Source organism: Chiloscyllium plagiosum, unplaced genomic scaffold (assembly GCF_037043375.1).
Source record: "Chiloscyllium plagiosum isolate Xiang-an unplaced genomic scaffold, Cpla_swu_hap1 HiC_scaffold_10, whole genome shotgun sequence".
NCBI lineage: Eukaryota > Metazoa > Chordata > Chondrichthyes > Orectolobiformes > Hemiscylliidae > Chiloscyllium > Chiloscyllium plagiosum.
Window position 1 is genome coordinate 80125989 of NW_028270148.1, and position 72089 is coordinate 80198077.

At 42.7% G+C, this 72089-nt stretch overlaps 1 protein-coding gene across 1 annotated transcript; it reads left to right on the plus strand.

Moving 5' to 3' along the window:
- The first annotated feature begins 16461 nt into the window (after positions 1-16461).
- On the plus strand, positions 16462-56976 carry LOC122553238 (glycoprotein hormones alpha chain-like). Its single transcript, XM_043696823.2, has 4 exons — positions 16462-16500; positions 26835-26946; positions 36883-37067; positions 56712-56976. Exons 1-4 carry the CDS (start codon positions 16498-16500, stop codon positions 56787-56789), a joined length of 378 nt encoding a protein of 125 aa, XP_043552758.2. The 5' UTR covers positions 16462-16497; the 3' UTR covers positions 56790-56976.
- Positions 56977-72089: the final 15113 nt, after the last annotated feature.

Consider the following 72089-nt stretch of genomic DNA (forward strand, 5'->3'; position numbering starts at 1 on the left):
AAATCCTGGAAAAGGTGAAAATAGATAAGTCCCCTGGGCCTGATGGCATTTATCCTAGGATTCTCTGGGAAGCAAGGGAGGAGATTGCAGAGCCATTGGCCTTGATTTTTATGTCCTCTTTGTCTACAGGAGTAGTCCCAGAAGACTGGAGGATAGCAAATGTGGTTCCCTTGTTCAAAAAGGGGAGTAGGGATAGCCCTAGTAACTATAGGCCGGTGAGTCTCACTTCTGTTGTGGGCAAAGTCTTAGAGAGAATTGTAAGGGATAGGATTTATGCACATCTGGATAGGAATAATGTGATCAAGGATAGTCAGCATGGTTTTGTGAAGGGCAAGTCGTGCCTCACAAACCTTATTGAATTCTTTGAAAAGGTGACGAAGGAGGTTGATGAGGGGAAAGCGGTAGATGTGGTATATATGGATTTTAGTAAGGCGTTTGATAAGGTTCCCCATGGTAGGCTACTGCAGAAAATACGGAGATATGGCATTGAGGGTGAGTTGGAGGTTTGGATTAGGAATTGGCTGGATGGAAGAAGACAGAGGGTAGTAGTTGATGGCAAAGTTTCTTCATGGAGTGCCGTCACTAGCGGTGTTCCGCAAGGATCTGTTTTGGGACCATTGCTGTTTGTCATTTTTATAAATGACCTGGAAGAGGGGTTAGAAGGTTGGGTGAGCAAGTTTGCGGATGATACGAAAGTCGGAGGAGTTGTTGACAGTGAGGAAGGATGTGGCAGGTTACAGCAGGATATAGAGAAACTGCAGAGCTGGGCAGAAAGGTGGCAGATGGAATTCAATGTAGCTAAGTGCGAGGTGATTCACTTTGGGAAGAATAACAAAAAGATGGGGTACTGGGCTAATGGTCGGATACTTGGTAGTGTGGATGAGCAGAGGGATCTTGGTGTCCATGTACACAGATCTCTGAAAGTTGCCACCCAGGTAAATAGTGCGGTGAGGAAGGCATATGGCGTACTGGCTTTTATTGGTAGAGGAATTGAGTTCCGGAGTCCTGAGGTCATGATGCAGTTGTATAAGACTCTGGTACGGCCGCATCTGGAATATTGTGTGCAGTTTTGGTCGCCATACTATAGGAAGGATGTGGAGGCATTGGAACGGGTGCAGAGGAGGTTTACCAGGATGTTGCCTGGTATGGAAGGAAAATCGTATGAGGAAAGACTGAGGCACTTGGGGCTGTTTTCACTAGAGAAAAGAAGGTTTAGGGGTGACTTGATTGAGGTGTACAAGATGATTAGGGGGTTAGATAGGGTCGACAGTATGAACCTTTTCCCGCGTATTGAGTCGGGTATTACAAGGGGGCATAGCTTTAAATTAAGGGGGGGTAGATATAGGACTGATGTTAGGGGTAGGTTCTTCACTCAGCGAGTCGTTAGTTCATGGAATGCCCTGCCAGTAACAGTGGTGGACTCTCCCTCTTTATGGGCATTTAAGAGGGCATTGGATAGGTATATGGAGGATAGTGGGTTAGTGTAGTTTAGGTGGGCTTGGATCGGCGCAACATCGAGGGCCCAAGGGCCTGTACTGCGCTGTATTCTTCTATGTTCTATGTTCTATGGATAGGTATATGGAGGATAGTGGGTTAGTATAGGTTAGGTGGGCTTGGATCGGTGCAACATCGAGGGCCAAAGGGCCTGTACTGCGCTGTATTCTTCTAACTCATTTTCCAGCATTTGGCCCATAAACACATCCTAATGCCTTGCACAGTCTAGTTCAACGACGAGGTGACAACTAAGCAAAGAGAGATTGACTAGTCACTTGACTTCTTAGAAGAGGAAGTATGCATGTTTGACAGAAGTTGACAGCAGTTGATGATGCTGCTCAAGAATCCAGGGCAGTAGTGATAGATGGCAGACAATTCTGAGTAAGCCTAATAGTAGCTAGATTCAAGACTAAATTATTTGAGAGATTGTATGGACTATCATGTGGACACTCAGAGCGAGGAGCTAATTGTGTCTGAGCAATGTTCCGATCTTGAAGGGATTGTTAGATTTCTAGTCATTAGGCTTAATGCTATTTTGTTAATTATTCAATAAAAGTTTTGTCAGCTTTGCTCTATTGACATCCTCCAGTTTCTGGGCAGTATAAAGTTATGTAGGATTACACAAGGGCTGTACATGCAATCTTCAAACAGTATGCAAAGGGAATTCATCTATTATGGTGATGTAGAAGGCCTATAAACTCCTAAGATGACACTCTGAACTCACTTAGCTTCATGTTGTGCTTCCTTGAGGTTCTGTTTCTCCCAGAAAGCAGCAGTATTCCTGGCACAACTTTGTGTGATACTCAGTGACCTTCAAGATTGTTGATAGGAGAAACAAACAAATAGGAGTAATAACATATGAAAAGACCATAATAAAGGTATTCCAAAGTGCTATATTTGAGTAGAGTACTTGGTTCTATGTAACATTGAATCACTTGGGTGTATAGGTGTCAAAGTTCTTTAATCTTTTCCTACTGCTACGTCTGCATGCTACCTACACAACTGCAGTATTTTTGAGCAAGTCTGCTAACTATTTGCTAGCTTGGCTCATGACTTTAGCAGGCTCAGACACAATTAGCTCCTCGCTCTGAGTGTCCACATGATAGTCCACACAATCTCTCAAATAATTTAGTCTTGAATCTAGCTACTATTAGGCTTACTTGTAGAAGAGAACATAAAGTGCCAAAGAAATAAGGATAGGCTAAGTGAGTGGGCAAAGATCTGGCAATTGGAGTACAATGTGGAAGAGAGAAACTATCCATTTTACCAGAAAGAAAATTTTATCAAATGTTGTAGAGCTTAGAAATGTAGAGAGATCTAGCTATTCTAATGCATGAATCACAGAATGTTAGTATGTTGGTGATGTTATATTTCATTGGGAGAAGAATTGAATGCAAGAGTAGTGAAGTTGTGCCACATCGACAGTATTATGTAGAGTGTTGCACACCATTCTTGGTGTTTTGGACTGGACCAAATCCTTTCAAAACATGTCAAGGAGATAGCCTAGACCCTAACTTTTTATTATTTTAAAGACAAGTACAAAGTTTTATGTTCCGGATACAATTTGATTCTTTTGCTTCAAGCCTGAGTTTGACCATTTATACACTGTAGTTGAAATTGTAAGATATCATGCAATAAATATCTTTAGAGTAGAGGAGAGGAACTTTTTATTTGTCATTTCCACCATATACAGTAAAAAAGGATACGATTTGTGTTACGATCGAGCCCTCCACTATCACCTGATGAAGGAGCGTCGCTCCGAAAGCTAGTGTGCTTCCAATTAAACCTGTTGGACTATAACCTGGTGTTGTGTGATTTTTAACTTTGTGAAAAAGGAGACAGCATTCATCCAGGACTGAGGGTGCTACATGGACAAACTACACACTCATACACGGCATAAAGTGCAAAACATGCAAGTTACGGTGTAATAGACAAATTATACATAATAGACATTTTTCGAGCAGCAATTCAAAGTTGTGCAAAGAAATTCAGATGGGAAAGTGTCTGATTGTACTGTGTTATGGAGCTTGATGGCGTGGGAGAAGAAACTGTTGCACAGTCTGGCCATGAGAGACTGAATGCTCCAGTATCTTCTGCCAGATGGCAGGAGTAAGGATTATGTGGGGTCTTCCACAATGCTCTTAGCCTTTCAGTTGCAGTGTGTGGTGAAGAGAGACCCCAGTGATCTTCTCAGCTGTCCTCACTATCCGTTGTAGGGTCTTACGATCTGAGACAGTGCAATTCCCAAACCAGGCAGAGATGCAGCAGCTCAGGGTACTCTCAATGAACCTTCTGTAGAATGTGGTGAGGATGGGAGTTGGGAGGTGGGCTTTCCTCAGCCTGCACAGAAACTAGAGATGTTGCTGGGTTTTCTTGGCTATGCAGCTGGTGATGAGGGTGTGGGCATAATTCTTTGCCAGGTGTAAGCCAAGAAATTTGGTGCTTCTCACGATCTTCATAGGGGAGCTGTCAATGTCCAGTGGAGAGTGGTTGCTCCATACCCTCCTAAAGTCAACAACCATCTCTTTTATCTTGTCCACGTTCAGAGACAGGTTGTTGGCTCTGCACCAGTCCGTTAGCCGCTGCACCTCCTCGCTGTATGCTGAATCGTCATTTGTGCTGATGAGACCCGCTACAGTTGTGTCATCAGCAAACTTGATGATGTGATTCGACCTGTGCATCGCTGCACAGTCGTGTGTCAGCAGGGTAAACAGCAGTGGAATGAATACACAGCCCTGGGGTCCCTTGTGCTCATTGTGATGGTATTGGAGATGCTGTACCCAATGCAGATTGATTTGGAGATGCCGGTGTTGGACTGGGGTGTACAAAATTAAAAATCACACAACACCAGGTTATAGTCCAACAGGTTTAATTGGAAGCACTAGCTTTCGCAGCGTCGCTCCTTCATCAGGTGATATTGGAGGTGGTAGAGCGATGCTCCGAAAGCTAGTGTGCTTCCAATTAAACCTGTTGGACTATAACCTGGTGTTGTGTGATTTTTAACCCAATCCAGATTGACTGAGGTCTCCCAGTCAGGAAATCCAGGATCCAGTTGCAAAATGAGGTATTTAGACCCAGCAGATTCAGCTTTCCAATCAGGTGCTGAGGAACAATGGTGGTAAATGCAGAACTGAAGTCTACAAACAGTATTCTGATGTAGATGTCCTTCTTCTCCAGGTGGGTGAGGGCCAGATGGAGGGTAGTGGAAATGGTATCATCGGTTGAGCGATTTGGTTAATATGCGAACTGCAGGGTGTCCAGTGAGGGAGACAACAGGGTCTTAATATGCCTCATCACGAGCCTATCGAAACACTTCATGATGATGGGTGTAAGTGCAACAAGGCGGTAGCCCTTGAGACAGGATGCTGAAAACTTCTTCAGCATGGTGATGATGGTAGCGGACTTGAAGCACGCTGGAACTATGGTGCAGCTCAGGGAGGTGTTGAAGATGTCCATGAGAACATGCACCAGTACGTCAGAGCATCCTTTGAGCACTCTGCCAGGAATGTTATCTGGTCCAGCTCGCTATATTCATTAATATTGCATTTTTGTAATGCATTTTACTATTGCACGATAGATTAAATTTAAACATTATTTCCAAACCCATTACTTCTCACACCTTCAATCCTTATCAGACCTATTTACATCAAAAGCTACCTCTGAATGAATATTGAAGACTACTAACTTATTCAAAAACAACACCCTCTCAACACAGTGTCTCCACAACTTGCCTGAAACTATGGAAAGGTTATAATATTAAACAAATCTCACAACCCAACCGTGGTAATCAGTTTAATATCCTTTATTCTTTTAGTAAGAACATGTGTAATTCCTAACTTATTTAGAGCATATAGGCCTCATACTTTTACTAACATTTGCTAACTTAAAAGACAAAAGGACTAACACCTGTTAGTTATCTAAGCAGGCCAGACAGTCACTCTTAATCCCATCAGAAGTAACAGCCACTATTTAACATATGTTTAAACCATCTCTTGTTTCCCCAGGACAGAAGTCACCCAAACCCCATTGTACAATAAATAAGACAATGTAACACCATAGTGATAAATTTTAATATATGTAAGAACTGTGTATAAAGAAGCTACTGTAACAACTGTATTTTGAGATTCCATCACTGCCTCGAACTGTGCTACTCAATTGTTCTAACATAGTAACATCCCATAAATACATCCTTGGCAAAAGCAAATTCAGATTAATAGATTTTCTCACATGCAATTCTAGCAGCAGGAAGGAAAGGAGGAAGGCTAGAGACCCTTTGATAATGAGGGAGGTTATGAATTTAGTCAAAAGGGAAAAAGAAGCATATATAAAGTTTAGGAAGTGAAAATTGGACAGGACCCATGAGGAATATAAAGAAAGCAGGAAAGAACTGAAGTGGAAATTAGGAGAGCAAGAAGAGACCATGAAATGACCTTGGCAAGTAGGATTAAAGAGAATCCCGAGGCATTCTATACATGCATTAAAAACAAGAGGATAACTAGAGAAAAGGTAGGACTTTTCAAAGATAAAAGAGGGAACTGGTGCTGGGAGGCAGAGGTGTGGGTAAGATCCTAAGTAAGTACTTTATGTTGGTATTCATCTAGAGAAGGATATGTAGGATAGTGAGATTAGTGTGGAGCATGTTATTATGCCAGGGCACTTTGATATCAAGAAAGAAGTAGTGTTGGGTCTCTTGAAGAGCACTAAAGTGTAAAAGTCCCAAGGACCCTATAGTATCTACCCCAAGTTATTGAGACAAGATTGGTGGGGTCTTGACCAAGATCTCTGTCTCCTTGCTAGCCACTGGAGAGGACCTGGAGGACTGGAAAATATCTAATGGTGTTCCTCTGTTCAAAAAGGGAAATAGGGATGATCCAGGAAACTATAGACCGGTCAGTCTCACATTGTGATTGGGAAGCTACTGAAAAGAGTTCTTGGGGATAGGATTTATGTGCATTTGGAAGAGCATGATCTAATTAGGGACAGGCAGCATGGCTTTGTGTGGGTCCCATCATGTCTTAATAATTTGATTACATTTTCTGAGGAGGTGACAAAGGTGATTGATGAGGGTGAAGCAGTGGACATTGTATCTTAGGAAGGCTTTCGACGAGGTCCGTCGACAAGGTAGGCTCATCCAGAAGATTAGGATGCATGGGATCCAAAGTGACCTGGCTGCATGGATTAAGAACTGGCTTGCCCATAGGATAGTAGTGAAAGGGTGTTTTTTCTGGCTGGAGGTCAGTGTCTAGTGGTGTTCCCCAGGGATCCATACTGGGTCCTCTGTTGTTTGCGAGAAATGACTTGTATGAAAATGTAGATGGGGAGGATTAGTTAGTTCGTAGATGATACAAAGATCGGTGGAGTTGTGAATAGTGTCAAAGAATGCAACAGGATATCCTTCAGTTGTTTAATCTGGGTAAGTGTGAGGTGCTGCACTTTAGGAGATCAAATGTTAAGAAAAAGTATGCAGTTAATGGCAGGACTCTAAAGGACATTGATATACAGAGGGATCTTGGAGCTCAAGTCTATAAACCCCTGAAAGTGGCCATGCATGTAGATAGGGTGTTAAGGAAGGCATACAGCATACTTGCCTTTATTGATTGGGAAATTGAGTACAAGAGTCAGGATGTAATGTTACAGCTTAATATAACGTTAGTTAGGTCCCACTTAGAATATTGTGTTCAATTCTGGTTTCCACATTACAGGAAGGATGTGAGACTTCGAAAAGGATGCAGAAGAGGTTTGACAAGATGCTGCCTGGATTAGAGGGTATGACCTACAAGGAGACACATGAAAACCTTGGATTGTTCTCTCTGCACTGCTGAAGGCTGAGGGGAAACTTGATAGAAGTCTATAAAATTATGAGATGCATAGATTGGGTTAACGCTTAGAATCTTTTCCCCAGAGTTGAAATGTCTAATACTATGGGTCATACATTTAAGTTGAGAAGGGGAATGTTCAAAGGCGATGTGGAGAGGCAAGTTTTTGTGATAGGGATACATTTGATAGACTTTTAGATAAGCACATGAATATTAAGGAATGGAGGGATATGGACCCAGAGCAGGCAGAAGGGATTAATTTAATTTGACGTTATGTTCGTCACAATATCATGGGCCAAAGAGCCCATTCCTGTGCTTTACTGTTCAATGTTCTCACCCCAGCTTTTAACTGAAACAGGAACAGGAAAAAGCTTCCACATCCAGCTTCAAGTCTCCAGCAAATGCTACTCAAAGCTAAGCTAAAAATCCTGGTTCTGTGGGAGCTTAACCCTACCCATTCAGACTGCTTCTATTGTTCTGACGTTTTGAAAAACCCAAGGCCTAAAGCTTATTGTTGCAGTTATTGGCTTGAAGCAGACTGCTGGGCAGCTGTCTCAACTTCTCCAAACAATTAGGACAAAATACACCTCTTAAAGCTATAGTATCATTACATCTTCCACTTAAAAAACACCTGAACCACCAATATACAAAGAAAGTCATTCACCATTCACTACTACAGTCCATTTCAGTCCGTTTTTTGCCTCTGCCACTGAATACTTCCATCTTCCTTCAAAGTCATGACAATGTGTTGGCAATTTCATTCTCTTGTCCTGCCACGTTTATAATTTTCAAATCGAATGGCCACAATAATAAGCTTCATCTAAACAGTCTGGAATTTTTAATACTTAAATTTTTCCACGAAACTTTAAGAGGCTATGATCAGTATATACAAATGTTTCAGGCACATTGCTGTCAATGTAGATGTTGAAATGTTTTAATGCCAACACAATGCTCAAGGTCTATTTCTGTTGATGACTATTCAATTTTCTGGAAAAATATCCTTCTCGCAAGATGACAGCACTGACACCCACATCTTTTGCATCAATAGCCACCCTGAATGGCTTTGTGTAATTAGGGCTGAAAATGTGTTGCTGGAAAAGCGCAGCAGGTCAGGCAGCATCCAAGGAACAGGAGAATTGACGTTTCGGGCACAAGCCCTTCTCCTGTTCCTTGGATGCTGCCTGACCTGCTGCGCTTTTCCAGCAACACATTTTCAGCTCTGATCTCCAGCATCTGCAGCCCTCACTTTCTCCTTTGTGTAATTAGGTGTGATTAACAGTGGGGCAGTGGTTGATGGCTTTCAGATTGTCAAATTCCTTCTAACATTCCTTCATTCACTGAAATTTTGTGCACTTCAAGTCAGTGGAACAACTACACTACTAAAATTTGGCATGAGCTACTGATATTAAAAGAAGCCACTCAATCCCAGGATTTGTAGTATTTCCCTCGTCAATTGTCTAGGAGACTCCTCAATAACCTTTGTTTTCACATTCTGTGGGGCCATTTGTCCATATCCAATAACATGGCCCAGGAACGTGACTTGGGCTTTTGTGATTTCTTAGCCAAATTAATCACAAAGCTCACCTCCTGAAGTAGGTCAAACATTTTGATTGATGCTCCAGATGTTCCTTCCATGTGCCTAAAAATCATCAGATCATTGATGTACATCACACAATTGGGTTATCCTGAAATGATTTTCTGGTTAATATTTGAAATAGCTTGTGAATTTTTCATACCAAATGGCATGATTTTAAACTGGTACTGTTCATTTGTTGTCATAAAAGTTGACATTTCCTTCACTCTCAGATAAAAGGTATGTGCCACTATCCTCTGAATAAGTTAAACTTAGAAATACAAGTTAATGTCCAACCTTCTCAATACAGTCTTCCAAATATGGAATGAGATATGAATCAGATTTTGTAACTACATTAGCTTTTTGATGGTACCCAGTGATTATGGGTGGATTATCTGGTTTTGGCACCATTAATATGGGTGAGCTCCATTTGCTGCAACTTGCGTCAATTATATTGTCTTTGAGAAGGCTTTTAATTTCTTTTTGAACTAGCGCGAACTTGAGGGTTAAGTCTACAAGGACATTGCTTAATTGGAACAGCATTTCCTATATCTAAATCATGCACAATCAAATTAGTACTTCCCAGCTTATTCCCACATATCCCCATGTTCTTGTCATAATGTTTTCAGGTCTTTTCAAATTTCCTCTGTAGGGGAACCCAATAATTTATCACAATCTGAGAATCTTCTCATTGTCCAATTTAATTTGAGGAATATATAATTCTGAATCATCTAAACTTTGTTCTTCACTATTTTAAGCAGTAATGTATTCTTCTTTTGCTTTTCTTCCTTATCAAAGTACCACTTAATCATATTCACATCATATCTGGCATTCTTATTAAATAGTTCATCTCACTCAATTTCCTTTCAATTTGATAAGGCCCACTAAACCTTGCCTTTAAAGGTTTAGATTAGATTACTTACAGATTAGATTAGATTACTTACAGTGTGGAAACAGGCCCTTCGGCCCAACAAGTCCACACCGACCCGCCGAAGCGCAACCCACCCATACCCCTACATTTACCCCTTTAACCTAACACTACGGGCAATTTAGCATGGCCAATTCACCTGACCCGCACATTTTTGGACTGTGGGAGGAAACCGGAGCACCCGGAGGAAACCCACGCAGACACGGGGAGAATGTGCAAACTCCACACAGTCAGTCGCCTGAGTCGGGAATTGAACCCGGGTCTCTGGCGCTGTGAGGCAGCAGTGCTAACCACTGTGCCACCGTGCCGCCCACTAATGGTGTTATAACCAGTGGTTCACCAACCACTGGTTATAACACTAACTAGCAAATTATCTCCACTAACAAATTGTGATATTTTGATTCCTTGTTTGTTTCCTGTGTCATTGCATGTGCTACTTTTAAATGCTGTCTAGCCAACTCACATTCTCTGTTTAATCCCTCCCTAAAATTTGATAGTCCATGTATGGTATCTAAATTCTGAATCACCAATTTCTCCTTAATTTGTGGTCCTGTCACTTCATGCCCCAAAACTAATTCAATGGACTGAATTTAGTTGATTCATTAAGTGCATCCCTAATCACAGGAAGTGCAAATGGAATTCTTTTATCCCAATCCTCTAGATAGACTTGACTATAAGCTCGCAACATGGTCTTTACAATTTGATGCCATCTTCCTAATTCTCCCTGCAATTCTGGATAGTATGCAGTGGACTTAAATTGTTTTAGAACATAGAACATAGAACATAGAAGAATACAGCGCAGTACAGGCCCTTGGGCCCTCGATGTTGCGCCGATCCAAGCCCACCTAAACTACACTAACCCACTATCCTCCATATACCTATCCAATGCCCTCTTAAATGCCCATAAAGAGGGAGAGTCCACCACTGTTACTGGCAGGGCATTCCATGAACTAACGACTCGCTGAGTGAAGAACCTACCCCTAACATCAGTCCTATATCTACCCCCCCTTAATTTAAAGCTATGCCCCCTTGTAATACCCGACTCAATACGCGGGAAAAGGTTCATACTGTCGACCCTATCTAACCCCCTAATCATCTTGTACACCTCAATCAAGTCACCCCTAAACCTTCTTTTCTCTAGTGAAAACAGCCCCAAGTGCCTCAGTCTTTCCTCATACGATTTTCCTTCCATACCAGGCAACATCCTGGTAAACCTCCTCTGCACCCGTTCCAATGCCTCCACATCCTTCCTATAGTATGGCGACCAAAACTGCACACAATATTCCAGATGCGGCCGTACCAGAGTCTTATACAACTGCATCATGACCTCAGGACTCCGGAACTCAATTCCTCTACCAATAAAAGCCAGTACGCCATATGCCTTCCTCACCGCACTATTTACCTGGGTGGCAACTTTCAGAGATCTGTGTACATGGACACCAAGATCCCTCTGCTCATCCACACTACCAAGTATCCGACCATTAGCCCAGTACCCCATCTTTTTGTTATTCTTCCCAAAGTGAATCACCTCGCACTTAGCTACATTGAATTCCATCTGCCACCTTTCTGCCCAGCTCTGCAGCTTCTCTATATCCTGCTGTAACCTGCCACATGCTTCCTCACTGTCAACAACTCCTCCGACTTTCGTATCATCCGCAAACTTGCTCACCCAACCTTCTAACCCCTCTTCCAGGTCATTTATAAAAATGACAAACAGCAATGGTCCCAAAACAGATCCTTGCGGAACACCGCTAGTGACGGCACTCCATGAAGAAACTTTGCCATCAACTACTACCCTCTGTCTTCTTCCATCCAGCCAATTCCTAATCCAAACCTCCAACTCACCCTCAATGCCATATCTCCGTATTTTCTGCAGTAGCCTACCATGGGGAACCTTATCAAACGCCTTACTAAAATCCATATATACCACATCTACCGCTTTCCCCTCATCAACCTCCTTCGTCACCTTTTCAAAGAATTCAATAAGGTTTGTGAGGCACGACTTGCCCTTCACAAAACCATGCTGACTATCCTTGATCACATTATTCCTATCCAGATGTGCATAAATCCTATCCCTTACAATTCTCTCTAAGACTTTGCCCACAACAGAAGTGAGACTCACCGGCCTATAGTTACTAGGGCTATCCCTACTCCCCTTTTTGAACAAGGGAACCACATTTGCTATCCTCCAGTCTTCTGGGACTACTCCTGTAGACAAAGAGGACATAAAAATCAAGGCCAATGGCTCTGCAATCTCCTCCCTTGCTTCCCAGAGAATCCTAGGATAAATGCCATCAGGCCCAGGGGACTTATCTATTTTCACCTTTTCCAGGATTTCCAACACCTCTTCTCTACATACCTCAAAGCCATCCATTCTACTTATTTGTGCCTCAGTATTCTCATCGACAACAATGCCCTGTTCCTGAGTGAATACTGAAGAAAAGTATTCATTCAGTGTCTCCCCAATCTCTTCCGCCTCCACACGCAACTTCCCCCTACTATCCTTGACTGGACCTATTTCTACCCTAGTCATTCTTTTATTCCTAACATACCTATAGAAAGCCTTAGGGTTTTCCCTAATCCTATCTACTAAGGACCTTTCATGTCCCCTCCTTGCTGCTTTTAGCTCTCTCTTCAGGTCCTTCCTGGCTACCCTATAACTCTCAATCGCCCCAATTGAACCTTCACGTCTCATCTTGAGATAGGCCGCCCTCTTCCATTTAACAAGGGATTCCAATTCCTTATTAAACCACGGCTCCCTCGCACGACCCTTTCCTTCCTGCCTGACAGGTACATAATTATCAAGGACACTCAATAGTTGCCCCTTGAACAAGTTCCACATATCATTTACACTCTTGCCTTGGAGTCTACTTTTCCAAGCCACACATCCTAAGTCATGCCTCACCGCATCATAATTTCCCTTACCCCAGCTATAATTCTTGCCCTGTAGTACACACTTATCCCTCTCCATCACGAGTGTAAAAATCACCGAATTATGGTCACTATCCCCAAAGTGCTCACCTACCTCTAATTCTAACACCTGGCCTGGTTCGTTACCCAGAACCAAATCCAGTATGGCCTCACCTCTTGTTGGCCTGTCTACATATTGTGTCAGGAAACTCTCCTGCACACATTGAACAAACACTGACCCATCTAACGAACTTGAGCTATAGCTTTCCCAATCAATATCAGGAAAGTTAAAGTCCCCCATAACAACCACCCTATTACTGTCACTCATCTCCTGAATCACCTTCCCAATCCTTTCTTCAATGATTCTAGGACTATTAGGAGGCCTGTAAAAGACTCCTAACAGGGTGACCTCACCTTTCCTATTCCTAACCTCAGCCCAAACTACCTCAGATGGCAAGTCCTCATCCATCGTCCTTTCCACCGCTGTAATACTATCTTTGACAAGCAATGCCACACCTCCCCCTCTTTTACCCCCACCTCTGACCCTACTAAAACATTTAAATCCCGGAACCTGCAACAGCCAATCCTGTCCCTGTTCTAGCCATGTCTCCGTAATAGCCACAACATCGAAGTCCCAGGTACCAACCAACGCTGCAAGTTCACCTACCTTATTTCGTATACTTCTTGCATTGAAGTATACACACTTCAAGCCACTTCCCTGTTTACAGGCACCCTCCTTGGAAATTGATGCCATGTTCCTCACCTCCCTACACTCCAGGCCCTGCACCCTGAAGCTACAATCTGGGTTCCCATGCCCCTGCCGAGTTAGTTTAAACCCCCCCCAAGAGCACTAGCAAACCTCCCCCCAAGGATACTGGTTCCCCTCAGGTTCAGGTGTAGACCATCCTGTTTATAGAGGTCCCACCGTCCCCAGAAAGAACCCCAGTTGTCCAAAAACTGGAACCCCTCCCTCCTGCACCATCCCTGAAGCCACGCATTTAATTGTTCTCTCTCCCTATTCCTCGAATCTCTATCACGTGGCACGGGTAACAAACCAGATTTTGTTCCTCAGCTATCCATAACTTCCTTGGATGACTAATGTAAAATTTGATCCTTGATCTGATTGTATTTCTGTAGGTAGTTAAAAAAAATTGAATAACTCTTTGATAATTCTTTCAGCCATGATACTGAGTAATGGAATGGCCTCTGGAAATCCAACAGACACATCCATTATGGTTAACAAGTACTGATTCCCAATTTTTGTTTTAGGGAGGGATTCTATACAACAAATTAAGACTTTAATGAAAGACTCCTCAATTGTGGGAATTGGCTTAATGTGTGGCAAAATTCAACTGCATCCTTATGCAGTCCAGTCCAGTAAAAGTGTGTGTATTTTGGCTAGAATTTTCCTTACTCTCAAATGACTTTGTAATGCTAAATCATATGCCACCCGCAACACTTTCCTGTAGCCTACCAATCATACCACTTGAACTTCTGCCTATTTCTCAACCACCTGAATGTGATTGTCTCCGTTTCCTCATCAAGATGTAACATTCTGGGGATACACTTAGATTCTTCTTCACTTTGGTACAGTTACTTTAGTTTTTCATCTGTTATAATTCAGCTAATTTCTCTGAACTAAAAATATTTACTTTGTCCTCCACCTGTTCTTATTTTTTCTTAACCATTTGATCAAACATGGTCTCTGATAATTAAGCCACAACTTCCTTAGTTTTATTCTTTGATTTCTCCTTCTGTTTCAACCATTGGCTTTGTGACTTTGTTACCACACAGCCAGGAAAGATCCGAGGATAAACGTCCTGTAACACCTCAGTTGCTGGATTTTCCACTGGCTTTTCAACAAGAGTAGGCATCCCTACCACCCACGATCCAGCGATATCATTACCGTAGATGAATTCTATTTCCAGAACCAAGAAGCTATGAACCTGCACTCCAAGGTCTCTTAGTTCAGCAACACTCCCTAGGACCTTACCATTAAGTGTATAAGTCCTGCTAAAATTTGCTTTTCCAAATTGCAGCCACTCGCATTTATCTGAATTAAACTTCATCTGCCACTTCTCAGCCCATTGGCCCATCTGATCAAGATCCTGTTGTAATCTGAGGTAATCTTCTTCACTGTCCACTACACCTCCAATTTTGGTGTCATCTGCAAACTTATTAACTGTACCTCTTATGCTCGCATCCAAATCATTTATATAAATGGTGAAAAGTAGTGGAGCCAGCATCGATCCAGTGGCACTCCAGTCTGAAAAACAACCCTCCACCACCACCCTCTGTCTTCTACCCTTGAGCCAGTTCTGTATCCACATGGCTAGTTCTCCCTTTATTCCATGCGATCTAACCTTGCTAACCAGTCTCCCATAGGAACCTTGTCGAATGCCTAATTGAAGTCCATATAGATCATATCTTGTCATAGAATAGAATCCGTACAGTGTGAAAACACACCATTTGGCCCTTCAAGTCCATACCAACTCTTCAAAGTATATCCCATCCCGACTCATCCCCCTATTCTATCTCTGTAACCTTGCGTTTCCCATGGCTAATCCATCCAACCTACACTTCTCTGGATAATGTAGCATGGCAAATCTACTGAACCTGCACATTTTGCACTGTGGGAGGAAACCACAGTGCCCAGAAGAAACTCACATAGACATGGGGAGAATGTGCAATAAGCTCACAAACAGTCACCTGAGTCTGGAATTGAACCCGGGTTCCTGGCACTGTGAGGCAGCACTGCTAACCACTGAGCTACCGTGCTACCCTGTCATATTGCAGGGATGTTGAAATGTTGGAAAGTTTACTAGGATAATACCTGGAACAAGCAGATTGCCTTGTTACTCGATATTCACAGCAATATGCTTGATTCTTAACTGACTCTTAATTAGGGATGGGCTAGCCAGTGACTTCCTCATCCTTTGAATGAATAAAAAATACCCTTGCAGCATATGAGTGCAGCAAATGATTTTAGGAAACTAGAGCACCTGGCAGAAACCCATGGAAGCACAGGGAAAACATGCAAACTTCCACAAAGTCACTCATGACTATAATTGAACCCGAATCCCTGGTTCTGTGAGGCTGCAGTGCCAAGCATTGAGCCACTGTGCAACCCCAAAGCACAGAGTAGGTGAGTACAATGATGGTTTTGGTTCATGTAGGGAAAAGCTAAGTGCATATGGGTCAGCATAAGAATCAAAATACCTTGTGAGGAAATGTCTTGCTTTTGATAGACGTCCCTCACTACCAGCCTGGTTGTTAATGGAACCAATTCATTTAAAATGATGGTGGCAAGCCTGCACCTTGAAGTGTGGGTAGTGTTGTTATCCTCCGTTTAATAATTACTTTCAGGTTTGTACTTTAGTCATTTCAAAAGTTGTTTTTAACAAATTTGATAATGTCTGAATGCAGATTTATCATAATCCTCTGGTCGTTTTCAGTGTCACAGTGACTGAAATCGTCTGGAGTTACTGGTAGCCTAAAATACCTTAATCTCTTAAAGTATGGTAATTTGAGAAATTGAGCAATTGTTAAATGGCTTATCCACCAAATTTGTTCTTGGGCAGGATTTGGCTGAGAGGTTAATTGCGTCAGTCGAGCTGATGTTTATCCTGTGCTTAATCCAATGCATCAGGTGCAGGTACATATAACAAGTCACCGTTGGTATAAATACAGTAAGATCCAGCTGGACAGCAGCAAAGCTAAACAGAGCAGCAAAGCATCATAACAGCTGCATCAGGTTGCCAACAACTTACAGAACAATGGTAAGTTGCACATGATATTTCATTTTATGGTTTATTGGAGTGCCACAAGGATCGGTGCTGGGACCTCTACTTTTTGTCATTTACAGAAATGATTTGGATGCGAGCATAAGAGGTACAGTTAGTAAATTTGCAGATGACACCAAAATTAGAGGTGTTGTGGACAGCGAAGAGGGTTACCTCAGATTATAACAGAATCTTGACCAGTTGGGCCAATGGGCTGAGAAGTGGCAGATGGAGTTTAATTCAGATAAATGTGAGTTGCTGCATTTTGGGAAAGCAAATTTTAGCAGGACTTATACACTTAATGGTAAGGTCCTAGGGAGTGTTGCTGAACAAAGAGACCTTGGAGTGCAGGTTCATAGCTTCTTGAAAGTGGAGTCACAGGTAGATAGAATAGTAAAGAAGGCGTTTGGTATGCTTTCCTTTATTGGCCAGAGTATTGAGTACAGGAGTTGGGAGGTCATGTTGCGACTGTACAGGACATTGGTTATGTCACTGTTGGAATATTGCGTGCAATTCTGTTCTCCTTCCTATCGGAAAGATGGTGTGTAACTTGAAAGGGTTCAGAAAGGATTTACAAGGATGTTGCCTGGGTTGGAGGATTTGAGCTATAGGGAGAGGCTGAAGAGGCTGGGGTTTTCCCTGGAGTATCGGAGGCTGAAGGGTGACCTTATAGAGGTTTACAAAATCATGAGGGGCATGGATAGGGTAAATAGACAAAGTCTTTTCCCTGAGGTCAGGGAGTCCAGAACTAGAGTGCATAGGTTTAGGGTGAGAGGGGAAAAATATAAAAGAGACCTAAGGGGCAACTTTTTCACACAGGTTGGTGGTACGTGTATGGAATGAACAGCCAGAGGAAGTGGTGGAGGCTGGTACAATTGCAACATTTAAGAAGCATTTGGATGGGTATATGAATAGGAAGGGTTTGGAGGGATATGGGCCGGGTGCTGGCAGGTGGGACTAGATTGGGTTAGGATATCTGGTCGGCATGGACGGATTGGACTGAAGGGTCTGTTTCCATGCTATACATCTCTATGACTCTATTTCTTTAGTATTATAGAATCCCGAAAGTGTGGAAGCAGCTCATTCAGCTCATTGAGTCATGCTGACCCTCTGAAGAGTATCCCACCCAGACCCAGCCCCCTTCCCTTTCCATATAACCCAACATTCCCCATGGCTAAAACACCTAGCCTGAACATCCCTGATCATGATGTCCAATTTAGCAAGGCTAATCCACTTAACCTGCACATCTTTGGAATGTGGGAGGAAACTGGAGCACCCGGAGGAAACCTAAACAACACAGTGAGAATGTGCAAACTTGACATAGATGCTTGCCCAAGGATGAAATCAAACCCAGGTTCCTGATGTTGTGAGGCAGCAGTACTAACCACTGAGCCACCCCAGATCTTGTCCTTGGTAAGTTGATTTAATTTTAAAATATCACATTGTTAATACCACTTCTACCTCAGTCAAAAGTGTGTAGGTCCAAACCCCTCAACAAATTTCAACAGAAGTCCACATGACAAACATCCACTGCACTACCCTCATTCAGGTATTTGAGGTAGTGACAAGGAAGATCACATTTATAAAGCATGACTATTTCTGAAAGTCATTCTATCCTTAACTAGTTCATGCCTCTCTAAAGGACAGTATCTGATTTCAGGATTGATTTCAACAACTTGCCCACCAAAGAAAGTTGAACTGGCCTATAATTTTTTGGCATTTCATTTTTAAACAATTGAACCACATCAGTATTTCTCCAGTCCTTTAACACCTCACCTGTATCTAACAAGAATTGAAAAATAATCCTCAGAGTATCTGCTATTTTCTCAAAGCTACTTCAACGCAAAGAGCATTAAAGGTAAGGTAGATGCGCTTAGAGTCTGGATCAATACAAGAGACTATGATGTTGTGGCCATCACAGGGGCTTGGTTGAGAGAGGGACATGACTGGCTGCTCAACGTTCCAGAGTTTTGTTGTTTTAGTTGAGGTAAAGAGAAAGAGATGGAGGAGTTATATTACTAATCAGGGAGAATATTACATCTGAACTCAGAGAGGACGTACTGGAGAACTCATTCACTCAGGCAACATGGGTAGCGCTCAAAAACTAGATGGGTGCGATCACTTGAAAAAGATCATACTATAGGCTCTCTAACAGCCATCGAGACATTGAGGAGCAAGCATGTAGGCAGATGATGGGAAGATGCAATAAAGAGAGTTGTCTTAGCTGGTGACTTTAATTTCCCCAATATTGACTGGGCCTCCTTTAGAGCAAAAGGCTTGGACAGGACAAAATTTATTAAGTGCATCCAAGAGGATTTCTTGAAACAGTATGTGGACAGTCCAACTAGAGGAGGGGCCATCTTGTACTGCCTAATGTGCCTGGCCATGTGACTGACCTTTCAGTGTTGGACTGGGGTATACAAAGTTAAAAACACCAGGTTGTAGTCCAACAGGTTTATTTGGAACCACTAGCTTACACAATGCTGCTCCTTCATCAGGTGGTTGTGGAGCATAAGATCATAAAACACAAAATTTACAGCAGAAGTTTATGATGTGATGTACTGAAATTATATATTGAAAATGACTTGGATTATTTGTTAAATCTCTCATCTTTTAGAATGACCTGTTGGTTTCAATTCTTTTGTAAATCCCAGAATTTCTTTGAAGTTACATTCTCAAGTGAACTTTAACAATAGGTGCCATGTCAGCTCAGATAATGCATTGAAGGTGTATGGTTAAAGGATTCTGGATCAGTGGTGCTGGAAGAGCACAGCAATTCAGGCAGCATCCAACAAGCTGCGAAATCGACGTTTCGGGCAAAAGCCCTTCATCAGGAAGGGCTTTTACCTCGGTGTATGGTTAAAGTCTGTCTGTCTGTGTCTCAATGTTCAGACTGATTCTATTTCTAAAAAAGGGATTTACAGAATCTTACACGGACTCATGCAGGTTTTGAGCAAAATAAAATGTAATTCTGCAAGTGCAAATTCACACCACAAACTTATATGTGTATGCGTGCATGTGGATGTGTGTGTGTGTGTGGAGAGGGTGTGATTGTCTGTGAGAGCGTATGTGTATGTGCGTGAGTGTAAAGGGGTATAAGTCTATGAGAGGGTGTGGGTGTGTGGGTGTGTATATGTGAGTATATGAGAAAGGGTCTGTGTGAGTGCATGTGTCTGCAGGAGTGAGAGTGTGTGTGTGTACACACTTGCATGCATGTGTGTGAGAGTCTGTGGCTGAGGCCATCCCCATGGGCACCGAACTTGGCTATCAGCCACTTTGCATTTCTCCCTGTCCCAAAGTTCACTTTGGAGGATAGTCACCCAAAGGTCCGATGCCGAATGTTCTGGACTGCTGAAGTGTTCTCCAACTAGGAGGGAACACACCTGGCTGGTGATTGATGTACGGTGTCCATTCATCCATTGTTATAAGGTCTGCTCGGTCTCGCTAATGTACCATTCCTCAGGGCATCCTTGGCTGCAGCTTATGAGATAGACAATGTTGGCCGGGTCACATGAGTACATGCCGCGTACATTGTGGGTGGTGTCCCCACTTGTAATGGTGGTATTCATGTCAACACTCTGACATGTCTTGCAGAGACATCAGCCATGACAGGGTTGTATGGTGTTGACCTGAAAGCCGGGCAGTTTGCTACAAGCAATGATCTGTTTGAGGTTTGGTAGTTGTTTAAAGGTGAGAAGTGGAGGCATGGGAAAGGACCTGGCATTGTGCGCATACTCATCGAAAATGTGTTGCAGGCTGTGAAGAACATGACGTAGCATTTCAGCTCCTGGGAAGTACTGGACAACGAAAGGTACCTTGTCAGTTGCAGCTCGTGTCTGTCTCCTGAGGAGGTCATTACAGTTTCTCGCTGTGGCACGTCGGGACTGGCGGTCGATGAGTTGAGATCATGCCCTGTTCTTATGAGGGCGTTCTTGAGTACTTCCAAGTGCTCATCACGTTCCTTCTCATCTGAACAGATCCTTGTATACGTAGGGCTTATCCGTAGGGAATGGCTCTTTTAATATGTTTGGGATGGAAGCTGAAGAAGTGTATCTTCGTGAGGTTATCCGTGGATTCACGGTAGAGTGATGTGCTTGAGGTGCCCATCTTGATGGAGTGCATGTGTCCAAGAATGAGACAGATACCAAAGAGTGAGTTTGATGGTGGGATGAAACTCATTGATACCACTGTGTAGTTGTTTCAGTGACTCCTCGCCATGGGTGCAGAGGAAGAAAATGTCGTCAATATACCTGGTGTACAGGTCCTGCATAGAGAAGAAGCCTTGTTCGAACCTGTGCATGAAAATGTTGGCAGACTGGGGTGCAAATTTGGTCCCCATGGCTGTTCTGTGTATCTGGATGATGAACTGGTTATCAAAGGTGAAGACGTTGTGGTCGAGGAAAAAATGGATGAGTTGTAGGACGGTGCTTAGAGATTGGCAATTGTTGGTGTTGAGTACTGAGGCTGTCATCATGGGGGATGCTGGTGTAGAGTGTGAAACATCCATTGTGAAGAGGAATGTTCCCAGTTCGACTGGCTAGTGGGTGTTGAGTTTCTATAAGAAATCTGTAGTGTCACAACAGAAGCTGGGGGATCTCCTGCACCATGGGTTTCAAGATGCCTTCGACATAGCCAGAGAGATTCTCACACAGGTTCCCATTGTCTGCTACAATGGGACGTCCTGGTGTGTTGGCTTTGTGTATCTTCGGAAGGCAGTAGAAGTCGCCTACGCAAGAGATGAGGGCGCGTAGGGAACTCTGAAGGACTGGATCCAAGTCCTGATCAATGTTTTTAGTTTTTAGATTAAACAAACAATCCATGTCTTTTTCAATGTATCATTTCAATTGCATCGCACTGTAAACGTTTGCTATAAATTCTGTGCCTCATGATCCGATATACTCCACAACCACCTGATGAAGGAGCAGTGCTCTGAAACTCATGCTTCCAAATAAACCTGTTGGACTATAACCTGGTTTTGTATGACCTTTCAGTGAGGAAGCATTTTTGAAAGTGATCACAACTCCTTAGGTTTTAAGATAGCTATGAATAAGGATAAGTCAGGACTTTGTGTCAAGGTACTAAATTGGGGGAGGGCAAATTACATCAGTATTAGGCAGGAGCTAACTGAGAGGAGCTGTTAACAGGCAAGTCCACATTTGACATGTTGGTATTGTTTAAAGGCTTGGTGATGAGAGTTCAGAACCGGTATGTTCCAGTAAGGCGAAGGGCAAGGTGAGGGACCCTTGGATAATACATTTAGTCAAAAGGAAATAAGAGGCATATGTAAAGTTTCAGAAACTAAAATTGAACAGGACCTATGAGGAATATAAAGAAAGCAGGAAAGAACACAAGCAGGGAATTAAGAGAGCAAGATGGAGCCATGAAATTACCTTGGCAAGTAGATCATTGCTTGTAGCAAACTGCCTGGCTTTCAGGACAACACCACACAACCCTGTCATGGCTGATGTCTCTGCAAGATATGTATTAAAACAAGACAATAATTAGGGAGAAGGCAGGACCACTCAAGGGCAAAGGAGGGAAATGATGCTTGGACACAGAGGATGAGGGTGAAATCTTAAACAAGTAGCTTGCATTGGTATTCACCCAGGAGAAGGATATAGAGTATTGTGCAATTTTTGTGGAGCATGCTAATTTGTTAAGGCATTTTGAGATCAAGAAAAAAGTGGTGTCTCTTGAAGCGTATTAAGGTGGATAAGTCTCGAGGGCCTGATGATATCTACCCCAAGTTATTGAGAGAGGCAAGAGAGGAAATTGCTGGGGCCTTGACCAAAATCTTTGTATTCTCATTAGCCCCTGGAGAGATCCAGGAAGATTGGCGAGTAGCCAATCTTATTCCTCTGTTCAAAAAGGGTCATAGGGATAATACCAGACACTATAGACCTGAGAGCCTCACTCAGTGGTTGGGAAGCTACTGGAGAGAATTGTTAGGGATAGGATTTACGTGCAATTGGAAAACATGGCTTTATGCAGAGCAGATCATGTCTTATGTACTTGATTGAATTTTTCAAGGTGGTAACGAAGGTGATGGACAAGAGTAGAACAGTGGATATTGTCTACATGGACTTTAGTAAGGCTTTCGACAAGGTCTGTTATGGTAGGCTCATCCAGAAGATTAAGATGCATGGGATCCACGGTGACCTGGCCGCATGGATTAAGAATTGGCTTGCCCATAGAAGGTGGAGGGCAGAGGTGGAAGATTGATTTTCAAGCTGGAGGTCCATAGCTAGTAGTGTTCTACAGTGATCGATACTGGGCCCTCTGCTGTTTCTGATGTATATAAATGACTTCGATGAAAATTTGGATGGATGGGTTCATAATTTGGAGATGATACAATGATCGATGGAGTTGGGGCTAGTATAAAAGGTTGTCAAAGGACACAGTGGGATATACTTTTAGCTGCAGATATGGTCGGAGAAATTGCAGATGGAGTTTAATCCATGTGCGTGTGAGATGCTGCACATATGGAGATCAAATGTTAAGAAAAACTATACAGTTAATGGCAGAATCCTGAACAATGTACAGAAGGATCTTGTAGTTCAAGTCCATAGCTCTCTGAAAGTGGTTACACAAGTAGGTAGAGTGGTGAAGAAGGCATAAGACATGCTTGCCTTTATTGGTCAGGGAATTGAGTACAAGAGTCAGGATGTCATGTTGCAGCTTTACAAAACTTTTGCTAGGCCCCACTTAGAGTTTTGCATTTAATTCTGGTCACCACATTACAGGAAGGATGTGGAGGCTTTGGAGATGGTGCAGAAGAGGTTTCTCAGGATGTTGCCTGAATTAGAGTGTATGAACTACAAGGAGAGGCTAGAAAAATTCAGGTTGTTTTCTCTGGAGTGCCAGAGGCTGAGGGGAGACTTGATAGACATCTTTAAAATGATGAGGTGTATAGATAGGGTTGACGGTACAACTCTTTTCCCCAGAGCTGAAATGTCTAAAACAAGGGGGCATGCATTTAAGGAGGAAAGTTCAAAGGAGACATGAGGGGCAAATTGTTTTACTGTGGTCTGAGTGTGGAACGGACTACCACTGGTGGTGGTGGATGCAGATATGATACGGGCATTTAAGAGATCTTTAGATAAGCACATGAATATGCAAGGAATGGAGAAGTATGGACCAAGGGTAGGCAGAGAGATTAGTCTAATTTAGCACCATGTTCGGCACAACATCGAGGATCGAAGGGCCCTATGCTGTACTATGCTGTACTATAGTCTACGTTCTAATCCTAGGGAAACAATCCATCCTGTCCTGCGGACATCTATTTTCAAGGAATTCCAACTCCTAACACTTCCTTTCTCATGTTTTGTCCAACATTTCACACTGCCTGTCTTGGTTTAAATATCCACAACATCCGATTCCTGATTACGAGGACAAAAAAAAATTTAAATATTTTTCCCATATCCTCTGGATCTTCAAGATGTTCCCTTCTTCATCTGACAGGTCCCACATTTTCCCTTAGCTATGTTTTTGCTCTTGGTAAATTGCTAAAACATTGTTGGGTTTTCTTTCATTTTGCTTGCTAATATTTTAGCATTTCCTTTCATTTTGTTTTTTCTTGATTCTTATACTTTCTTTACTGCAGTATTGAGTTTTGAGAGTATTATAAGCTCTCTTACTGTTTAATTTTTCCCTGTATTTTTCTAGACAGCCATGGAAGTCCATATTTGTCAGTGCCATTCTTATTTTTCAAGGATTTTGTCTGCTTTGTGTCCCAAGGATCTCACTTTTGTGCCTTCCACTGGTATACCATTGATGTATCCTTTAGCAGTCCTGTCCAGTCCACTTCAGTCAGTTCAGCTTTATAAAGAAAAAAATGACATTCCCTAATTAAAAGCTTTTAATCCTGATTGTTGTCCTTTTCCATAAGACTAACCAAATTGAGGTCCCTATCCCTGATATGGTCATCTGCTATTAATTTACCCACTTGCCCATCCACATTTTCTAAAACTAAATGCAGAATTGTGTCTCCTCTCATTAGGCTCGTAAGATAGTTTAAACATCTTTTTCCTGGACACAGTACATGAATAGTTCACACTCAATGTCACTTATATTGTTTGAGAAACCCAAATGATAGTGGGATACTTGTAAGCTATTTATTAATGTCCTCTCAATCCAAAAGGCTCAAATTTATCTACATTCATATTCTGCTATCTCCCTCACTATTTGGTGGTGATGGGGTATCTGAAATATATGTGTAGTAGTGTAAATGATCCTTTTTTATTCTTAAACTCAACCCATGAAACCTCATTTAATTAACCCATAAAGTATATCATCCTTTCGCGATTGTAAATAAGACCATAAGACCATAAGACATAGGAGTGGAAGTAAGGCCATACGGCCCATCGAGTCCACTCCGCCATTCAATCATGGCTGATGGGCATTTCAACTCTACTTACCCGCATTCTCCCTGTAGCCCTTAATTCCTTGTGACATCAAGAATTTATCAATCTCTGCCTTGAAGACATTTAGCGTCCCGGCCTCCACTGCACTCCGCGGCAATGAATTCCACAGGCCCACCACTCTCTAGCTGAAGAAATGTCTCCGCATTTCTGTTCTGAATTTACCCCCTCTAATTCTAAGGCTGTGTCCACGGGTCCTAGTCTTCTCGTCTAACGGAAACAATTTCTTAGCGTCCACCCTTTCCAAGCCATGTATTATCTTGTAAGTTTCTATTAGATCTCCCCTTAATTTTCTAAACTCCAATGAATACAATCATTGGATGATCCATACTGCTAATCTTGTCTTTGTCACCCACTCTATCCTGTCTGAAAACCTAAATAAGGTGTTAATGAGTTACTAACTTTGCCTCTCCCTTAGCCAGGTTTCCATTATAGCAGTGGTATCATGCTGCCATTTATTTCTGTGCCCTCAGTTCATCAGCTTAGTTTGTAATACTGCTTGCATTGAAGTATAAAGAGCTCAATCTGGTTAATTTATTTTGCTGGACACTTTTTAATAATTTGTCTTTCCAAGTTGCAGATATATCACTAACAAATATTCTACCACCTGTTTCCTGATCAGCTAAGCCTCCATTTTGGTTCCCATACCCCTGCCATGGTAGTTTGAAACTTTACCTACCAAATTAGCGAAAGCCCCCACAAAGCTATTTATCCCATTTCTGCCCAAGTGCAATCTGTCAAGCTTGTACATGTGCTACCTTCCCTAGAAAGTCCCAAAGCCTCAAGAATCTAAACCCATTCCTGGTACACCGTTTCTTCAGCCATGCATTCACTGATCTTATTCCTGCTCTTGCTAGTACTGGAGTAATCCTGAGGTTACTACATTTGAAGTCCTGCATTTTAATTTATCTCCCAACTTCCTACCTTCAGCTTTCAGATCCTTATCCCTTTTCTTACCATGTTGTTGGTACCTTTGTGTACCACACCCACTGGCTGCTCAACCTCCTGCTACAGAATGTCCTGCAGCCTCTCGGTGATATCCTTGGTGCTGGCACTAGGGAGGCAACATATCATCCTGATTTCACATCTGCAACCACAGAAGAACCTATCTGTATACCTTACTACTGAATCCCCTACCATTATAGCCACTCATTTTCCATCCCTTCCTGCAGCAGAGCCACCTATGGTGCCATCACCCATGGCTAATGTGACTTTCCTCTGAGAGGCCGTCCCTCCCTATGTATTGAAGCCACTACCTGTTTGAGAAGGAGGAGGTTGGGTGGATGACCACAGAGATTCCTACACTTTCTTCCTCAACACGTGACTTTGTCTGATGGTCACACATTCCCTTTCTGCCTTTGCAGTCCTCACTAGTAGTGTGGCTACCTCACTAAGCATGCTGCCTATGACATTCTCAGCATCACAGATATTGCACAATGTCTCTATCCATAGCTCCAGCTTCAAAAAGCTGTTATCCATTAGCTGTAGTTGGACTCACTTCTTGCACACATGATTGTCATGGACACTGGATGCATCCCTTATTTCTTACATCACAAGAGGAACACAGTAGAGGTCTGTGGTCTCCTATTATCTCAATCTCTCCAGATTGAGAATTTCTCCCTTTGGAGGTAGAGATACAAAAGTGTCCAGAGGGGCAATCTTTTCACACAGAGGTTGGTGAGTGTCTGGTACAGGCTCTCCTTTCTTTGAGTTGAGAACTTGAAGTCTGAATCTTTTGGTTTGCTGTTGCTAAACTAAAGCAAATTATGTGTTCAGGGTTATAGCAGTGGGATCCTGCTGGTCAAGGGGAAGGAAGGGTTGTGGCAAAGGCAATGGTCTCAGTATATGTTAAATTGATTTGAAATGTAACAATAGTAGTAACCATGCTTAATGGTTGATGTTTTTTCTTAGCCTGTGTGCAGGATGGCTCGTTACATGAAGTGTGGAGGACTGGCTTTGGTTGTTCTATTCGTGGTAGAGCAGGGTGTGCGATCTTTCCCTGAAGTGGAGGCTGCAATACCAGGTGAATATTGCGCTGGCATGATTAGCATGTGATTGAGATTAACTCACTCTTGAAGAAATGATATGATGCAGTTTGGGTTATTTTAGATTTAGCTTAGATAGACTTGCTGTAAATAACAAAGAACAAAGAACCTTACAGGACAGGAACAGGCCCTTCGGCCCTCCAAGCCTGAGCCGATCCAGATCCTCTATCTTAACCTGCCGCCTATTTTCTGAGGATCTGTATCGCTTTGCTCCCTGCCCATTCATGTATCTGTTTGGATACATCTTTAATGACGCTATCATTCCCGCCCCTACTACCTCTGCTAGCAACACATTCCAGGCACCCACTGCCCTCTGCATGAAGAACGTTCCATGTATATCTCCCCTAAACTTCTCCCCTCTCACTTTGAACTCATGATCCCTTGTAATTGAGTCCTCCGTTCTGGGAAAAATCTTCTTGCTATCCACCCTGTCTACACCTCTCTTGATTTTGTAGGCCTCAATCAGGTCCCCCCTCAATTTCCTATTTCCAATGAAAATAATCCTAATCTACTCAACCTCTCCTCATAGCTAGCACCCTCCAGGCAACATCCTGGTGAACCTCCTCTGCACTGTCTCCAAAACATCCACATTGTATTGGTAATGTGGCGAACAGAACTGTACACAGTATTCCAAATGTGGCCGAACCAAAGTCTTATACAACTCTAACTTGAACTGCCAACTCTTGTACTCAATACCCTGTCCATTGAAGGAAAGCATGCTGTATACCTTCTTGACCACTCGACTGACCTGCATTGCCACCTACAGGGAACAATGGACCTGAACACCTGGATATCTCTGTACATCAATTTTCCCCAGGACTTTTCAATTTACTGTATAGTTCACTCTGGAATTACATCTTTCAAAATGCATCACCTTTTATTTGTCCGGATTGAACTCCATCTGCCATTTCTCTGCCCAACTCTCCAATCTATCTATATTTTTCTGTATTCTCTGACTGTTCCCTTCACTACCTGCTACTCCAGCAACCATAGTGTCATCTGCAAACTTGCTAATGAGGCAACCTACACCTTCCTTCAGATCATTTATGTATATCACAAACAACAGTGGTCCCAGCACTAATCCTTGTGGTACACCACTAGTCACAGGTCTCCATTTTAAGAAGCTCCCTTCCACTACTGCTCTCTGTTTCCTGTTGCCCAACCAGTTCTCTATCCAACTAGCTAGAACAACCAGGACCCTATGCGACTTACCTTTCTTTATCAGCCTACCATGAGGAACCTTATCAAATACCTACTAAAGTCCATGTATATGACATCTACATCCCTTCCCTCATCAAGCAACTTTGTCACCTCTTCAAATAATTCTATTAGTTTTATACACCATGGCCTTCCCTGCACAAAACCATGCTGTCTATCACTGATAAACCCATTTTTTTCCAAATAGGTATATATCCTATCTCTTAGTATCTTCTCCAGTCTTCTTCTACCACTGATATCAGGCTCACGAGTGTGTAATTACCTGGATTATCCCTGCTACCTTCTTAAAAAGAGGATAACTTTAGCAATTCTCCATCCCTCTGGGAATTCTGCCAATTTTAAGGATGCTGCAAAGATATCGGGTAAAGCGCCAGCTATTTCTTCTCTCGGTTCCCTCAGCAACCTGGGATAGATCCATCCGGACCTGGGGACATGTCCACCTTAATGCCCTTAGAAGACACACTTCCTCCCTCCTTATGCCGCCTTGACCTAACATCTATCCCTAACCTCAATATCTGCCATGTCTACTCTCTACAAAGTACTCATTAAGAATCTCACCCATTTTCTCTGACTCCATGCATATCTTTCCTCCTTTGTCCTTGAGGGGGGCCAACTCTTTCCCTAGTTACCCTCTTGCTCTTCATATATGAATAAAAGGCTTTGGGGTTTTCCTTAACCCTACCTTTGAGAAATATGATCATAATATGATAGAAGTCCGCATGCAGTTTGAATAAGATATAATTATTCTAAAACAAAGGTTTTAGCTGTGGAAAAAAAATTGTGGAGATGAAGGGGCAGGTTGACTGTGGTGGATTGGAAAAAAAGATTTGAAAGAATTGCCAGTAAATAGGGAATGGTTAAGAAATATTACACAGTTTACAACAAATAAAGATTCACGTAAGGCACACACAACCAAAGGGTAAAACAACTTGTAATTAACAAAATAAGCTAAAGAATGCATTACATCAAAGTAAGTATCTTGTCGAGATTTCAAACCCAGCAAAACTTGGGTAAAAAAACTGTAAGAAAGGAAAAAGAATACAAGCTTGCAAGGAACATAAAAATAGATTCTGAAGGCTTCTTTATATCTGTGAAAAGGAAAAGCTTAGTTAGAACAAATGTAGGCATGTTACAAGTGGGAGCAGAGAACTTAAATTCTGGATCAGTGGTGCTGGAAGAGCACAGCAATTCAGGCAGCATCCGATGAGCAGCAAAATCGACGTTTCGGGCAAAAGCCCTTCATCAGGAATAAAAAGCTTTTTATTCCTGATGAAGGGCTTTTGCCCGAAAAGTCGATTTTGCTGCTCGTCGAATGCTGCCTGAATTGCTGTGGTCTTCCAGCACCACTGATCCAGAATCTGGTTTCCAGCATCTGCAGTCATTGTTTTTACCCCGCAGAGAACTTAAAGTAGAGATAAGGAAATCGCAAAGAAGTTAACAGTTACTCAGTGTTTGTCTTTATAGAGAAGACATACTGAATGTTTCCCAGAAATACTAGGCAACCAATGGACTTGTGAAATTGAGGAACTACAAGACATTAGTATTAGTTGAGAATTATTACTTAAAGCCAACTGGATTGCAAGTTGGCCTATCCCTGAACCATAGAGATTTCTACGTATGAGCATTAAAGGAGATGGCAAAACAGATAATGGATGCAATGGTGAATATCTTTCAAAATTGTGGAGATCCTGGAAAAGTGTCTGGGGCTTAGAAAGTGAAAAATATAGCTCTCCTTTTCAAGAAAAGAGGATGAAGGAGAATGGAAACCACAGACTTGTCAGTTTGATATCAGTTATAAAGAAAATGTGAGAATGTGTTACAAGGAAGGATAAAATAACTAGATATTTAGAAAATAATCAACAAATTGAACATGTATTTAGGAAGAGGAAGTCTTACTGACAAACCTATTAGGGTTTTTGGGATATACTTGTAGCATTGATGCAAGAAAATCATGGATGCAGTGTATTTGGATTTTCAGAAGGCTTTTTGAGGTCCACTCTGGTGGCTAGCAAATAAAGTTAGAGAACATGGAATTGGGGGAAATATACTCATATGAATTGAGAATTGTTTAACAGGCAGAAAGCAGAGAATGGAGTAATTGGACCATTTCAGGATGCCAGGCAGTTACTAGTGAGATACTGCAAGGATTGGTGCCACATCCACAGCTTTGCACAATGTATACAGATGATTTGGATGTTAGAGTACTTTTTCTGGGCCAAGTAGTTTTGTTTCTAATTTTGAATTGTGTCAAATCTTTTAGAATGTTTTTCACCATAAGGACAAATGGGTTTTCTTGACCTATCTTATCAAACCTGCCTGATTAATTACCACTATGCCCCTTGCTTCATTAATTACGGCTATGCTCTCATGTCCAATCTCTACCTCCTTTTGCCATGTACCTTTCATGGAACATCTTGCCAATCTGAGGATATACATTGAAAGATTACAATGTGAGTGTGCCAACTTTGAAAGTATTGACTATGCAGTGTTGCTCCTCATCAATAGCATGATCGCATAGCAGGTATGAAGCCACACTGTCTAAAATATATAGTTTGCATGGCTAACATTCCCGCACATATACAACCCCATTCTCTCACCTTAGCCACTGTTTAACCACCATGCTACACATTTTACCTGCCTACATCCCGATTGAAAAACGTCTCTAAATCATTGGGATCCTGATGCCCACTGTAGATCTGAATCTTGTAATTGTCCGGTAGAGGAACATCACATATGGGCAAGCAACTGGAGAAATACAAATGTAAGCTTTCTTTTATAGAAAATAAACAAATTCAGCAGAGGTAAACTTTGGCCCCACAACACCATCTAGATTTCTGCACCATGATCAAACATTATTTTATAGTTAGCGACTGTGTGCTACACCAAGTTGTCTTACCTTGAAACCAGGTGTCAATGAGAGACTGCCAGGCTTGTAGAACCAGTGATAGTTGAGCTCTGTCATGGACAATGTCAGCTTCTTCATCCCCAGTGTCACCATCTCCTTCAGAAGAACATTAGTCACTTTTCCCAATTCCTCTGCATCTAGTATATCACCTTATCACCTGCTCCAGTTCTGCAGGGCAAAACATATCAGGACAATACAATACACTTTATCTGGTCTATACTTGAAGGCAGCAAAACTGGATCTTCAAGAGACCTATACACTGTTCCATCAAGTCTCTACTGAGGCATTGACAGCATTAAACCTGTGTTCTGCATCAATATAGAATGGTGAGCACAGGAACAGGTCCTTTGGCCCATCATGTCTGTGCCGACTATGATGCCATTCTAAACTAATCACATCTCCCTATTCGTTTAGTCCCTGTCTTTTCATGTGTTTATCTAAATGCCTTTTAAACTTTGCTAACGCATCTGATTCTACCACCGCCCTGCTAGCATGTTTCAGGTATCTATCACTCTCTATGCAAAAAACCTCTCCTTACACAACTTTGTGAAATGTTTTTCCTTTCATCTTAAATCTATGCCCCGAGTATTTGACACTTACACCCTGGGAAAAAGAATCCAACTATCCACCCTCTCCATATCTCTCATAATTTTACATACTTTTATCAGATTGCCCTCAGCCTCCAATGCTGTAGCAAAAACAATCCAAGTTTGTCCAACTCTTCCTCATTGCTAATACACTCCAATCCAGGCTACATCCTGGTAAACCATTTTTACACCCTCCATAAAGCCTTCATTTCCTTCCTATAGTATGGTGACTAGAACTGTACACAATACTCCAAATGTAACTTAGCTAAAATCTTATACAGGTGCAACATGAATTGCCAACTTTTATGCTCAATTCCCCTACAACTGAAGGCAAGCATGCCAACCAGCTTCTTTAACAGGTTATCTATATCTGTTGCCTCTTTGTTTAACTTCGCGATTTCTTTATATATCTATTTTCCTAAGGATCCTGTCTATGTTCCTCTTCCATTTGACCTCCCAATGATTCAACTCACACTTTTCTGAATAAAACTCTATCTACCATTTCTCCCCTGATCTTTCAAACTGATTTATAACCTCCTTCACTGCCCACAACTTCACCAATTTTTGTCATTTGAGAACTTTCTAATCAGACCACCTACATTTTCATCCAAAGCATTTACATTTATCACTAATAATAGAAGCCCCAGCATTAATGCTTGCAGAATATCGCTGGTTACAGATCGCCAGTCAGAAAAACACCCTTCAACAATTACCCTCCATCTTCTACGATCAAGCCAATCTTGTACCAAATTGCTATTCACCATTGATTCCATGAGACTTAATCTTCTGGATCAGCCTACCATGAGGGATCTTGTCAAATACTATGGTAAAGTCCATACAGACAGCATCCACTGCCCGATCATCAACAATCATTTCGTCACTTCCGCAAAAATCTTAATTTGGAGACGCTGGTGTTGGATTGGGGTGTATAAAGTTAAAACTCACGTAACACCAGGTTATAGTCCAACAGATTTATTTGGAAGTACTAGTTTTTGGAGCACTGCTCCTTTATCAGGTGATTGTGGATTATAAGATCATAAGACAGAACTTATAGCAAATGTTTACAGTGTGATGCAACTGAAATGATATTTTAAAAAGACCTGGATTGTTTGTTATGTTTCTCATCTTTTAGAATGGCCATGTTGGTTTCAGTTCTTTCATATGTAAATCCCAGAACATTTTTTAAAGTTGCATTCTCATTTGAGATTAGATTAGATTCCCTACAGTGTGGAAATAGGCCCTTTGGCCCAACAAGTCCACACAGACCCTCTGAGGAGTAACCCACCCAGACCCATTTCCCTCTGACTAATGCACCTAACACTATGGGCAATTTAGCATGACCAATTCACCTGATTTGTACATCTTTGTGACTGTGGGAGGAAACCGGAGCACCCGGAGGAAACCCGGAACCCTGGTGCTCTGAGGCAGCCGTGCTAACCACTGAGCCACTGTGCTGCCCTGATGAAAGACCTGAAACCAACAAGGTCATTCTAAAAGATGAGAGCCTTAACAAGCAATCCAGATCTTTTTAAATATATCATTTCAGTTGCATCACATTGTAAACTTTTGCTATAAATTCTGTATCTTATGATTTTATACTCCACAACCACCTGATGAAGGAGCAACACTCTGAAAGCTAGTGCTTCCAAATAAACCTGTTGGACTATAACCTGGTATTGTGTGATTTTTAACTTCAAAAATTTTAATCACCTTTGTGAGACAAAACCTACCCCACATAAAGCCTTGCTAACTATCTCTAATAATTTGATTCTTCTCAAAATGCGAGTAAATCCTATACCTAAGAATCATCTCAGATAATTTCCCTACAATCAACATGCCTCCAGTGAAAGATCCCATCACTGTTAGTGAAAAAGACTTAAATTGAACACAGGAGGAGCAAAAGAGTTTCTTTGGTCTCAGAATAGTTATTGATATTATACCTTCCGGATGAGGAATCCTGGGTGTGGATAAGAGGACATTTGTCTGTCTTTATGTGCAGCAACTTGTTGAAGATGTCCTGCTGGCTGAGTGACTATCACATGTCATTGAAAAGGGTGTGCCTGCAGTGCAGCACCATCATCTGCCTGGTCCCTCATTAATGTATCACCCCAGGCAAGGCTATGGATCAAGTGCTAGAAAGTGGAATTAGAATAGTTAAGTGGATATTTTTGACTGACCAAGATGTGATGGGCTGAAGGATCTTTTTCTGTGCTGTAGATCTCTGAGTTTATGAGTCTAGATGCCAAGCCTCAGAATGCGTTCAGCATAGTAATTGTGGCACTTGCAAGGATGTTATGTTGTCTTTGTGCCGTTATTGCTGATAATTTCAATAGTGTTGAGAGAACCGAATTCAATTTGCGAGCATCTGTGACATGTAGCAAATCAACTCTGAGCAGCTGCTATCCTTAAGCTCCTTCACTGTACGTGTCTAGCAAATGGGTAATGAAATGATTGCTAATCCCATGCAGCCAAACTTTGCACATGTATTCACCCCATTCACCTTGATTTTTCCACCACTCACTATCCTTATCACCACTTCTACATGCTTCTCTGCTTTTTTTCAATTCACTTGTGAGTTGTGGGCATCATTGGCTGTTCCAATATTTATTGCCCATTCCTTGTTGCCCATAGTTGGTGAGCTGCCGTTTTGAGCAGCTGCAGACCGTATACTGTAGGCAGACCCATAATGCTGTTAGGGAATGAATCCCAGAATTTTAAACCAACAACAGTGAAGGAACAGAGATAAATTTCTCAGTCAGAATGGTGAGTGGCTTGGAAGGGATCTTGTCTGTGATAGTGTTCCTGTGTATCATGTATGTGGCCTTGTCCTTCTAAATAGAATTGGTCATGGGCTTGAAAAATGTTGTCTAAGAAGTGTTAGTGAATTTCTGCAGGGCATCTTACAAATCGGACATTCTGCTACTTCTGAGCATTGCTGGTGGAGGCAGTGGATATTTGTGGATGTGGTGCCAATTAAGCTGCTGGTGTTGTTGGAGATGCACTTATCCAGACAAGAGGGAGTATTCCATCACCTGGCTTGTACCTTATAGACAGGATTTGGTTAGTCAGGATGTGAGTTACTCGCTGTGGTATTCCTAGCCCTACGTATATATGACTAGTCCAGATCAGTTTCTTGCTAATAGTAACCTCTAGGATGTTGATAGTGGGAGATTCAGGGATGGTAATGCCATTGAATGTCAAGGGGTGGTGGTGAGATTGTCTTTTGTTGGAGACAGTCATTACATGGCATTTGTGTGACACTAATGTCACTTGCCACTTTTCAGTCCTGTGTCTGCATGGGTTTCCTCCTACAGTACTCCGACAGTCCAAAGATGTGAAGGTTAAGTGAATTGGCTATGCTAAATTTCCCATTGTGTCCAGGGATGTGATGGCTAGGTGTATTAGTCATGGGAAATTCAGGGGGTTAAGGTAGGGGGAGGATCTGAGTGGGATGCTCTTTGGAAGGTTGGTGTGGACTCGATAGATCAAATAGCTTGTTTCCACACTGTAGGGATTCTGTGACTTAAGTATTTGGATATGGACTGCTTCAGTATCTGAGGAGATGCGAACAGTGCTGAAAATTGTTCAATCAACAGTGGACTTCTCCACCTCTGACTTTATGATGGAGGGAAGATCATTGATGATCCAGTTGAAGATGGTTGGGCCTCAGACATTACCCTGATAAACTGTAGAGATGTCCTGAAGCTGAGATGACTGACAGCCAACAACCACTCTCATCATCCTATGTGCCAGATACAATTCCCTCATCACTTCTGTCATTGATGTCCCCTCTTCCCCTATAGCTCCCCTTTTGAACCCTTCAGAAAGTTTGATGGAAAGACACATATGACTGTATTCATCCCAGACTTCTGACTGGCCTTGATGAACACACCCTAGATGCAGTTGACAACACCATTGACTCCTGTGTTTAGAGGTCCCCTACTGAAAACATTTGATTCCCCAGACTACTTCTGCTGACACTGCAGGATTGATTGCTGAACATCCCCTGTACTGTACCTGGACTGATCCCCGATCATGAGTGTCTCAAGTGGGCCACTGAATTTGTTGGAGTCCCTGGACAGTGCATAGACTGTGACCATGACTGATGGCACCAGGACTCCCTGACTGGCAGCACATCACCCATTCACTCTACTGAGGACTAGCCTCTGACATGATCATTTGTGTGTAATGTGATTGCATCTCAGGCAGTTGACAGACTGTGTTAGATTGGCATCTTGGCATGCCCCTCAGAACAATACCATACTGACAAGCAGCCTAAGTGCCTGCACTGAAGAGCACTTAAAAATGGTAGTAGCAAAAGACTTTTCTCCACAGCTATCTGATGAAGGAGCAACGCTCTGAAAATTAGTGCTTCCAAATAAACCTACTGGACCATAACCTAGTACTGTGTGATTTTTAACTTTGTCCACCCCAGTTCAACACCGGCACCTCCACATCATGCCGGAATAGAGGCAATCTTTCCAAATAACCAGCTTTGGTGCTGTGGGACTTCATTCCATTTAGAATAAAAACAGAAAGACCAACAAGATCTCACCACTCACATCCTGTCACCTGCTGGCACACTACCCATGCCCAATGCTTCTTCCAACCTCCTATGGCCCTTCATTACTTCATAACTGGATATGCCTCCTCAAACACCCCCATGTCATTCATGTCACCACTGCAAATTATGCCCTCAAATAACCTGATTGGTCTATCCTGCAGCCTTATGACAGGCTATTCCTATGGTGATAGTTTGATATGTATATTAAGTTTAAGCAAAATCATATAATTTTCCACTGTGTTTAAAAAAATACTTCTTTCAATACAAGGCAATAAAAATATCAATCAGATGGCAGAGATCAAATAGCCAAAGCTTTCAATCAAACAGGGACTTGGTTCTTTCAATAAATAGTGGATGTCAGTGTTCTCAGCGAGGTTGACAAGCAGAAGGCTAAGAGAACACAGCAAGCCAGGCAACATCAGGAGGTGGAGAAGTCGACTTCTTCACTTCCTGATGCTGCCTAGCTTGCGGTGTTATCCCAGCCTCCTGCTTGTCTATTTTGGATTTCAGCATCTGCAGCATTCTCAGCGAAGCATACATAATAAGAAAACAAATTACCAGTGCCTTTCTATGTAGTTTGTTGTAAATGCAGTATTTGGAAGAATTATTCAGTTTGTTCTTCATCTTTTTCTCTGTGAAGGATGTCCAGACTGTAGACTGAAGGAGAACACACGTTTCTCAAGAGCAGGGGCACCCATCTTCCAGTGTAAAGGCTGTTGTTTCTCCCGTGCTTATCCAACGCCAATGCGGTCCAAGAAAACAATGCTGGTTCCAAAGAATATCACTTCAGAAGCAACATGCTGTGTAGCTAAATTATTTTCCAGGGTAAGACATCTGGATGAAGTCAAAAATTTTATTGCAAGAACAGACAATAAAATGTAATACATATAAGATATGGCAGTCTCGGAAATGGTTGAAGAGCTCCTCTTGTGAGCTTTTAGATGTTGAATTCTAATGCCTTTCATTAAGTAGGACACAAGTGTGGAAAGGATGCAATCATTACTGTGGTGTGCTTTTGCTGTTAATGCAGCTGCTGTTATTCTTTGTTATTTCTGCCCATTGTATCCCATCCATTTTAAACTTTATTACAAAGGAAATATAATCTCATGTTTGCACAGATCTTTTCACACTTTCCACCACCTCTCCTCCCTTGTCCCTGAGATAAATAGCTAGTCTGCAACTGCCTTCTGTCTCTCTCTGTGTAATGTAATTTCCCTACCCATGTCTGAGCAATAAAGGTAAATAAGGAGGTGGCAAACTGGTGAATCGGAGAGGGATCTGGAAGAAATGTAAACTTTAATGCAAACCCAAATGTAAATGAAATGCAAGAAGAGCATTGGAAAGAATAAGGTAACAGAAGACATTGAATTTTTTTTCTTTTCTCTGTGGATGTTGCTGGCAAGGCCATTTGGTTCCTATGCTGAAAATGTGTTGCTGGAAAAGCGCAGCAGGTCAGGCAGCATCCAGGGAACAGGAGAATCGACGTTTCGGGCATAAGCCCTTCTTCAGGAAGGGCTTATGCCCGAAACGTCGATTCTCCTGTTCCCTGGATGCTGCCTGACCTGCTGCGTTTTTCCAGCAACACATTTTCAGCTCTGATCTCCAGCATCTGCAGACCTCACTTTCTCCTCCATTTGGTTCCTATGCCTAATTGCTCTTGAAAGAGTGGCTTGCTCAGTAATTTCAGAGGACTGTTAAAAGTCAATCACATTGCAATGGATCTACAGTTACATGCTGGCCAGACCAGGTAAGGATAGCAGATTTCCTTCCCTAAAGACATTGCAGGATAGTATCACAAAAATCCTAGAATCCTTACAATGTGGAAGCAGACCATTTGTCCCATCAAGTCCACACTAAGTCTTTGAAGAGCATCCTGCCCAAACCAACCCTGTAACCCTGCATTTCCCATGGTTAATTAATCTCCAAACTCCATACAGACAGTTACCCAAGTCTGAAGTTGAACCCAAGTCCGTGGCACTATGAGGCAACAGTGCTAACTACAGAGCCACCATAGCACCCTAATAATTATTTTGCTTTATCGTTAGCAGTCAGAAAAATAGATGCAGCATTGAAGCTGAAATAAGTAGAAAGGTAATTGAATTTAAAATAGAAAGGATGTACTAAATAAAGAAATAAAACTCAAAGAGGATTTAGTTCCAGATGGATTGCATTCATATATTATAAAAGAATCTAGGGAAGAGATAGAAAAAGCAATGTTCATATTTAATGATTCATTAGAAGAACATCTTTTGTAGATGACTGGCAAATAGCTGTCATAATTTCTATATTTAAAAAGGGAGGCCAAACATGTTCAGGAAATTAAACATTTAGAAATGAGCAATGTAATAACAAATAACTAGCTTGGATGTCAAAAGGAAAGTCTCACTTGATTAGTTGAACTAAATCCTCTAAAGAAGTCACAGAGACAGTAGACAATGGCAATGTGGGACATGCAATTTAACTGTATTTTAAAAATAACTTTAGTAAGCAGTCCCATAATAGACTAATGAATAACATGGAGTCAGAGAACCTAGTGCTGAACGGGTTACTAGTGGTCTTCATCACAGAAAGCAAAATATGGGAGCTATTGAGCTGTACAGCATGGAAACAGACCCTTTGTCCAAGTCGCCATATCGACCAGATATCCTAAATTAATCAAGTCCCCTTTGCCAGCATGTGGCCCATATTCCTTTAACCCTTTTCTGTTTATATACCTATCTAGGTGCCTTTGAAATGTTGTAATTGTACCAGCCTCCACCACTTCCTCTGGCAACTCATTCTGTGCACACACCACCCACTCTGTGGAAGTGTTGCCCCTTTGGTCCCTTTTAAATCTTTCCCCTCTCACCTTAAACCTCAGCCCTCTAATTTTGATTTTCCCCAACTCGGAGAAAAGACCTTGGCTATTCACCCTATTCATGCCCCTCATGATTTTATACACCTCTGTAAAGTTACCTCTCAGCTTCCGACACTCCAGGGAGAATAACCTTAACGTATTCACCCTCTTATTATGGCTCAAATCCTCCCAATCCTGGCAACATCCTTGTAAATCTTTTCTGGACCCTTTAAAGTTTCAAAACATCCTTCCTATAGCAGAAAGACCCGAAGTGAAAGCAGTATTCCAAAAGTAACCTAACCAATGTCCTGTATAGCCACAACATGACCTCCCAGTTCTAACACAGTGCATTGACCAATAAAGGCAAGCATACCAAGTGCTTTCTTCACTCTTCTGTCTTCCTGCAACTTTACTTTGAAGGAAATATGAATCTGCACTCCAAGGTCTCTTTGTTCAGCAGCACTCCCTAGGACCTTGGCTTTTAGTGTCTCAGTCCTGCCCTGATTTATTTTTCCAAGATGCAGCACCTCACATTTATCTAAATTAAACTCCATCTGTCACCCCTCAGTCCATTGGCCCATCTGATCAAGGTCCCATTGTGCTCTAAGGTAGCCTTCATCGCTGGCCACTACACCTCCAATTTTGGTGTCATCTGCAAACTTACTAACCAAACTTCCTATGTTCATGTCCAAATCACTTATATAAATTATGAAAAACAGTGGAACCAGCACCGATCTTTATGGCACACTGCTCATCACAGGCCTTGGGTTTGAAAAGCAATCCTCCAACACCAACCTCTGTCTTCTAGCTTCAAGCCAGTTCTGTATCCAAATGACTAGTTATCCCTATATTCCATGAGATTTAACCTTGTTAACCAGTCTACCATGAGGAAACTTGTCAGTTGCCTGACTGAAGTCCATACAGACAACACCCATCGTTTTGCCATATTGACTGTATGATTGAATGAATGCAAAGATTGATTCATTGAATGAATCAGTACTCTTTGAAACTCCTTCAGAAAACTCAAGTTGGTGAGACATGATTTCCCACACAAAGCCATGTTGACAATCCCTAAACAGTCCTTACCTTTCCAAATCATATAAATCCTGTCCGCTCCAACAACTTGCCCACCACAGATACCAGGCTCACCAGTCTATACTTCCTATCTTTCTTAAATAATGGCACCACATTAGCCAACCTCTGGTCTTCTGGCACCTCACCTATGACTATCGATGATATAAATATCGTAGCAAGGGGCCCAACAATCACATCCTTAACTTTCCTCACGGTTCTTGGGCACACCTGACCAGGTCCCAGGGATTTATCCACCTTTATGTATTTTAAGACATCCAGCACCTCTTCCTCTGTAATATGGACATTTTTCAGGATGTTGTTTTTTTCCCCACATTCTATATCTTGCATATGCTTCTTCCATATGTATCTCCACCATCTCCTGCAGTTCCACACATAGGCGGCCTTGCTGATCTTTAAGGGATTCTGGATTAGTGGTGCTGGAAGAGCACAGCAGTTCAGGCAGCATCCAAGGAGCAGTGAAATCGACGTTTCGGGCAAAAGGCTCTGTTTTGTGAGCAATACAGGCAGATCACAGATTTAAGTAGCATAGATAAGTAAATAATAGGTAAACAGCGGCAAAAACAAAAACACTAGCACAAGCGAATGTTAAGTGTTTATGAGACCATTCAGTATTCTGACAATAGTGGGGTAGAAACTGTTTTGAAACCAGCTGGTGCATGTGTTCAGGCTTCTGTCCCTTCTCCTCGATGGTAGAGGTTATACAAAAACATTGCCAGGGTGGGATGGATCTTTGAGAATGCTGGTGGCCTTTCCTTTATAGCAGGCCTGGTAGATGGATTCTATAGATGGGAGGTTGGCTTTTGTGATTCTCTTGGCTGTGTTCACCATTCTCTGTAATCATCGCCGATCTTGAATGGTGCAGTTACCATGCCAGGTAGTGATACATCCAGACAGAATGCTCTCGATGGTGCACCTATAAAAGTTAGCAAGAGTCTTCACCGTCATGCCAAATTTAGAATTCTTTTAGATTCTCCTCAACCCTATTTGCCAAATCTATCTCATGTTCCCTTTTAGTCTGCGTCATTTTCCTCTTAAGTATACTTTTACTGCCTTTATGCCCTTACTGGTGATTCCCTCCATTCCAGCTGTCTGCACCTTCTTGTGTCTTCTTTTTCTTGACCTTAACTTCCTGAGTCATCCAGCATTCCCTACAACTACCAGTCTTACCCTTCACCCTAACAGGAACATACTGTCTCTGGACCCTAGTTATCTCATTTTTGAAGGCTTCCCATTTTCCAGCCATCCCTTGACCAGCAAATATTGCCCCCAATCAATTATTGAAATTTCCTGCCTAATACTCTCAAAATTGACCTTCCTCCAATTTAGAATTGTAAATTCTAAATCTAGTCTATCCTTTTCCATCACTATTTTAAAAACTAATAGAAGTATGAACACTTGCCCCAAAGTGCTCCGCTTTGACATCTCGGTTACCTGCCCTACCTTATTTTCCAAGAGTAGGTCAAGTTGTACTCCTGCTCTAGTAGGTACATCCACATACTGAATCAGAAAATTTTCTTGTATTCACTTAACAAATTGCTCTCCATCCAAACTCTTGACACTATGGCAGTCTCAGTCTATGTTTAGGGAGTTAAAACTCCCTACCATTACCACCTCATGATTCTTACAGATTACTGAGATCTCTTTACATTTTTTTTCTCAATTTTTCACTGACAATTTGGGGGTGTGTGGAGGTGATTATCATTTTCTTATTTCTCAGTTCCATGCAAATAACTTCACCCTGGATGTACCCTCAGGAATATCCTCCCTAAGTACAACTGTAATATTATCCCTAAAATAAACTCCCCTTCCTCTCTTGTCCTTATTGTGCTTCCCATAGCATCTGTGTCCTGGAACATTAAACTGCCAGTCCTGTCTATCCCTGAGCCATGTCTCTGTAATTGCTATGATATCCCAGTCCCATGTTCCCAACCATGCCCTTAGGACGCCTGCCTTACCTGATAGGCCTGTTGCATTGAAAGAAATGCAGTTTAATTTATCAGTCCTACCTCATTCTCTGTTTTGTTCCTGTTGCCTTAACTGTTTGACTTGCCCCTGTTCCCAACTGCGCCAGTCTCAGACCCTTTCTCACTATCTCCCAGGGTCCCATCCCCCACCAGTTAAAATCATCCCGAGCAGCTCTAGCAATTCTCTCCAGTAGACAAACAGGAGGTTGGAAGAACACAGCATCAGGAGGTGGAGAAGATGACGTTTCGAGTGTAAACCCTTCTTCAGGAGTGGGAGCAGCTGTAAGGTGAGCAGCAGATAAAGGGGGTTGGGAGTGCAGGATGGTACAAACTGGGTTGGTTGATGAAACGAATGAGTCTGGCTGATGGCAAGAAGGAAGGGCTGATGAGAGGAATGGGAGGGAGCGGGGAGGGACTGGGAAGGGAGTTGGGTGATGGGAAGGATGATTATTTGAAAGTGGAGAACTCAATGTTGAATCCTCCAGGCTGTAGGCTGCCCAGGTGGAATTTGAAGTGTTAGAACATAGAACATAGAACATAGAACATAGAAGAATACAGCGCAGTACAGGCCCTTCGGCCCTCGATGTTGCGCCGATCCAAGCCCACCTAACCTACACTAGCCCACTATCCTCCATATGCCTATCCAATGCCCGCTTAAATGCCCATAATGAGGGAGAGTCCACCACTGCTACTGGCAGGGCATTCCATGAACTCACGACTCACTGAGTAAAGAACCTACCCCTAACATCTGTCCTATACCTACCCCCCTTTAATTTAAAGCTATGCCCCCTTGTAATAGCTGACTCCATACGTGGAAAAAGATTCTCACTGTCGACCCTATCTAAACCCCTAATCATCTTGTACACCTTATCAAGTCACCCCTAAACCTTCTTTTCTCCAATGAAAACAACCCCAAGTGCCTCAGCCTTTCCTCATACGATCTTTCTACCATACCAGGCAAATTCCTGGTAAACCTCCTCTGCACCCGTTCCAGTGCCTCCACATCCTTCCTATAGTATGGCGACCAAAACTGCACACAATACTCCAGATGCGGCCGCACCAGAGTCTTATACAACTGCAACATGACCTCAGTACTCCGGAACTCAATTCCTCTACCAATAAAAGCCAGTACGCCATATGCCTTCTTCACCGCACTATTTACCTGGGTGGCAACTTTCAAAGATCTGTGTACATGGACACCAAGATCCCTCTGCTCATCCACACTACCAAGTATCCGACCATTAGCCCAGTACCCCATCTTTTTGTTACTCTTACCAAAGTGAATCACCTCACACTTAGCTACATTGAACTCCATTTGCCACCTTTCTGCCCAGTTCTGCAGCTTATCTATATCCCGCTGTAACCTGACACATCCTTCCTCACTGTCTACAACTCCTCCAACTTTTGTATCCTCCGCAAACTTGCTCACCCAACCTTCTAACCCCTCTTCCAGGTCATTTATAAAAATGACAAACAGCAATGGTCCCAAAACAGATCCTTGCGGAACACTGCTAGAGACGGCACTCCAAGATGAACCTTTGCCATCAACTCCTAATCCAAACCTCCAACTCACCCTCAATGCCATACCTCCGTATTTTTTGCAGTAGTCTACCATGGGGAACCTTATCAAACGCCTTACTAAAATCCATATACACCACATCTACCGCTTTCCCCTCGTCCACCTCCTTAGTCACCTTCTCAAAGAATTCAATAAGGTTTGTGAGGCACGACCTGCCCTTCACAAAACCATGCTGACTATCCTTGATCACATTATTCCTATCCAGATGTTCATAAATCCTATCCCTTACAATTCTCTCTAAGACTTTGCCCACAACAGAAGTGAGACTCACCGGCCTATAGTTACTAGGGTTATCCCTACTCCCCTTCTTGAACAAGGGAACCACATTTGCTAGCCTCCAATCTTCTGGCACTACTCCTGTAGACAACGAGGACATAAAAATCAAGGCCAATGGCTCTGCAATCTCCTCCCTTGCTTCCCAGAGAAACCTAGGATAAATGCCATCAGGCCCAGGGGACTTATCTATTTTCACCCTTTCCAGAATTTCCAACACCTCTTCTCTACATACCTCAAAGCCATTCATTGTACGTAATTGCGACTCAGTACTCACATTGACAACAATGTCCTGTTCCTGATTGAATACTGACGAAAAGTATTCATTCAGTGTCTCCCTAATCTCTTCAGCCTCCACACGCAACTTTCCACTACTATCCTTGACTGGACCTATTCCTACCCGAGTCATTCTTTTATTCCTGACATACCTATAGAAAGCCTTAGAGTTTTCCCTAATCCTACCAACTAAGGACCTTTCATGTCCCCTCTTTGCTGCTCTTAGCTCTCTCTTCAGGTCCTTCCTGGCTACCTTATAACTCTCAATCGCCCCAATTGAACCTTCACGCCTCATCTTTACATAGGCCGCCCTCTTCCCTTTAACAAGGGATTCCAATTCCTTATTAAACCACTGCTCCCTCACACGACCCTTTCCTCCCTGCCTGACTGGTACATACTTATCAAGGACACTCAATAGTTGCTCCTTGAACAAGCTCCACATATCAATTACGCCCTTGCCTTGAAGCTTACTTTTCCAAGCCACACATCCTAAGTCATGCCTCACCGCATCACAATTTCCCTGCCCCCAGCTATAACTCTTGCCCTGTAGTGCACACTTATCCCTCTCCATCACTAGAGTAAAAGTCACCGAATTGTGGTCACTGTCCCCAAAGTGCTCACCTACCTCTAATTCTAATACCTGGCCTGGTTCATTACCCAGAACCAAATCCAGTATGGCCTCACCTCTTGTTGGCCTATCTACATATTGTGTCAGGAAATCCTCCTGCACACATTGGACAAACACTGACCCATCTAACGAACTTGAGCTATAGCTTTCCTAATCAATATCAGGAAAGTTAAAGTCCCCCATAACAACCACCCTATTACTTTCACTCTTCTCTTGAATCATCCTAGCAATCCCTTCTTCCACGTTTCTAGGACTATTAGGAGGCCTGTAAAAAACTCCTAACAGGGTGAGCTCACCTTTCCGATTCCTAACCTCAACCCAAACTACCTCAGATGGTGAGTCTTCATCCATCGTCCTTTCCACAGCTGTAATACTATCTTGGACAAGCAATGCCACACCTCCCCCTCTCTTACCCCCACCTCTGACCTTACTAAAACATTTAAACCCTGGAACCTGCAACAGCCAATCCTGTCCCTGTTCTACCCATGTCTCCGTAATAGCCACAACATCGAAGTGCCAGGTACCAACCCACGTTGCAAGTTCACCTACCTTATTTCGTATACTTCTTGAATTGAAGTATACACACTTCAAGCCACTTTCCTGTTTACAGGCACCCTCCTTTGAAATTGATGCCATGTTCCTAACCTCCCTACACTCCAGGTCCTGCACCCTAAAGCTACAGTCTGGGTTCCCATGCCCCTGCAGAGTTAGTTTAAACCACCCCCAAGAGCACTAGCAAACCTCCCACCAAGGATACTGGTGCCCCTCAGGTTCAGGTGCAGACCATCCTGTTTATAGAGGTCCCACCTTCCCCAGAAAGAACCCCAGTTATCCAAATACCGGAATCCCTCCCTCCTGCACCGTCCCTGTAGCCACGCATTTAACTGTTCTCTCTCCCTATTCCTCAACTCTCTATCATGTGGTCCTGGGGATTTATTCACCGTAATGCATTTCAAGACACCCAGCACTTCTTCCTCTGTAATATGGACATTTTGCAAGGTGTCACCATCTATTTCGCTACTTTCTATATCTTCCAAATCTCATGAGGTTAAGAAAATTAGCATTAAGGCACTTTATCTAAATGTTTGTAGTATTCGTAACAAAGCAGATGAATTAACAGCACAAATCATCGTGAATGATTATGGTGTGGTAGTCATCACAGAGACTTGATGCTCTGGGTTCAGGGCTGGCTGTTAAACATTTAAGAATTTACAACTTATCTAAAAGCCATGGAGACGGGTGGGTGGGGGGGGGGGAGGTTGCCTTGTTAGTTAAGAATGGCACTGAATGATGATATGGAGTCTGTGTGGGTGGAGGTGAGGAACCACAAAGGCAAAAAAAAAATCATAATGGGAGTTATGTACAGACCTCCCAGCAGTGGTCAGGACCAGGGACGCAAGATGTTCCAGGAAATAGATAGGGCATGTCAGAAAGGTAAGGTCACGGTGATCATGGAGGACTTAAATATGCAAGTGGATTGGGTGAATAATGTTGCTGCTGGATCCAAAGAATTCATGGAATGCTTACAGGATGGCTTTTTGGAACAGCTTGTGATGGAGCCCACAAGGGAGCAGGCTATTCTGGACTTAGTTCTTTGTAATGAACAGACTTTATAAAAGGTCTTAAAGTAAGGGAACTCTTAGGAGGCAGCGATCATAATATGGTAGAGTTCAGTCTGCACTTTGAAAGAGAGAAGGCAAGATCAGATGTAATGGTGTTACAGTTAAATAAAGGTAATTACAGGGGCATGTGAGAGGAACTGATGAAAATCGACTGGAAGCAGAGCCGAGTGGGGAAGACAGTAGAGCAACAATGGCAGGAGTTTCTGGGTGTAATTGAGGACACAGTACAGAGGTTCATCCCAAAGAAAAGAAAGATTATCCGGGGAGGGGTTAGACAGCCATGGCTGAGAAAGGACGCCAGGAAATGTCTCAAAGAAAAAGAGGGAGCTTATAAAGAGCACTGGGAAATCAAAGATTAGGAAGACTGCAAAAACAGAGGATAACAAAGAAAGAAATGAGGAAGGAGAGGATCAAATATGAAGGTAACCTCACTTATAATATTAGAAATTATAGTAAAAGTTACTTTCAATACATAAGAAACAAACGAGAGGCAAAAGTAGAAATTGGGGAGCTCCTCTTGATGCTGGAAGGCTAGTGCTATGAGATAAGGAAATAGCTGAAGAACTTAAAAAGTACTTTGTGTCAGTCTTCACAGTGGAAGACATTAATAATATCCCAACAATTAAGGAGAGTCGGGGCAGAGATGAGTATGGTAGCCATTACAAAAAGAAAGTGCTAGAAAAGCTAAAAGATCTAAAAATTAATAAATCTCCTGGCCCTGATGGGCTACATCCTAGAGTTATGAGACAGGTGGCTGAGGAAATGGCAGAGGCACTGACTGTGTTCGTTCAAAAATCACTGGAGTCAGGGAAAGTCTCAGCTGAAATTTGCTTTTATAATGCCCTTGTTCAAGAAAGGATCAAGACAAAAGATGGAAAATTATAGGCCAATTAGCCTAACCTCGGTTGTAGGTAAAATTCTAGAATCCATCGTCAAGGATGAAAATTCAAAATTCTTGGAAGTGCAGGGTTGGATTAGAACAAGTCAACATGGATTTAGTAAGGGGAGATCGTGCCTGACAAACCTGTTAGAATTCTTTGAAGAGATAACAAGTAGGTTCGACTCAGTGGATGTCATTTATTCAGACTTCCAAAAGGCCTTTGATTAGGTGTCTCATGGGAGGCTGCTGAGTAACGTGAGGGCCCATGGTGTTCGAGGTGAGCTACGGGCATGGATTGGGGATTGGTTGTCTGACAGAAGATAGAGACTTGGGATAAAAGGTTCTTTTTCAGAATGGTAGCTGGTGACAAATGGGGTCCTGCAGGGTTCAGTGTTGGGGCTGCAGCTGTTAACTTTATATATTAATGATCTGGATGAAGAGACAGGGGGCATACTGGTGAAGTTCGCTGATGATACGAAGTTAGACGGACAGGCAGGTAGTACTGAGGAGGTGGGTAGGCTGCAGAAAGATTTAGACAGTTTAGAAGAGTGGTCCAGGAAATGGCTAATGGAATTCAACGTGAGCAAATATGAGGTCTTGCAGTTTGGAAAAACGAATGCAGGCCTGGACTATTTTTTAAACGATGAGAAACTTAATAAAGCCAAAGTACAAAGGGATCTGGGAGTACTAGTCCAGGATTTTCGAAAGGTTGATTTGCAGGTTGAGTCCAAGATTAAGAAAGCAACTTTAATGTCACTTATCTCAGGAGGGTTGAAATATAAAAGCAGCGATGTGCTTCTGAGACTTTATAAAGCTCTTTAGGCCCCGTTTAGAATACCGTGTCCAATTTTGGGCCCCACACCTCAGGAAGTACATACTGGCACTGGAGCATGTCCAGCGGAGATTCACACATTCAGATCATCCCTGGAATGGTAGGCTAAGGATCCTGGGATTGTATTCATTAGAGTTTAGAAGGTCGAGGTGAAATCTAATAGAAACTTACAGGATAATGCAAGGCTTAGAAAAGGATTGCTGGAAAGTTATTTCCATTAGGCTGGGAGACAAAGACCCGTGGGCATAACCTTAAAATTAGAGGTAGTCAATTTAGAATGGAAATGAGGAGACATTTCTTCAGCTAGAGAGTGGTGGGCCTGTAGGATTCACTGTTATGGAGCGCAGTGGAGGCTGGGATGTTGGGTATCTTCAGAGATTGATAAATTCTTGATCTCGCAAGGAATTAAGGGCTACGGGGAGAGTTGTGGGTAAGTGGAATTTAAACACCCATCAGCTATGATTAAATGGTGGAGTGGACTTGATGGGCCACATGGCCTTGCTTCCACTCCTATGTCTTATGGTTTTATGGTCTTATGGAATGCCAGAAGATATAAATGAAGAACAGAATCAATCAGGTTCAAAATTGTTCACCCTCCTTCCTAGGTGATTGGTTCATACAGAAAGTGCAAATTGGCAAAGCGATAAGAAAATTAAGGAAGTAAAGGAATGGTGCTGAAAACAGGTGCTCTGTTTTGTGGGGTACTGGCATTAGTACCAAACTGGAATGAATTGTGCCATTGTGACTTGGTCTACCTGAACCAATCTGGGACCAGTATTCTAGTAGAAAGACTAAATAAGGTCGTCACAAGGACTTTGAACTGGTAATTGTGGGGAAGAGCTTGGATGACGTCAATACAGTTTCAAAAGTATGTAACAGGATAGAGAGTAAGAAAACTGTTAGGATTCCTACTTCAGATATGGCAAACAATGACAAAACTCAAAAATGTCTATTGATTAAACTACAATAGAAAAATAATAAACAGGTGAATAAAGCATAAGAGCCAAGGAACAGTTTAGAATATATGGCCTGAATAAGAGTTCTATATACAAATGCACAGAGAAATAAGTTAAGTGAGCTGCAGACGCAAATTCAAATTGGAGATTATGATACAGTAGCTGTTATTGAGACATGGCTGCAGGATAGTCAGGATTGGAGGCTAAATATACCAGGTTATAAGATTTATTGGACAGATAGGGAAAATTGAGGAGTTGGAATAGCCTTAATGTTTAAAAACAATATGTCTTCAATGGTAGGAGTTAATACAATGTGGAGAAAGCATTCATTGCAGACTGTATAGTTAGAATTGAAGAGCAGTAAAGTTGTATACAGACCCCCTGGCAGCATGTCTGGAGTGCTGTAATGTATAAATGCAGAACATAAAACAGTACAACACAGGAATAGGCCCTTTGACCCCACTGTCTGTGCCAATCTAAACTAATCCCATCTGCCTGCACTTGGTCTGTATCCCTGTATTCCTTGACTGTTCATGTGTTTGTCTAAATGCCTCTTTAACTTTGCTAATATATCTGCTTTAGATTAGATTCCCTACAATATGGAAACAGGCCCAACAAGTCCACACCAACCCTCTGAAGAGTAACCCACTCAGACCTACCCTATATTTACCCCTGACTAATGCACCTAACACTATGGGCAATTTAGTATTACCAACTCACCTAACCTGCACACCTTTGGATTGTGGGAGGAAACCAGAACACCTAGAGGACACCCACACAGACATGGGGTGAATGTGCAAACTCCACACAGACACTCACTTGAGGCTGGAATCAAGGCCGGGCCCCTGGTGCTGTGAGGCAGCAGTGCTAACCACTGAGCCACCATGCCACCCCAAATGGACAAGGTTTCTGTTCTTAACAAAAGTGACTATTTATAATAAATAAATATTCTCACTACAGGTAAACAATTATGAATCATCAGCATATAACTCTTCCAGTTAAAACTCTAACCCTGCTATAAAATCCCCCTCTACACATGCACAGAGTCAGTAGAAAGTGAGGATTGTAGATGCTGGACATCAGAGTTAAGAGTGTGGTGCTGGAAAAGCACAGCAGGTCAGGCAGCATCCGAGGAGCAGGAGAATTGATGTTTCGGGCATAAGCCCTTCATAGAGTCAGGCATAAGCAGACACATAAAAGGGATGTAAGGAAAGACCATGAAAGCAGTTTAGTGGCCTCTGTCTGCTAGTATTTCTGAGGCAATCCTTTTGCTGATCAGAATACTGCTTCTTTGTCTCCTTTCTCCAGATACTTTCACTTGTTTGCAGGAGGCACAGGTGACTGGTTCGGCTCATAAAGTTCTTTGATGTATCAATTAAAAGTCAGAGCTCACAGCAGCTGGAAAAGAGAAAGAAAAACAGGCTGTCTTCACGCTTTGGATGCTTTGACTGCAGAGCAAAAATAGCTCATTCCCCAAAGCGATTCAATGGTTTTGACAAAGCATTCACACCCTCAAGCTTTTCAGCTACTTGAGAGCCAATCACAGTTGTTAGGAGGGAGAAGGCCTTTGTCATTGATAACTGGCCACTAGTTCAGGAACTAATCAGCTGCTTGTTGCCAGCCAAAACTTCATTTGTGTAAACCCTTGGCTTTAGCTTACTTTCCACGACTGCTTGATCAAATATCTGTGTACACAGTATTTACAATAATTGTCAGGTTACTTGCTTTTAAAAAGTGCAGCAAACCTTCAGCAATCTTTGTTTTTTCAAAAAGTTCTTTCCCAAGTTTTTACATTAAAAATAAGGGATCACCCATTCTAGATAGATAAAGCAATACATTTTCTCAAAGATGAACTTTTGAAACTATTTTCCTGAAAAGATATTGGAGGCAGAAAGTTTGAAATTATAAGGAAAGCATAGATAAATTTTTGATTACTGAGGGAGTGAAAGATTATTTGTGTTAGGTAGAAATGTTGAGTAATCAGGTCAGGCATTCTCTTATTGAATAGCAGAGCAGGCTTGAGAGCTGTGTGGCCTATCTCTATTCATATATGTTTGTCTGTGAATTCAGGAACTTACAAGTTAACAGTACAATGGCTGTACTTTAAAAATCACCAATGATAAGGAAACCCAGAAAATCATGTAAAAGGCAAGTTTGAAGTATTTATATCCACTTTCAGCCTCCTTCTGAGGACCTCAGCATCACAAATGCCAGTCTCCAACTAATTTGATTCATTCCATGTGAAATCAAGAAATGGCTGAAGACCTGTAGTAAAGGTTCTGACAGCATTCCAGCAATAGTAATGAAAACCTGTGGTCTAGAACAAGCTGTGCCCCTAACTAAGCTGTTCCAGTACAGCAACGACATTGACCTTTCCTGAAAATATTGAGAATTGCCCAGATACATCCTATGCACAAAAAGCTGGATACACTCAACTGGCTAATTACCACCCTATCAGTCTACACTCGATTATTGGCAAAGGAAAGGCTGAAGGACTTGAGGCTGTTTTCGTTAGAGAGAAGATGATTGAGAGGTGACTTAATAGAGACATATAAGATAATCAGACGGTTGGGTAGGGTGGACCGGAAGAGCCTTTTTCCAAGTACAGGAACGGCAAGCACGAGGAGACGTAGCTTTAAATTGAGGGGTGATAGATATAGGACAGATGTCAGAGGTAGTTTCTTTATTCAGAGAGTAGTAAGGGTATGGAACGCTTTGCCTGCAACGGTAGTAGATTCGCCAACTTTAAGTACATTTAAGTCGTCATTGGACAAGCATATGGACGTACATGGAATAGTGTAGGTTAAATGGGCTTCAGATTGGTATGACAGTTCGGCGCAACATCGAGGGCCAAAGGGCCTGTACTGTGCTGTAATGTTCTATGTTCTAAATGGAAATGTTTGACAACAGTGCTATTGAGAGGCATTTCCAAAGGCATTTCCTTCTCACTGACAAGCAGGTTGGATTCTGCCAAGTTCACTCAGTTCCTGATCTTCTTGCAGATTTAATTTAAGCATGAACTCCTAAGATATGGTGAGAGTGACTGCTCATAATATCAAGGATTTCACCAAGTATGATATCAAGGAGCCCTGTATAACTGCAATCGATGGGAATCATGAGAAAATTCTGTGCTGTTTGGAGTCAGACTTGTCACATAGGACGATGATTGTTACTGTTGGACGGCAGTCATCTCATCCTATCACTGCAGGAGTTTCTCAGGGTAGAGACCTAGGTTCAACTGCCTTTAGCTCTTTTATCAATGACTTTTCTCCATGATGAGGTCGGATGTTGGGATGTTCCCTGATGATTGCATAATATTCAGCACCGTTCATAACTCTTCAGATACTGACACAGTCCATGTCCAAATGCTGCAAAACTTGGACAATATCCAGACTTAGGCTGGTAAGTAACAAGTAGCATTCACACCTCTCAAGTGGCAGGCAATGACCAACTCCAACAAGACAGCATTTAACCATTACCTCTTGACCTTCTATGGCAATAACCATCACTAAAATTTAAACTGTCAACATCCTGGGTGTTATCATTACCCAGGCTAAATTTGAGGAGAAAGTGAGGTCTGCAGATGCTGGAGATCAGAGCTGGAAATGTGTTGCTGGAAGGGCTTATGCCCGAAACGTCGATTCTCCTGTTCCCTGGATGCTGCCTGACCTGCTGCGCCTTTCCAGCAACACATTTCCAGCCCCAGGCTAAATTAGTCCAGCCAAATAAATAATGTGGCTGCAAGATCAGGTCAGATGCTAGGAATTCTGCAATAATAAGTGCTAGGAATTCTGCATTATACCTCCCCAGTGCCAACCCACCATCTACCAGGTACAGGTCAGAATTATTATGGAATACTCTCCACTCTCCACTTGCTTGGACATTTGCAGCTCCAATGGCACTGAAGAGTTTTGACACCATCCAGAACAAAGCAGCCCAATTGATTGGCATCCTACCCACAACCTTACACATTCATTCCCTTCAGCACTGATGTACAATGACAGCTGGGTGTACCTTGTACCGGATGTATTGCCGCAATTCAAACAGATCCTTAGACATCATATTTAAACCTGCAACCTTCACCAACTTGAAGGTCTAGGTACATAGGAGCACGACCATCTGTACATCCCCCTCCAAGTCATACACCATTCTGCCTTGAAACTATGGCATTACCATTTTTTTACCATGTTTTCCAATAATTTGCACTGTAGTGGTTCAGGAAGATATCACCTTCAGTTTCTCAAAGGCAACTAGTATGGGCAATAAATGCTGGCCTAGCTAATTATGGCCACAACTGTGATTTAAAAAAAAAATGTATTCACAGCATTGGATCAACATCCCAATGAACAGGGGTGTGTAGGTCTTCTAACTTATCAGCCTCAGCAACCATACTGCCGCGCTATCCACCAAACCCTCATTAACTCTCCTTCTCCTCAACATTCACCACCTTCACGTATTCTTTTTCAATTTGCTATTCCTTTATATCATACCCATCATTTTCACTTTTTGTCAGCCCTCACCACTTCACCTTCTCATCAACATGCATCATCCTCCACTTTTCCTTTAATACTGATCTTGTTTGTGTCTCGTTTACTTCGCTCCCTTTCACACTTTAATTTATACCTATTTTAAAGTTTGTGTTCTCTTTCACCATTATTAACAACCTCTTTGCTTTTTCATCGCATCTCTATATCATCTGTTCCCTTCCCCTTTCCTCCGCCTCTGCCAAAAATATAAATAGAACATAGAACAATGCAGCACAGAACAGGCCCTTTGGCCCTCGATGTTGCGCCAACCTGTGAACTAACCTAAGCCCATCCCCCTAAACTATCCCATCATCATTCATGTGCTTATCTAAGGACTGTTTAAATATGTGGTTGAGCTAACTAGATTGGCAGGCAGAGCATTCCACACCCTTACCACTCTCTGCGTAAAGAACCTGCTTCTGACATATGTCTTAACTCTATCACCCCTCAGTTTGTAGCTATGACCCCTCGTACAAACTGATGTCATCATCCTAGGAAAAAGACTTTCACTGTCTACCCTATCTAATCCTCTGATCACCTTGTATGTCTCTATCAATTCCCCTCTTAGCCTTCTTCTTTCCTATGAGAACAGACCCAAGGTTTCAGCCTTTCCTCATAAGACCTTCCCTCCAGACCAGGCAACATCCTGGTAAATCTCCTCTGCACCTTTTCCAATGCTTCCACATTCTTCCTGTAATGGGATGACCAGAACCGTACACAATATTCCAAATGCAGCTGCACTAGTGTTTTGTACAGTTGCAGCATGACATCACGGCTCTGGAACTCAATCCCTCTACCAATAAAACTTAACACACCATATGCCTTCTTAGCAGCATTATCAACATGTGTGGCAACTTTCAGGGATCTATATACATGGACTCCAAGATCTCTCTGCGCACCCAGACTACCATGAATCTTTCCATTGACCTAGTATTCTGCTTTCCTGTTATTTGTCCCAAAGTGAATGACCTCACATTTATCTGCATTGAACTCCATTTGCCACCTCTCAGCCCAATTATGCAGTTTATCCAAGTCCCCCTGCAATCTGAAACATTTTTCCACACTGTCCATTCCTCTATTGACTTTCATGTCATCTGCAAACTTACTAACCCATCCATCTATACCTGCGTCTAAGTCATTTGTAAAAAATGACAAACAGCAGTGGTCCCAAAACAGATTGTTGTGGTGCACCACTAGTAACCGGACTCCAGGCTGAATATTTTCCATCAACCACCACTCGTTGCCTTCTTGCAGAAAGCCTGTTTCTAATCCAAACTGCTAAATTACCTTCAATCTCATGCCTCTGCATCTTCTTCAACAACCTTATCAAAGGCTTTGCTGAAGTCCATGTACACCATGTCAACTGCCCTACCCTCATCCACATGCTTGGTCACCTTCTCAAAAAACTCAATGATGTTTGTGAGATGTGACCTGCCCTTAACGAAACCATGTTGACTATCTGCATTCAAATTGTTGCTTACAAGATGATTATAAATCCTATCTCTTATAATGCTGTGGTGCTGTTCGCCGAGCTGGAAGTTTTTGTTGCAAATGTTTCGTCCCCTGTCTAGGTGACACCCTCAGTGCTTGGGAGCCTCCTGTGAAGCACTTCTGTGGTGTTTCCTCCGGCATTTATAGTGGCCTGTCCCTGCCGCTTCTGGTTGTCAGTTTCAGCTGTCCGCTGTAGTGGCCGGTATATTGTTGATGGAGTTTGTGGATGAATTCCCTGGCTGTTCTTTGTTTCGCTTGCCTATAATGGTAGTGTTGTCCCAGTCAAATTCATGTTGCCTGTCGTCTGCGTGTGTGGCTACTAGGGATAGCTGGTCGTGTCGTTTCGTGGCTAGTTGATGTTCGTGGATGCGGATCGTTAGCTGTCTTCCTGTTTGTCCTATATAGTGTTTTGTGCAGTCCTTGCATCCCAACCGGAAGCGGCAGGGACAGGCCACTATAAATGCCGGAGGAAACACCACAGAAGTGCTTCACAGGAGGCTCCCAATCACTGAGGATGTCACCTAGACAGGGGACGAAACGTTTGCAACAAAAACTTCCAGCTCAGCGAACAGAACCACAGCAACGAGCACCCGAGCTACAAATCTTCTCACAAACTTATCTCTTATAATCTTTTCTAAAACGTTTCCTACAACAGACTGAAGGTGACCCAGTTAATCTATAATTAACTGGGTCACCTCTACTGCCCTTCTTGAACAAGGGCACAACATTTGCAATCATCCAGTCCTCTGGTATTAAACCTCTGGTATTAAATAACAAATTCCAATTTCTTTCAGTTCTGAAATGGAGTCATACTGGACTCAAAACCTTAACTCTGTTCCTGTTTCCACAGATGCTGCCAGATCCATATCCTTCTTATAGTTTGGTAACCAGAACTACACACAATATTCCTAACTGACATCATATATACCTCCTTCATTTTCAAATAATCATCTGTAATAATCATCTATGTTGTTTATAAATAATAATTGTCCATCACAGGGCCATGTTTGTGAAGCTTTCCTGATAGTTCTAATAGTTTATGCAGGGAGTAATTGAGCTTCACAGACCAGAAATATCCATGGTCTGAAATCAGTAATGGTTATGATCAAGAAGATATAAATGGTTTCAGCATTCAACAACAGGAATGGGGTGTTGTAGTTTTCAAGGTTTCCTGTTCCTGATTGATGATGATCTGTGTGTCCTGCTGAAAATTTATATTGATGCTGCTTGAGAATAGAAAAGGGTTTGGACTGGATATTATCCATTATTGAGTAACTTGCTAGAACTCATTCTCACAATCAAATAACTTGCTCGAACCTGTTGCCAAGGCTCACATGGTGAATGATTACTGTACAACTTAAGTATGATACAAGAAAGATTTCACTGCAGTGGAACTAAACTTCTGTGAAAGTGATAACCATTTATTGTTGAGCATGGATGAAGATCAGTAAGGAAATGTGTTTATATATTTGATGCTATTGTAATGCTCTTTTATTTCTTGATATTTTTAGGTGACATTAATGGGAAATCTGAAGATTGAAAATCACACAGAGTGTCACTGTAGCACTTGTTACTATCACAAGTCCTAAAATGGTAAACAAAGCTGAGAACTTGAAGCGTATAAAAGTGTGCGTGCTCTTCATTGCTTCACATAAGTGGTTGCACAATGTAACAGTGGTAACTCCATGAATTTAAACTTGCATTACTATGTAACTGATCTGCTATGATAAATAAATAAATTTACCTTCTCAGATTTGTGTAAATTCACAATATCTATTGCCAAGCAACTATGTTTCTGTGTTTCATTTAAACTCATCATGCTTGATAAACTGCAGCTTCATTTCAAGTTTATATATGAAGTATATATTTTGCTCTTAAAGGCAAAATCTGTGCAAATGGTAAAAGATTAGTGAACGACAGAGTGAGGCCCATAAGGAATAAGCTGGTCACTGAAGCAAAGTGTGTGGAAGGGGTACTAAATTAGTATTTTGCTTCTGTCTTTACTAAATTAGAAAATTGTTACAATGGCCCAAATGAAAATGTGAGTGTTGAGAAACTGAAAAATATTGTGATTGATGAAGAAAAGATCCTAAAAATCTGGCAGCACTCCATGTAGAGAAATTGCCAGGCCAAGATGGAATGCATTCTAGATTGTTGGGAGAGGTGAGAGAACAAATTGCAGAGTGATTAACAAAAGCTTTCCTGACCTCTCTGAACACAGGATTAGTACCAGGGAACTGGAGGGTTATAAATGTGACACTGTTGTTCAAGAAATGGGTAAAAAATAATCCAGAAACCTACAGACCTGTCAGTTTAACATCAATAGTGGAAAAACATACGGAGGCCATAATGCAGGATAAGATAAATGTGCATTGAGGGGAAAATAAACTAACGCTAGACAGTCAACATGGCTTTGCCAAGGACAAGTCATGCCTGACAGATTTAACTGAGGTTTTGATAATGTAACATAGACAATGGATGAGAGTAATGCTATGTATGTTGTATATTTGGACTTTCAGAGAGTACTTGATACGGTGCCACATGGCAGGTTGGTTAGCAAATTAGAAATGTTTTACATCAATGGGTCCTTAACAGTATGGATCAAATGTTGGCTAAAAGTTAGGAAATAGAGAGTAGATACTGATGGGCATTTCTCAGACTGGGGATAAATTAAAAGTGGTATTCCCCCGGGATCAGTATTGGAATCCTTGCTTTTTCTGGCTTATAGAAATGGGAGGTGGGTGTTAAGGGCAAGATCTCAATTTCCAGATGATACTAAACTAGGTGAATAGCAAATTGTTAAGATGATGCTGAATAACATCAAAGGGACATTGACAGATTTGCCAAATGGGCAGACACCTGGCAGATGAATTTCAATACAGAGGAATGTGAGATAATGTATTTTGGTAAAAGAAACATGGCGAGGTAATGTAAGCTGAATAGTACAACTTTGAGGGGAGTACAGGAGCAGAGAGATCTCAGGATTCAAGTATATAATTCTGTGAAAGTGGCCAGGCAATTTGAAACAATTAAGTAGACTAATAGGATCTTAGAAGATAGAACATTACAGTGCAGTACAGGCCCTTCACCCCTCAATGTTGCACCGATTTGTGGAACCGATCTGAAGCCTAATATAACCTACATTATTCAATTATTATCCATATATTTATCCAATGACTATTTAAATACCTTAAAGCTGACAAGTCTACTACTGTTGCAGGCAGGGCATTCCATGCCCTTACTACTCTCTGAGTAAAGAACCTACCTCTAACATCTGTCCTATATCTATCACTCCTCAGTTTAAAGCTATGTCCCCTCGTGCTAGCCATCACCATCTGAGAAAAAAAGACTCTCACTGTCCAGCCTATCTAACCCTCTGATCATCTTGTATGTCTCTATTAAGTCACCTCTTAACTTTCTTCTCTCCAACAAATTAGCCTCAAGTCCCTCAGCCTTTCCTCATAAGACCTTCCCTCCATACCAGGCAACATTCTGGTAAATCTCCTTGAACCCTTTCAAATGCTTCCACTTCTTCCTTATAGTACAGTGACTAGGACTGTATGCAATACTCCAAGCGCAGCTGCACCAGAGTTTTGTACAGCTGTAACACCTTCTTACTAACCCTATCAACTTGGGTGGCAACTTTCAGGGATCTATGTACATGGACACTGAGATTTCTCTGCTCATCCACGCTACCAAGAATTAGCCCAGTATTCTGTATTCCTGTTACTCCTTCCAAAGTGAATCACCTTACACTTTTCTGCATTAAACTCCATTTCCACCTCTCAGCCCAGCTCTACAGCTTATCTATGTCCCTCTGTAACCTATAATTTCCTTCAGCACTGTCCACAACTCCACTGACCTTAGCGTCACCTGCAAAGTTACTAACTCATACTTTTTCCCCTCATCCAGGTCATTTAAAAAATGACAAACAGCAGTGGTCCCAAAACAGATCCTTGCTATACACAACTAATAACTGAATTCCAGGGTGAAAATTTCCCATCAACCACCATTCTTTGTCTTCTTACAACTAGTCAAAATGTCATCCAAACTGCTAAATCATTCTCAATCCCATGCCTCCATCTTTTCTGCAATAGCCCACTATGGGAACCTTATCAAAAGCCTTACTGAAATGCATATACACCACATCAACTGCTTTACCCTCATCCACCTGTTTGGTTACCTTCTCAAAGAACTCAGTAAGGTTTGTGAGGCACAACCTACTCTTAACGAAACTGTGTTCATTATCCCTAATCAAATTATTCCTTTCTAGATGATCATAAATCCCATCTTATATAATCCTTTCCAAAACTTTACTCACTCACTGGTCTATAATTACCAGGGTTGTCTCTACTCCCCTTCTTGAACAAGGGGACAACTTGTGCTATCCTCCAGTCTCCTGGCACTATTCCTGTAGACACTGATGACATAAAGATCAAAGCCAAAGGTTTTGCAATCTCCTCCCTATCTTCCCAGAGAATCCTTGGATGAATTCCATCCAGCTCAGGAGACATATCTATTTTCATACTTTCCAGAATTGCTAAAACCTCCCCATGGTAAACCTCAATCCCATCTAGTCTAATAGCCTGTATCTCAGTATTCTCCTTGACAACATTGTCTTTTTCCTGTGTGAATACGGATGAAAAATATTCATTTGACACCACTGCTACCTTTTTGGGTTCTGTTCACACCTTTCCACTGCTGTCCTTGACAGGCCCTATTCTTAGTCTAGTCATTCTTTTATTCTTGACATAGCTATAGAAAGATTCAGGGTTTTTCTTTGTTATGGACTAGGCCAAACCACTCAAAGCATTCTCAAGCAAGCAGCCCAGACCTTAACTTGTAATTTGTTTTGGTAAGTGTATAGTGAGAACTATCTGGAGTAAGGTAGCTAGGTTGACTATCAGGATTTTAAACAGACAAAAATTTATTCACAAAATTACAGAATGAAACACAAAGAACAGTAAAAAAAAACCTACCAAACTCAGCATATCCAAACTAGACTTAATTATGCTGTTCTGAATATGCACAACAGTCCCAATAAACAAACCCCTTAAACACAGAGCAAAAAATGAAACAAAGGCTAACAGGTCCTTGTGCACAAGGAGAGAGAGTCCAGCAACCTGTTTCCACACAGCTCCACTGCTGAACTGACTCTAACTTAACTTCTAAACACATAAAAGCTTTGGCCTAAAGCCTCATCTGCTTATGTATAAACAAAAAGGCCTCCAATACTCATTTATCTTTGTACCAAACCCAACCATTTCGGAGCCTGGAGTGTTTGACGAACCCTCTGAAAAAAATCAAGGACACAGTATCCTTGAGAAAAGGAACGGCTTTTAGAAGAAAAGGACCAGCTTTGTGACACCTTGATCCTACCTGCCAAAGATTTATCATGTCCCCTCATGGCTCTTCTCAGCTTTCTCTTTACGTCGTTCCTGGCTAACTTGTAACACTCAAATATCCTAACTGAGCCTTCACATCTCATCTTTACATAAGCCTCCTTCTTGACAAGAGATTCAACTTCTTTATTAAACCATGGTTCCCTTGCTCGACCACTTCCTCCCTGCCTGACAGGTACATACGTATCAAGGACCCGCAGTAGCTGTTCTTTGAACAAGCTCCATATTTCAATTGTGCCCATTCCCGACAGTTTGTTTCCCCATCCTATGCATACAAAATCTTGCCTAATCACATCATGTGTGCCTTTTCCCCAGCCATGACTCTTGCCCCGCGGCATAGACCTATCTCTTTCCATCACTAAAGTAAACGTAACCGAATTGTGGTCACTATCACCAAATTCCCCCCCCCCCCATCTCCAAATCTAAGACTTGGCCAGGTTCATCACCCAGTACCAAATTCAATGTGGCCTCACCCCTTGTTGGCCTATCTACATACTGTGTCAGAAAACCCTCCTGCACACATTGGATAAAAACAGACCCATCTAAGGTATTCAAACTATAGCATTCCCAGTCAATATTTGGAAAGTTAAAGACTCCATAACAACTACTGTGTTACTTTCACTCCTATCTAGAATCATCTTTGCAATCCTTTACTCTACATCTGTGGAACTTTTCGGAAGCCGATAAAAACCTCCCAACAATGTGAGCTCTCCTTTCCTGTTTCTAACCTCAGCCGATTATACCTCAGTAGACAAGTCCTCAAACATCCTTTCTGCCACCATAATACTGTCCTTAACTAACACCTCCCCCTCTTTTATCACCTCCCCTGTTCTTACTGAAGAATCTAAACCCCAGAACCTGCAATATCCATTCCTATGTCTAGATTAGAGTGCTGCTGGAAAAGCACACCAGGTCAGGCAGCATCCAAGGAGCAGGAAAATCGACGTTTCGGACAAAAGCCCTTTATCAGCTCCTCGGATGCTGCCTGACCTACTGTACTTTTCCAACACCACTCTAATCTAGACTCTGGTTTCCAGCATCTGCAGTCCTTGTTTTTACCATATCCATTCCTGTCCCTGCTCCATCTATGTGTCTGAAATGTCCACAACATCGAAGTCCCATATACCAACCCATGCTGCATGCTCACCCATTTTATTACGGATGCTCCTGGCATTGAAGTAGACACACTTCAAACCACCTTCCTGTCTGCTGGTACACTCCTGCGACCTTGAAACCTTATTCAAGATCTCACTACTCTCAACTTCCTGTACACTGGAGCTACAATTCAGGTTCCTATCCCCCTGCTGAATTAGGTTAATTCTTCCGAAAGAGCATTAGCAAACCTCTCCCCCAAGATATTAATACCCTCTGTTTCAGGTGTAGACCATCCTATTTGTAGAAGTCCAACCTACCCCAGAATGAGCCCCAATTATCCAGGTATCTGAATCCCTCCCTCCTGCACCATCCCAGCAGTATCCGAAACAAAATACTTGTTATTGAGGGGAACGGCCACAAGGAATCCATACACTGTCTGCCGGTTCCCTTAATGTAATCCAACTACCTTCTTCCTGTACCTGAGATGTGGCTACCTCCCTGTAATTCCCCTCAGCCTCCCAAATGATCTGAAGTTCATTCAGCTCCAGCTCCAGTTCCCTAATGTGGTTTCCAAGGAGCTGGAGTTAGGTGCACTTATTGCAGATGAAGTCAGCAGGGACAGTGGTGACCCTTACCTCTCACATTCTGCATTAGGAACTTCAACTGCCCTAACATCCATTCCCACTGTTCCGAATTCCCAAAGAGACTATCGAGGGAAAAGCTAGTCACCTTACCAAATCAGCAACTAGAACTTTATTTTTGGTTCGAGGAAGATGATGGGTGAGCGACACTACCTCAGTAGTGTTTTGGGTAAAGCAACCGCCAAAATATATAACCTCAGTTACTCAGCTGTCCCATGCCTGCTCCTGCTCAGTGTGTGCTTTGCTTATTCACGAGGTAGGCTTCTTGTAGAATTTATTTATCCACCCAGAGCCCCTGATCCTTGCTCTCACCGCTCCTGCTGCAAAATTAGAGGCTGCTGATTCACAAGGTAAGCTTTTTACAGGATTAACTTACCTTAGAGTTATGAACTTCGAGTTGATAAACAGAGACATAAACTATAAAAGCAAGGAAATGATGCTAGACCTCTACAAGTCAGTGATCAGATCATACTTGGAGTATTGTGTTTAGTTCTAAATATTTAAAGAAGAATGTTAAAGCCCTGGAATCAGTGCAAAGGAGAATTACAGGACTGATACATTTTATAAACTCCTACTTTGGAAATGGAGCCAGTTTGACTCAAAATTGGAATACATACAGACTCTAACCTCACACCTTTAATGCATTGTCTGAGCTGAGATGTCACTTTTTTTTATAAAACCTTTAGTTATCCTGACAGAAATAATGGGATTTACATATCAATGAATCGAAACCTGAAGTCCATTCTAAAAGATGAAAGACTTAACAGCAATCTAGGTTTGTTCAATACATTGCATCAGTGTATGAAACTATGATCCTTTACTGTAAATTCTGGGTCCTATGATCCTACTTGGGCGGCACGGTAGCACAGTGGTTAGCACTGCTGCTTCACAGCGCCAGAGATCCGGGTTCAATTCCCGTCTCAGGCGACTCTCTATGTGGAGTTTGCACATTCTCCCCGTGTCTGCGTGGGTTTCCTCCGGGTGCTCCGGTTTCCTCCCACAATCCAAAAATGTGCAGGGGTTAGGTGAATTGGCCATGCTAAATTGCCCGTAGTGTTAGGTGAAGGGGTAAATGTAGGAGAATGGGTCTGGGTGGGTTACGCTTCGGCGGGTCGGTGTGGACTTGTTGGGCCGAAGGGCCTGTTTCCACACTGTAAGTAATCTAATCTAATCTAATCTACTCCACTAACGGTCTGAAAGCTCGTACTTCCAAATATACCTGTTGGACTATAACCTGGTGTCGTGTGATTTTTAACTTGGACTGATACAAGGTAAGAGGGATTTTTGGTTTAAGGAAAGATTAGAGAAATTGGTTTTATTCTCCTTGGAGCAGAGAGGATTGAAAACACAGAACAATACAGCACAGAAACAGGCCTTTCAGTCCACCATGTCTGTGTTGACCATGATGCCATTCTAAACTTATCCCATCTGCCTGAGCATTAACCATATCCCTCTATTCTCTACTGTTTTTATGTCTGTCGAAATGCGTCTTAACTTTGCTAATGTATCTGCTTCTTCTATGTCCCTTTGCAGGCACCTACTATATAAAACACTTTTCTCAAACATCTCCCTTAGTTTTTTTCCCCTGTCACCATAAACCTGTGCCCCCTCGTATCTGATGTTTCCACCCTGGGAAAAAAACTCTGACTACCCATCCTATCCATCCCTTTCCTAATTTTATTTATGTCTGTCAGAAATAGGAAATTTTAAATTCTATGGGAAATTTGAAGACTGGAAATCACAGATTGTCACTGTCACAATTATTACAATCACAAATCCTCAAATCGTAAACAAATCTGAGAACCTTTGACACTCTGACAAAAGCACTCCATGTTTGTACAACATCTTCTTTCAGTAACACAATACAATCCAGACAACATCCTGGTAAACCTCTTTTGCACCCTGTCTGAAGTCTTCCCACTATCCGCCCCACCAAGAGTATGGCAACCAGAACTACATATAGTAGATTAGATTAGATTAGATTAGATTACAGTGTGGAAACAGGCCCTTCGGCCCAACAAGTCCACACCGACCAGCCGAAGCGCAACCCACCCATACCCCTACATTTACCCCATACCTAACACTACGGGCAATTTAGCATGGCCAATTCACCTGACCTGCACATGTTTGGATTGTGGGAGGAAACCGGAGCACCCGGAGGAAACCCACGCAGACACGGGGAGAATGTGCAAACTCCACACAGTCAGTCGCCTGAGGCGGGAATTGAACCCGGGTCTCCGGCGCTGTGAGGCAGCAGTGCTAACCACCGTGCCGCCCACAAATGAAAAGGGAAACTGGTACTCCAAATGTGGCCTGGCTAAATTCTTAAACACTTGCGACATGACTTGAGCCCATGTGCAGCCGCATTCACAGCCACAGGGACCATCAGGTGATGTAATTGACTTAATGGAGGACTCTCTAACAGATTGAAACAACTTGTTAGTGACTGATAGCGCTGACGTATTACATAGTCCCAACAGTCTAGACATGACAGAACTCTCCAATAACTCCCTGATAGACAAGGAAATTGAAAGACTCCAATTTATTATAACTCATACTCCAGACGCATATCCACAACATGGATATGTGACAATACTAAAAGGATATGATGGACCAGGGAAAAGCAGACTGAACCAGAAAGTTGAATGACAACATTCAACATTCAGGACATCACCACTAGAGGGAATGACAGGACACGAACATGGGAACAGGGAAGATACAATCTTGCCAAGTCACCAGAGACCAAGGATTCACAAAAGATTGATAGGTCTCTGTTCGGTGCCTCTTTAACAAATGCACTAATTCATTAATCCAGATGATTAAACAGTTCCTGACAGCCACCCAAGGCGAGGCGTTTTTGATGGTCCAAATTCGCATACACTCTCAAATATCAACTCTTATTCTTGTATGCACTGATGGGATTAACCAGGTTACAATTAGAGTAGATTAGATTCCCTACAGTGTGGAAACAGGCCCTTCGGCCCAACCAGTCCACACTGACCCTCCGAAGAGTAACCCACCCAGACCCATTTCACTCTAACCAATGCACCTGACACGATGGGCAATTTTGCATGGCCAATTCACCTGACCTGCACATCTTTGGACTGTAGGAGGAAACCGGAGTACCTGGAGGAAACCCACGCAGATACAGGGAGAATGTGCAAACTCCACACAATCACCCGAGGCTGGAATCGAACCTGGGACCCTGGTGCTGTGAGGCAACAGTGCTAATCACTGAGCCACCATGCCGCCCACAGTTGTTCAGTTTTCCTGGCGTCGTTCATTGGATATAATCCCCATATCAGAATCTGCCCCATGGTCGCAACAACCATCTCACCTTTGTCTTCACATTTCATCGTAGGTCACAATGGCCACTCCGTCTTCACATTTAATTCATTGGTCATGATGACCACCTCATTTCAGTCTTTTCTGACCACTCCACGGTCAGGCCATTCAAACCTACAAACCCCTACCACTAGAAACCAAAGTTGGCTCTTACCAACCATTTCTCCTGTTCCCTGGATGCTGCCTGACCTGCTGCGCTTTTCCAGCAACACATTTTCGGCTCTGATCTCCAGCATCTGCAGACCTCACTTTCTCCTCTTACCAACCATCTAAACCCAAATTAACATTCCATATGTATTCCCATTCCTTTCAGCAAAAAAAGTGGGAGAGGGTTAGGGTATGGGGGGGTACGGTGGCTCAGTGGTTAGCACTGTAGCCTCACAGTGCCAGGGACCTGGGTTTGATTCCACCCTTGGGCGACCGTGTAGAGTTTACACATTCTTCCCGTGTCTGCATGGGTTTCCTCCGGGTGCTCTGGTTTCCTCCCACAGTCCAAAGATGTGCAGGTTAGGTGAATTGACCATGCTAAATTGCCCATCATGTTCAGTGATGTATAGGTTAGGTGCATTAGTCAGGGTTAAATGTAGAGTAATAGGAAATGGGAATGGATCTGTGTAGGTTACTCTTTGGAGTGTCGGTGTAGACTTGTTGGGCCAAATGGCCTGTTTCCACACTGTAGGGATTCTATGATCCTATGAAAAGGTATGCACTACACCTGTTCTAAGCTATTTAGATATTAGAGCTGAAAATGTGTTGCTGGAAAAGCGCAGCAGGTCAGGCAGCATCCAAGGAACAGGAGAATTGACGTTTCGGGCATAAGCCCTTCTTCAGGAATGAGGAAAGTGTGCCCAGCAGGCTAAGATAAAAGGTAGGAAGGAGGGACTTAGGAGAGGGGCGTTGGAAATGTGATAGGTGGAAGGAGGTCAAGATGAGGGTGATAGGCCGGAGTGGGGTGGGGGCGGAGAGGTCATGAAGAAGATTTCAGGTTAGGAAGGCGGTGCTGAGTTTGAGGGATTTGACTGAGACAAGGTGGGGGGAGGGGAAATGAGGAAACTGGAGAAATCTGAGTTCATCCCTTGTGGTTGGAGGGTTCCTAGGCGGAAGATGAGGCACTCTTCCTCCAACCATCGTGTTGCTATGGTCTGGTGATGGAGGAGTCCAAGGACCTGCATGTCCTTGGTGGAGTGGGAGGGGGAGTTGAAGTGTTGAGCCACGGGGTGATTGGGTTGGTTGGTCCGGGTGTCCCAGAGGTGTTCTCTGAAATGTTTCACAAGTAGGCGGCCTGTCTCCCCAATATAGAGGAGGCCACATTGGGTGCAGCGGATGCAATAAATGATGTGTGTGGAGGTGCAGGTGAATTTGTGGCAGATATGGAAGGATCCCTTGGGGGTTTGGAGGGATGTAAGGGGGGAGGTGTGGGCGCAAGTTTTACATTTCTTGCAGTTGCAGGGGAAGGTGCCGGGATTGGAGGTTGGGTTGGTGGGGGGTGTGGACCTGACAAGGGAGTCACGGAGGGAGTGGTCTTTTCGGAACGCTGATAGGGGAGGGGAGGGAAATATATCCTTGGTGGTGGGGTCCGTTTGGAGGTGGTGGAAATGACGGCGGATGATACGCTGTATATTGAGGTTGGTGGGGTGGTAGGTGAGGACCAGTGGGGTTCTGTCCTGGTGGCGATTGGAGGGGCGGGGCTCAAGGGCGGAGGAGCGGGAAGTGGAAGAGATGCGGTGGAGGGCATCGTCGACCATGTCTGGGGGGAAATTGCGGTCCTTGGAGAAGGAGGCCATCTGGGTTGTTCGGTATTGGAACTGGTCCTCCTGGGAGCAGGTGCGGTGGAGACGAAGGAATTGGGAATATGGGATGGCGTTTTTACAGGGGGCAGGGTGGGAGGAGGTATAGTGTAAGTAGCTGTGGGAGTCGGTCGGTTTATAGTAAATGTCTGTGTTGATTTAGTCGCCCGAGATAGAAATGGAAAGGTCTAGGAAGGGGAGGGAGGAGTCTGAGACGGTCCAGGTGAATTTGAGGTCAGGGTGGAAGGTGTTGGTAAAGTGGATGAACTGTTCAACCTCCTTGTGGGAGCACGAGGCAGCGCTGATACAGTCATCGATGTAGCGGAGGAAAAGGTGGGGGGTGGTACCAGTGTAGCTGCGGAAGATGGACTGTTCCACATATCCTACAAAGAGGCAGGCATAGCTGGGGCCCATGCGGGTGCCCATGGCTACTCCTTTGGTTTGGAGGAAGTGGAAGGATTGGAAAGAGAAGTTGTTCAGGGTGAGGACCTATTTAGATATTAGACAAGGATAACAACAGAAGAAAGCTTGATCTCTCCCCAGGATAACTATGAACATAATCAAGACCTACTTCATCAGGATCATCATCATCACCGGAAATAACACACAAGTAACACCTGACAGACCAAGATCTATGTACCCAGGGTAATTATGGTTTGGCCCACTGGATGCAGGCAAATGTGAGGAAGGTGTGTTATGGATACACTCCAATCAAAGTATAATGTTCGGATGCCATAACCGGGGACACTATATAAGAAAACAAATGGGTGCTCAGATGATTGAGCATAAAAATCACGGGTGATTGGTGGGGATTTTCAAACAATGGGTACTCCAAGATAGGATGCTTAGGAAGTGGCCCAGAAAAGGGATTGGAACTCGTACAGCGCTGCCCCGGGAAACTCATAGAAGGGAAGTTTGTTCTGTACGAAATTACGGCACAATGCAATGTCTCCAACACCACCATCTGTGTTAGGCCACACATATCTGCCAGGTTAGGCCTAACTCAGCTGATAAACATACACAAAAGGGAAAAGATGGAATTTAATGTGAGTGAGGAACTTCAGCAAACTCTGGGGGATACCTGGAGAAGTATGACACAGGTCTCAAACTCCTGCCAGAGGAGTTACACCAAATTCGAACCCAATTGGCCACAGGCCAAAGAATCTTCACTAATGATGCCAAAGAACAAATAAAAGAAATTAAAGCTACAACTTGGTTGGAGAATTTCTGGGACTAGGGCTCCAACAAATAAATCCATTCCTTGCTCCGTCTGGTGTCAGATCAGTCTGTATTGTTAATTCTGGTTACCCTGGTATACCTCACCAACCTCACTGTCAAATTTGCCCAGCAGAGAAGACAATTATCACGGAGACTAGACATAGAGACCTCACTCAATTCACGGTCTTCATGAAGCTTATTAAAAGCTACAGCAACATAGTAAATAATTGTTTAGCCTCGTAAGTATTTATTTATCATATTGTTTGTACAAAATGTATCCTATTGTTCATATAAAATGTTCTCTGAATTATTGGTTCATTTGTACACCCTTGCTTGATTACCGTTTGCTCCAGTTTATAATGCTTGTTTGATTTTTTGTTATGAATTTCCTTTCTCCTCCAATGTCTTATTTAGTTCTAATCTACCACACCTGCTTGATTAGCCATTAAGTCCAAAGTTTGATACAGGTTGTTCTGCTATAATCTGCATTTCATTAATGTGCATTTGCTATAATGCAATTAGTGAATTGGCGACACTGTTTCTAAAGCATGAACTTTTAAAACGTGTATTGGTTATAACACGATTCTGGCCCCATTAGATAAATGGTGCTGCTATTAAACAATTTTCTTATAATAAGGGATTGCACGAGAACATAGAACATAGAACATAGAAGAATACAGCGCAGTACAGGCCCTTCGGCCCTCGATGTTGCGCCGATCCAAGCCCACCTAACCTACACTAGCCCACTATCCTCCATACGCCTATCCAATGCCCGCTTAAATGCCCATAATGAGGGAGAGTCCACCACTGCTACTGGCAGGGCATTCCATGAACTCACGACTTGCTGAGTAAAGAACCTACCCCTAACATCTGTCCTATACCTACCCCTCCTTAATTTAAAGCTATGCCCCCTTGTAATAGCTGACTCCATACGTGGAAAGAGATTCTCACTGTCGACCCTATCTAAACCCCTAATCATCTTGTACACCTCTATCAAGTCACCCCTAAACCTTCTTTTCTCCAATGAAAACAACCCCAAGTGCCTCAGCCTTTCCTCATACGATCTTTCTACCATACCAGGCAACATCCTGGTAAACCTAGGGCGACACGGTGGCACAGTGGTTAGCACTGCTGCCTCACAGCGCCAGAGACCCGGGTTCAATTCCCGACTCAGGCGACTAACTGTGTGGAGTTTGCACATTCTTCCCGTGTCTGCGTGGGTTTCCTCCGGGTGCTCCGGTTTCCTCCCACAGTCCAAAGATGTGCAGGCCAGGTGAATTGGCCGTGCTAAATTGCCCGTAGTGTTAGGTTAAAGGGGTAAATGTAGGGGTATGGGTGGGTTGCGCTTCGGCTGGTCGGTGTGGACTTGTTGGGCTGAAGGGCCTGTTTCCACACTTAAGTAATCTAATCTAATCTAAAACCTCCTCTGCACCCGTTCCAGTGCCTCCACATCCTTCCTATAATATGGCGACCAAAGCTGCACACAATACTCCATATGCGGCCGCACCAGCGTCTTATACAACTGCAACATGACCTCAGTACTCCGGAACTCAATTCCTCTACCAATAAAAGCCAGTACGCCATATGCCTTCTTCACCGCACTATTTACCTGGGTGGCAACTTTCAAAGATCTGTATACATGGACACCAAGATCCCTCTGCTCAACCACACTACCAAGTATCCGACCATTAGCCCAGTACCCCATCTTTTTATTACTCTTACCAAAGTGAATCACCTCACACTTAGCTACATTGAACTCCATTTGCTACCTTTCTGCCCAGTTCTGCAGCTTATCTATATCCCGCTGTAACCTGCCATATCCTTCCTCGCTGTCTACAACTCCTCCGACTTTCGTATCATCCGCAAACTTGCTCACCCAACCTTCTAACCCCTTCTCCAGGTCATTTATAAAAATGACAAACAGCAATGGTCCCAAAACAGATCCTTGCGGAACACCGCTAGTGACAGCACTCCAAGATTAACCTTTGCCATCAACTACTACCCTCTGTCTTCTTCCAGCCAGCCAACTCCTAATCCAAACCTCCAACTCACCCTCAATGCCATGCCTCCGTATTTTTTGCAGTAGTCTACCATTGGGAACCTTATCAAACGCCTTACTAAAATCCATATACACCACATCTACCGCTTTCCCCTCGTCCACCTCCTTAGTAACCTTCTTAAAGAATTCAATAAGGTTTGTGAGGCACGACCTGCCCTTCACAAAACCATGCTGACTATCCTTGATCACATTATTCCTATCCAGATGTTCATAAATCCTATCCCTTACAATTCTCTCTAAGACTTTGCCCACAACAGAAGTGAGACTCACCGGCCTATAGTTACTAGGGGTACCCCTACTCCCCTTCTTGAACAAGGGAATCACATTTGCTAGCCTCCAATCTTCTGGCACTACTCCTGTAGACAACGAGGAAATAAAAATCAAGGCCAATGGCTCTGCAATCTCCTCCCTTACTTCCCAGAGAATCCTAGGATAAATGCCATCAGGCCCAGGGGACTTATCTATTTTCACCCTTTCCAGAATTTCCAACACCTCTTTTCTACATACCTCAAAGCCATCCATTCTACTTAATTGTGACTCAGTATTCACATCGATGACAATGTCCTGTTCCTGATTGAATACTGACGAAAAGTATTCATTCAGTGTCTCCCCAATCTCTTCAGCCTCCACACGCATCTTTCCACTACTATCCTTGACTGGACCTATTCCTACCCTAGTCATTCTTTTATTCCTGACATACCTATAGAATGCCTTAGGGTTTTCCCTAATCCTACCAACTAAGGACCTTTCATGTCCCCTCCTTGCTGGAGAATGGAACTATCATGTTATAGCAGAACTTGCCAACTGTATTCCATTTAGATATAGTTTGATGATGTTTGTTGATTTTAGTTAGGTGTTATTTTCAAATATACAACTTGTAAGAGTTTAGCTGTTTAAGTGTATGTTGTGCTTTCCTTGGCCTTAGATGATCATATAGTTACCACACGGAAATTAGGCTGCGATCATGTGATCCATCAAGCTTTGGGTTCGGGATCAAGAAGAGGGACTGTGGCTGGATTGCCCACTCAAAATGATGGTCTTATGGAAAAGGGACAATAAAATGAGGCATGCTGAGAAATTGAGGCAAGCCTTGGCCAAAGCGACTGCGCTCAAAGACACTGAAAAAAACAAGCTGCAGAACCTGGACAGGCTACAGCTACAGGCAGACAGTACACAATTGACTCAGCAGTTGCAAACAAGACAATATCCTCTTGAATTCGAATTGAATGGAATTAACCTGAAAGCTATCCTCAAGACAATCAGCAACATCGAGTTGTTTGCCAGACAAAAGGATGATTCACACTCTTATTTGGAAAGGGCTACCTGACCAACATGGCCCCAA

Excerpts from the sequence above, each read along its gene's own strand:
- LOC122553238 (XM_043696823.2), top strand. Across the intron at positions 26,947-36,882 it reads AGTGGAGGCTGCAATACCAG|GATGTCCAGACTGTAGACTG; the intron begins GTGAATATTGCG and ends TTCTCTGTGAAG. Across the intron at positions 37,068-56,711 it reads TAGCTAAATTATTTTCCAGG|GTGACATTAATGGGAAATCT; the intron begins GTAAGACATCTG and ends TGATATTTTTAG.